A 72,089-nucleotide genomic window follows, 5' to 3' on the forward strand; every position below is an offset into this window, starting at 1 on the left:
ATATGCGACAGTACAAATATACAGACAGTAAATCTGTAAATGGACTTGGTGAAAATTTAAGAAATCTACAAATTAAATATTAAAAATGTGCCTAAAATTTTATCTCTATTTTTTTCCGTTTTGTAGTAATAACTTGCAATGTATATTATACTCGGCAGATAGGAAAACGTCTGTGAATAGGATTTGCTCAAGGTTTAGTAAAAATATACATATTTAGCTCAGACTGCATTCCAAATTCTATTTAAGTACACAGATAAAAAATTATCAAATAGACAATTAATTAATGTATCAAATAATTAAATTAATACATTAAATTAATGTATCAAATAATTAAATTAATGTATCAAATAAGCAAATGTAATATTAAAAAAATATTACTTTTATTAATTTAAAAGAACAGAGATGGATTATTATTTTCTAAGAGTTAATTTAATTACTATTTTAATACGATTTATAAGTATTTGTTCACATTTTAAAAAGTATGCATTAAAGGTATAAGCAACTAAAAATGGCAAAAATGGCATACATTTATATTTTTTATTCCTTTAAAAACAAATGGAAAGAACCTTGTTTACGATTTCTTTGGATTTTTCTTGTTTTTCAGTTATGGTAAATACAATATATTGTTATTCTAATTTGTTAAAAAAAAAAATATTCTCAAAAACACGTTAATGCTTTCTTAAAATGTTTATTTTCTTATTTTTACCTACGTGAATTCGTTTATAATTACTTTTTTTGCATAATTCATGTATCCAGATTACAGTAAACATCGCAGTTATGACGTCGAGAACCCTAATCCTCACATTTATTTATTTTTAAAAAATGCATTTTTAGTTTTTGTAAATTTTATGACTATCAATGGTTGGAACTTTTTATGGCTCTTTTTGTATCATCTCTAATTTACATCGCTAATATTTTTTTTTTTTTAAATTTTATTCTCAAAATCTTAGCAACATTTTTTAAACACAAATCAGTATTTATTTTTTTTTTGTATAATGCATTAATTGAAGGGGAAATAAACATCTCCCAATGATTTTTAAGTTAATTTTTAGAAGATTAACATGCAAGTCTAATTTTTGATTAATAGAATATGCATTACATTTACCCAACGTTATTTATGATATATACACATTCCGACAAACTTACTAAAAGAATTTACAAATAAGCATCAAAACAGAAACACTGAACATTTCTAGAATATTTTCAATCGATTATTTCCTAAGTAAACAATTTTTCAAAACAATTACATGGATTCCAACTTTTCTTTTTACGAGTACGTTATTAATGAATCCAAGTTTATCTCTAAAATAAAGGAGTATAGAAAAAGACATTTATTGCTTGAAGATATCTCCAATTAAATTCAATGAATCGAAGGAAACCACATTTCATCTGAAAAGAACCATAGCATTAGAGGATGGATTGTATCAAAAAGTAAAAGCCTCAAAAATTTCTGGTGCTTTGTCTTTCATACAGGGAAGGTTAAGATTTTGAAAGAACTGTAATTAAAACAAAAACAATTGTACTAGTTTCATTGTTGTTTCTTACGGCACTTGCCATGGGCAAGCCCGCTGTTCGAAGACAGCCTATTTCAGCCCGAGGGGGAGCGCCTCTTGTTTCTACAGTTGCGCCATCTAGGGCCAAGAGAATGAATTTAGCTACACACAGGTCACAACCCTTTTTTTACGGGTCGGACTTCATTCACGCATTTCATTCACATATCGTAATTTAGACCTGAATCAGAGTACGAACACCCCTGAGCCAATACCCCCAGTGGTATTACTCTCGACATGGAGGACTTTGTGACCACGACAGATTTATACGCACGTCAGCTACCAAGCACGTGGGGAGTCTTCGGCCGGCGGGGTTCGAACTCGCAACCTAAGGGACGCGAATCCAACGCTCTACCAACCAGGCTATACCGGCCTACTAGTTTCATATTTTTTTTATATCGTTTCAACGCAAATGAAATATTGAAGGAATGTTTATCAATGCCCGCTTTGTAATTATTGAACTATTTTCGTTTCGAAAATGGCAAAACATCATGAATGATAGAAGTGGTTTTTAGAAACTGAAGAACAAAGAACTTTAGTCCCCTCATGATAGAAACAGGTAAGATTTTCAAGCATTTTTTTTCAACTTTTTCTTTTAATTTACTATTTGTTTTCAATGACTAATTTTTCCGAAATTTATCTGTTTGTGCCTAAGTAGTAAATGCAGTCAAATTTTATTTAATTTCATTTTTGCTTGCAAATAATGAATGCTGTTTTACGGCCGTCGCGTAAATTTATTATTACAAAAATTATGAAACCCAAAATTTTATATTCGTTATAATAATTTTATCTGCTCTTATAGATATAAAAATATCATAAAATCAATATATCTTATGTAAAAAAGAAATTTAAGAAATAATTACAAAGATTCTTTCTTCCTAGAGTTCGCTCTATTGCAGCATATTTTTTCCTTTCATTCAATTTTGAGACTATTTTGCCGTTTTTATTGATTCGCAAACCTAATTCTGTTTAAATGTCTTGCCTGGGAATAAGATATTCAATGTGTTTAATTTTTATTAATAACTCCCATGACTTTGAATTTCGTGAAAAATATATCTAAGGTTTATTATGTACAAAGTATCATTTTTAAATATAAACATTGTAAAAGAACTTAAATTTCCAGTTAGTCATTTTCTGCATCTTAAAATAATCACAGGGTTTTCTTTACGAATTTGTTAGTTGTCTAATCAAGATAAAATACTATCTTATATCCCAGCTATGATTGCAATTTTAGTGATAAATAATTAATGGCAATGTATTATGAGTGATCATGTGTTAAAAATTATGAGTTACTTTAGGAAAATAATCTTCGCAATTCCATCTGAGATGTCTATGAAAGTGAATAAACATCCAATTTAGTTAACGGTATAAAAATAAATGGAATAGAATTATTCGATTTGTTAACTACATTTAGCGTCAGAAACTCATTTCAAAATTTCATTAACTCAGGTCAATTTCTCTAACTTTCATTTATTTTCAGGTAATGACATCAAAATAGAAGCCAAATGAAATTTACTTCCTCAATATTGTTATGAAATTTCAAATGCACCCGATCTTTCGTGCCAAGTAAATATATGAGAGTATTTGGGCATTTCAATTATTTACTTTATGAAAAGGTCACTGTAAATTGCAAATTATTTTCGAAATTCATGAAAATAGAATAAAAAGTTAGTTTTGACCATTTTGTATAGAAGTACATGTGTTTATAGTCTTCAAAATTTATATTTTTAAATTTAGGCTACGAAAGTGTCACCAAGTTTGAAAACCCAAAACACTTGTTTCTGTAATTCTATTCAGTAATCTAGAAATAATGCCTTGAAATGTTCAAATACCTATTATACAAAGTTGATTTCAACTTATATTTTTGAAAATATAACAGTTTTTTTGGTCATTTTTAAATCATTAATTAAATAATTGAATTAGAATTTTTTTTTTCTGAAATCCTCTTTTTTTAAAAATTTTAATCGATAATATAGTTATTTTAAAGAGAACAGACAAAATAGCATTTTTGCTTTGGGAAATAAAGAAAAATAATAAATAAAACAAAGGAAAACATTTTAAAGATAAAAGGCATTTCTGCAAGAAAGACTTTTTTGAAAGGAAAAAAATTACTCTAATAATTGCTAATTATCGAACAATAACTTTTTACCTTTCAACAAATAAAATACAATTAGCATGACATAGGTATAGACATATTTTGACCTTTGAATATAACTAACAATATAACATTGCATTTATACAAAATAATGTCAGAGCTTTTAAAATTTATTTGTCTGAACTCCCACACATTACTCTACAAAAGTGCTTTCAGCAACATTTTAAAGAAGCTTTTAAGTTATTTTTAGATAATTCATTTTAAATTTAAGAGTGTAGTTGCTAATTAAAAATGCTTTAATTCCTAAATCTGTGTATTTCAGTTGTTCGAGTGGGTGTATAAGAGCTTAAAAAGTTGTGGAAAAAAAGGGGAAAATACTCGCCAGTTTTCAATATTTTTTGCATACTTTAAATTAAAAGTTAAGTTAAAAAAGTTATAATATTAAAGAATAAAAAAAATTAAATTGTAGCTCTAACACAAAAGGAGAAAACATATTTCATTGTGGATCCATCACAAGAAGAAAAGGGAAAGGATTCTTTTGACGCAATATAATAGAAAGCAAAACTAATGAAATGAATGTAAATGGACCAGTACATTGAAAAATATACTTCAAATTTGCATGTAAATCGAAAGCTGTTTTTTTTATTAGAAGCAATTCGAAATGTGATTGAATTCATATTAATTTGCAGACATAAATCATATGTCATAAAATGAATATGAATCTTTATCAATACTAAAGAAATATATGTGTCTGTCACTCTGTCTGTATGTGGGATGGTTTATGTTTACAAGATATGTCACTAGACTTAATCATTCTAAATTTAGCTCTAATACGCTTTAAAGGATCAGAATAGGCACTGAAGGATAATTATTTATAAATTTTAGCTCTGTATTTGATTAAATGAAAATTAAATTAAATTTCGAGAATTTTCTACTGTAATTTCCAAATTTTTTTTTCCCCAAACCAGATTTTTATAGTATTTTTATGTTTTAAAAAATTTATAGATACTTACTAAATTACTGTCCTAATTTTTTAACAATTTTTATTATTTCTGAAGTAATATTATCCAGCGTTATCATCAATGTTAGGTTTCATTTTTCCAATAAAATTTAATTTGTTATCATTATTTCGTTCAATATTTAATTATTCCGTTTTGTCTACTTGCTGAAAGTTAAAGGTAAAAAACTTAGTACTTTACATTGAAGATACTTTGATATCATTATATTCTTCTGCATTTCAAATGTTCGTGCGAAATATCAACAACAAGTGCAAGGGTTTTAAGATGGCATGAATTTAAAACCAAACACAATTTCATGTCTCATTTTAATATCGAAAATAAATTTGGCTTGGAAATAAAACACAATTTTGCGCTTAAGAATATTTTTTGGAGATGAATCATGAATGTTAAGTTGTGAATAAAATATTTAATAGAAATTAAACACTATCTGCATTTCCGTTAAGTCATTTAGTTGTAAAAAGTGGCTAGTGAATAATAATAAAAAATCATCTCTTCCTTTTATATTTGAAATTAATCATAACAAAATTTTTCATATAGATAAATCTTTTGCAAGAAGATTCTGCAATTCTACAAAAAAATTTCGTTTTTAACTTTACATTTAAAGTATGCAATGGAACATTAATATTTACAGTGTATCCTGGACTGTTTTTTTTATCAAATTATTGGATACAAATTAACTATAAGCAATTATGAGCTTCCAGTAAAAAAATCTTAAATACAATCTAACTATCATTTCAATTTTGTGTTCATTTATCCACTTATAATTTCACTGATGTTCGCAATTTAAAAGACAGACATTATAAAAGAAGAAAATAGATGTAAAGCTTATGTAAATAAATGCATAATTATTCAATAAAAACAAACTTGAAGCCGATAAAAAAAATACGAATGATGACAAATCTATAAGAATACTTTTATGAAATTATGTACTCGATGCATAAGTACGACAGACAAGAAATCGTAGCTAAGTTATATGCAAAGAACTGCACATTTGGACTTTGATAGAACAAGAAAACAGCAAAACATTAAATAGAAATCTTTCTGTTTTCGATTTATTAATGAGAAATAATTCATTAATATGTCGACTAAAAATCAATTTTTTCATAAACTTTTCAAAATTTTTAAATAGTTATTTAATTAAAGCAAAATTGTTACTAATTTAAATAACGGAAATAAATGACTTGATATGGGCATGTTTTGTTCTGGACTTTTTTAACTTTTTCAGTCCCCTTTCCTCAATTTGATTTTTCCAAAATATGCCAAGATGAATACTAAAATTCAAGCATATTCGATTCGATTTGATTTTTTGCGAAATCACAGATATCAATCAAATTGAATTAGAAATATATTCAGAGAAATTCTTGATTTGAGAATTTTCAAAAGAAAAAAAAAACTAAAATTATATCATGAAATTTCAAAAAAAAAAAATCCAGCATTTTAGAAGCATGTTTTTTTTTCAAATTTATTTAGTTATACAAATTCGAATCTCTAATCTTATTAAGATTTTTCTTGTTCAAAAACGTGTGGTGAACAAATATTCGAAATTGAATGAGTAGTAATAATTTTAGAAAGCCTTTTTTTTTTTTTAACAAAAATTGCAATTTTTTATCAATGAATTTCTAACAATAAAAATATTTTTAATATCTCAATTTCTATACATGTTAACCACCACAAAATTACGTAATTTTTTTTTCTAAATTGTTGTTTGGTGCAGAATAGTTTGATTTGGCTTTCGTGCCATAAAATCAAGTCCAATCAAAATCAAATCCAACTCCAATTCAATCCACTCCAATTATACGTTCCTTGACCATTATAACACTGTCTCCATAATAAACAATTTTGAAGATTTAGGTGTCAAACCGGCATATCTGGATTGCTGTCAAATTGTGATAGTGCCTTGAATCGGACGATATATAAAATCTGCTTTCATCTCTAAACAGTTCATTTCCCAACTTCTAATCAATCTAGTAGCCATCTTCTTGGCAACAATCATTTTTCTCCCTTTTGTTGGAAGAGTCAATGGAACACACCTAACTGATTCATGGGTAAACAAACTAACACAATATATTCTTCAAGTTATTGTCTATATGATATTGAATCTTGACTTAAGTTCATTTCAAAGAATTATCTGATAATTTCTTGTAGCAAAATTCATTTATAGCAGATTTGACTAACGGATCATAATGTTTATACCCAGTAACTGTTATAGGTTTTCAAATATTTACTTTTAGTAATTCCAAATTTATTGCAAACATTTCTGATTAAATGAATGCATTCTAAATATTTTACATTTTCTTTCTAAATCATTTTCATTTGTTGTATCAAAAAAAAAAAAAAAAAGAGGCATACATTATTTGCAAAATGTATATATACTATGTCATATTTTCACAATGTCCTACTTCTCCTGTTAGTTCTCTTTTTATAAAAAATGTATTCAAAATCTGTTATTTATTTCGGAGCTAATTATAGCACATTAAAATTAGAAATATCGGTTACTTTAGAAATGTATGCTCTTTAAAACTCATATAATGGGCCATCTACATATGTGTACTTGCATAAAATTCAGCTTTTTTTAGTCCTTCAAATAGTGTTAAGCTAAAAGAAATTCTCATATGACAGGAAAAGTGACAGGAAATATAGAAGAAAATAAATTTAAGAATTATTACAATATATGCAAATGTAATATGTAGAACATTCTATTAATATTATCATTCAGTCAAGTTTTCATTTTATTTTTACTATAGTAACTTTGCTCTAAGATTGATTGTTGTTCTTGTAGATTAATTTTAACTTGAAGAGTGACGAAATTTGACTAAATAAAATTCTTTTATTCAAATATTTTCATTTCATTCCAAAAATTGATAGTAAAATATGACTTTGGAGGAATTTCTTTTAAATAAATAGAAGGTGTGGATAAATATTAAAGATGAAAGTGTGTGCGCTTATTAGAATGTATTGGTGCCCTATAGGCCATATCACTTTACTTAGAGCCGGCGTCCTCGCATAGGGGTAGCGCATCTTCCCAGTGATCTGGGTGTCTCAGGTTCGAATCCCGGTTCGGGCATGGTTCTTCTTCGTCTGTCTTCTATATATGAGGCGTGTGAATGTGCAACCCCCCCCCCCTGTAAAAAAGGATTGTTCAAGGAAATGTGTGAATGTCATCTTCATATGAGCTCGAAGTCAGACTTCTGCCCTCGGGTGCTCAGGGGTCTTCACCGTAAGAAACTACTGCACCCCATTTCCGTGATAACGCGGACACGACATCATCATCATCATCAAGAGATACCAATTTTGAGATGTAAGTATTTTGGAGGATCGATTTTGGAAAAAATCTGTGGAATATTTCTGAAAATTTAATTAGAACGTGCATTAAATAAAAATTAAGCAACATTTTGATAGTTTCCCACCATAACTTTCGAAATTATTACATCATAAAATGATTTTCAAGCCATCTGCTTGAAGCCCTTCCAAAGCCTTACTTTCATAATGAACCTAATTTAAGAATCGGGTAATTTTTTCAGAATTTTGGCAAATATTTTTTTTTATTAAACTATCAATTTTTAAAATTTCCAACAGTAGGTAATTCTGTTATTTAACAATTGTTACCTTGAAAATCAAACCGTTTTCATTGTTTTCTGAAATATTTAACCCAAAGTGGGCAACGCAACGAATCGGAAAACTGCTTTTTTTTCTCAACGCTAGATTTTGTGCAATATTCTGCTGCATTCTGTACTGCTTTCGTACAGAATTATGAATACTGTACGATATCTTGAAGACATTATACAGTAATGAATATCAGTTAACAGCAAGTAGTCCATTTCTGACTAATATTTTATTGGAAATCACACTTTAAAGGCATATACCTTGAAAGAATATTCTCCAAAATTTAGAGTCTTATTCATATACAATGAAGAAAGTAGTTGTACAATAGAGTTGTTACCGTTAAAGTATATAATGCAGTTATTTCATAGAATACCTAGTTATTCCATGAAATAACTGATCGTGTCCGTTAAAGAGTGTAATATGTTATTAATTTGACACTTTAACTAGTTATTCTATGAAATAACTAGGTATTCTATAAATTAACTGAGAGACAGTTAAAGAGTAAAATAAGCAATTTATCTAAAATGAAATTAAACTAATGATAGACAATTAAAATGAAAAAGAAGCAATTTGTCTAATTTATGCAGCGTATAAATGCTATTTATGGAAACGTACCATAAAATCATTTGTTATATCAAGTATTACTAAAATGACACTTGGAATTACAAAGAACATTATTTCTAAAACAAAAAACATTTTTTTACTTCCGAAACAAACACATAAAAACATAAATGCAGTAGGGGTGGAAGGTAAATGTATTTGTCTTGCGAGATATATGATATAGATTATTTTACACTTTAACGGGCCGCTGATCGTCATTCTATGAAATAACGAGTTAAACCATGAAATACAAGAGAGTTTTACACTTTAACGGACACGATCAGTTATTTCATGGAATGACTAGGTATTCTATGAAATAACTGCATTATATACTTTAACGGTAACATAGTAACAAACTTAAAAACAACCATTTTAAAAGTAGAAGGAGAATTAATGTGCATGTAAACATGAACCAGATGAAACTACTTTACTAATTGAGGAATATAAAATTCATGATTTTGGTCCTATGACAATAAGCGGTGATATAATTACGTTACCTATGTAAGAACTTACAGTTAGAAAACCCGTTAAAAATTGATACATTGCAAAAAAAAAAAAAATAAAAAAAATAAACATAATATAATTAAATAATTTATTTTGATAAATATTTCTGAAAACTATATAGGTTTATTTTAATCAATTCAAATATTTGTTTACAAAGAATAGTCTTTCTCAGCTTTTCAGAAACATTCAAATCAATCTAGACAGAATATTTATTTTTTTAACACTTTCTTTCTCTAAGCCTTAATATCCTCAGGGTATACTCTTTTAGAAAATATGCCAGTTTAAATAGAAAAAAAAGGAACCGTCATCCGAGATTAAAATAGTTAAATAGCACCTCTAAACTCAAAGTTGGTAGAATTTTATTTAAGCCCTGACAGGAGAGAAAGCGCCACGATTGAGAAAAACTAAAACTAAATCTATCCAAAAAATACTTTGGGTGAGGAATCCGAGGTAGATTGCAGCCATCGATCAAGTGATAAGGAAACAGAGTCGAATTTTCAGGGACAAAACAGAGGTTTAAATTCCTGGAGATTGTTGCTGGCTAAAGAGAAGAAATGGATCGTATAATTTCGGCTCTGTTTTCCGTAGACATGTTTATTGCAGTAACATTGACTGCTTTTATTTGTTGAATCAATTGTTCTTCGCTTTCAAATGGTGAACAATGAATTTAAAAGTACGGGCAATTAAATAAGGGAAGAGCTCTAAAAAAAGAATTGCTTCAGGTTATTCGAAATAAAGCTTTTGGAAATAAAAGATTTCATCGAGTGAGAGAATTTTTTGTAGATGCGATAAAAAGATTAAATAAAATATTTTTTCCGACTGGAAATTAGGTGTATTGTGGATCTTCTTTATTCATTTTTTTAAATGAAGATGTGTCAAAACTTTGTTTTAAATTAAAGTGTAACTTATATATACTTTAGCCCTTAACTGGGGAGGGGAAAATTTAGGACTCAAATGGGGAGTGTGGTCCACGTGATCGCATTTTCTTTACACTCAAATTAAATTTTGTAGTGAAAGTATTAGCATGAAAATCAGCCAATATAATCTGCAAATATTTTTCTTGATATATAAATATGTTTTAGAAATTTTCCAAAATATATCATCATTGAAAAAAATCAATTGCGTGTGAGCATACATTTTCTTCACAAATTATAAGTTACAACAAATAATATTCTTGGAAGAAACCTATCACTTTTTACTTTCTAAATTATGTTTATTTTTCAAGTATACTAAAGTATATAGAATATAGTATAATGAAAAAGTGAACAATTATACGAAAAACGCAGAAATTTGTGAACATTCATACCATGGTTTGTGAAGGCATTTTAAACATGCAGGTTAAGTACTAGTATAAAATTCAGACTGTAATATATTTAGATATTTCTCTTGATATATTAATAGGTTTTAGAAATTTTTCAAAATAATTATCACTAGAAAAAGTAATTATATTTGAACATATCAGAACCAGTCAAATGCGAACTTTCAATCGAAAAAATATTCTATATAATTGTCCTCATCTCTAAATCTGTTTCATTAAAAAAAATTTGGAGCTCTGCTTCATAACGAGGAACAGTATATTAGATGATATTTCGAGGACCACGTTTTAGAGCCATTTTGTATAATACTGGAACACTAAAAGGGAGGTGCGGTCTCACAGACGTCGCGCTAAAAATAGCTGAAATATTTTAAAAAGCATCTGCTGAATCCGGTTGAAAAAGTGCAAGTGTAGTGAAGGTCCTGAAACAAGAAGCTACACGATTAATCTATTCTATTGAGCTAAAAATTGAATAGGAGTGACAGAAAGTCCATCCTTAGCGATATGAGATACTGCACCTCCCTGTTAAGGTTAAAGCAAATGTGTGTCACACATGTATATGACCTTCACAAGAAATCTCTGAAATGTATTGTGAATTTATGAAATTTCACCTCAGACTTAATGACACAGTAATTTTCCATAGTAAATTAAATTATAGATGTCTTGGTAAATAAATATTTCAATTGTAATAAATCTGAGCACATCCAATTAACAAAAATAGATGCTTAGATTCGTAAATGAATCATTGATCACGATTTATTTGGAATGGAATACAATGACGAATATTTTTTAATTAAATTTATTCGCTGCTATTTTTATCGCTTGCTGAATTCCTTTCTAAATTAACTGCAACTTTACCTTTTTCTGTTTTTTATTAGCTTCTGTTTTTATTCCCTATTATTATTATCAATCGTTTGAATTGAAATCAGAAATGCATTGTTTTGCAATTTCAAGGTTTCCGTCAAAGTGAATCCTACAACCTAAAATTCCATTGTAAACTCCAATAATAGATCTAATGTATTTCAATTGTTCCTAAATAACAATGAATGCTGCCTTTTATTTAACATTCGACAGTTGATAGTTTGAATTAAATCTGTTTAGATTTTGGATGAATTTAGAGAATGATTGAAAGAGCGCCGTTTTCCTCCCATTGTCAAAGTTTATCTGGTTTAAGAGAAAACAATGTAAATGTGAAGCAGATAAACATTTGCAGACATTTTCGGTATATATTCAAGATTATTTAGAAAATTAATATTATTAATTTTTATCTTCACATTTCTTTTTTTTAATGCAAAAGGCTTAAAAATGACTTTACAATTCTGATTGAATATGTTGTCTGAATATATAAATATTAAAACTTTCAATCAGGTATTTTATAATCTAATTATTTCATCTCCTTTTTAATTATTTCATATGTACAATTTAAAAAAAAAATTGATTGATATTGGATTTATTATTTTATTGCAATAAAAAATGCCAATATCTTTCAAAATAATCTATTCAAACTTCAGTACATCTCTTCATTTTATATTTAATAGTAAATTTGTAAAATATAAGTTTTATCTCAATATATCAGAAATTGGTGATGTAAACTCGTCAATATAACACGATGCTAAAATTTCAATAAATTTGCCATCATATTTCTATTATATCAAGTTGCTTTTTGCTTCAAGAACAGAATCAGGATCCTAAAGCCACAAAATTGAAGTAGTATATACTGTGATTAAGGGAGATTTTTATTTGATTTCAGACCATTTCATCATGAAACTCCACAGCTATTCAGTAATTTCTTTTGAAAAACATTTGAGAATGTTGCTCATATATATTAATAATGATACTGTTACGAAAATTTTTCTACTACAAATACCGCCAATAAATCGTAATGACGCAGCACATTTAATTGCTATAGTTCAGCAGTTTGTTTGCTGTCTCATCCTCTAATTTCGCTTATTTGTTGGCGACTCCGACTCCTCTCACACACGTCTTCTGACGATGCACACAACTTCTGGAGATACACACGACTTCTTCGCAGCTCCAGAGTGCTCGTCTTTTATAGTTCGGAGAGGCGGGGCTAGAATCTTCAGACCAATCACGGCGTACCTGGGTGTATCTCGGTTATTACTGGATGGTCGGGAAAGTTCTCAAATTTTCCAATATGATCCATTTAGTCGCCAAACTCGCCAAATTCGTCGCCAAGTCGCCAAATGGTCGCCAAGCTCTCAGGTCATAGACGCGGCAGCTGCTCAGCATAGATCTTACAACGGTCTTTCTCACGATGACACTATTCATGCCAGGTAGCAAAATTACAGATTTGTAACAATACTTCATATTTCGTAAAGCGATCTGTTAAGTTGTTCATCTATGTATAGCAGCAATATTGAATTAACATAAACTACGCCTTCTCTCTTTATATGTGATGCGCTATTAAAACATATTCAACAGATAATGTTTATATAGACAGTCAGTCATTTTTTTACAAATATTATGCTTAATTACCGGCTGCATATAAGAGGTGTTAAAAGAAAATATTAACAGTTTCTTTTTTGTTAGGAATTTAATTATTGTTCTTTGAACTTAACGAACTAAAATAAGACTAGCAAAATTTATTTATTTATTTCTTCTACAACGCAAGAATGGCGTCTGTTCTGAAAAAAAAAATGGTTGAACCGGAGTTTAACCCCCTTCTTCGCCAAGATGTGATAACCCGCCAAAGATTTATCTAGATTGGCAAACCTATTATCTTTCGCCTTTATTATGCGCTATGATTGGACATCTGCTCCCTCGCTTTTGAACATTTCGCAAAACACGGCGCAAGACCGTTGTTGGTGAGTTGGCGATTTTTGAAAATTGCGCCAAGCTGGGGGTTAAACTCCGGTTATACCAAAAAATTAATAGAGATGGTCTCCTTAAAGGTTTTCGCTTATTTTATAATAAAATTTGAATATGCTTCCACTCTCGCATAAACCTGTGGACCTTGGTTAAGGCCTTGAATCACTTATATGGCTTTGAGGAACAATAGATACAAAATATAGATCTTTGATATGAATCCAGCACTTTTTACTAAGTCAGTCATAGAAATCTTGGCGATTAATCTCTGACATGAGGTTAATAATGTTCGAAATTTGAATTTGCCTTTTAACAAGTTTTTACAGTCTATGAAATCAAAAATTGACAAAATCCTACGGTATTTACGTATTAACGCCACCGCAACTACAGATTTGGCGGTTTTTAGGCTAATGCGCCAATAAAAAGCAATTGAAGCTTAAATGCTGCATATGTGTGCCGAAATTTATCCATCTTTTTATTTTCTTTTTGTAGTTATTATGCTAATTTAAACTCGATTAGTTGGACAGAGATACTTTCTGTGAAATAATTTGTTCGAAATGTGATAGAAATTTGAGAATGCTGCTCAAGAACCATGTAATATATTTCGTTTGCCTAGCTCAAAGAGTTTTTTTGCTTTTACAGCAAATCAACATAAACAAACACAATGCCAATAATGTGTTTTTCGAACACAAAGATATTTGAAACTTGGTGATTTATCAAAATTTCGACCTCTATTTATTTCATTATTACAATTTTTTCGTAACGCATCGTGTATGAGCAAATAATATTTATACTAACTAAGTAATATTTCTATCAACATTATGAAAGTGATGAATATTGCCTAACTGAAATAATTGCCACCATTTCGTAGAATTTAAAATGGTAATTGGCTGCGATATAATACCAACTCAAGTAAAAATAATCATATTTATATCTCCCTAATACAGGTAATTTTTTGAAAAGTATAAAACTTCAATTATTTCTTCAGTCTTTTCGTAGCTAAAGTTACACTTTGTTAAATATTCAAAGTAAAATTTCAAGTCAATATTTTTTTTTAAGTGTGACAAGTATCAATTTCATTTTACGTGGATTGAAACTGGAAAAAGACTTAATAAAATAGAATCTATTAGTATTAGATATAGCAACAATATCTGCAAGATTTTATTCGATATTCTGAAAGTATTTCAGTTTTAAAAAGGAAGTATTACATTACTGTAAGGCATTTAGTAATTTAAAGAATAACATGCCATAGTTTTGTTTCAATTCGTTTCGAAATTTATTCCCAAAGAAATATATAAAAATGCTAAACTAAAAAAAGATAAATAAATATAATGAAGTTAGAAATGGAAATGATACTTTTATGATACAAAATTCTTTTATCTGTTCATTTAAATGCAATTTATATAATTTTAGAAATTTCAATAATACAAAACAAAACGAGCAAAAATTATTTTCAGAAAAAAACTTTCAACTATAATTCAATTTCAATTTATTTATTCTTCCAAAAGTAATATTACCTCCAATTATTTTGCTCATATTTTCTTAAATTGATTAAAATATTTTCCATTAATGAATCTGAATACCCGACCGAAATTTTAATCCCTTTACAAACCAATTTTTAAAAACATAAATGCAGGAAACCGAAAACTTAAATTATGCTGATAGCCACCCTTTGTTTCCATGAGTATGATATAATATCTATCAAATTTAAAGTGAGTCAAAATTGGATTCCATTTTCGAAAGCGCGCATATTAGTAATGCGATTACACCCAGAACTCCAAGTAGGGAGGATTCCGTGATTTGGAATCCATGCCTCGGGGATAATGAGTCTGAATTTAACTTTTCATCCACCCCGATCAAATATATTTGTGCGATATTTGCCGACGGCGATGGAAAATGACTTCAAAGTTCTGGAAATTTAAATATTGAAGGTGGGAGAGGTCCCCTTTGAAATGAAAGTCTCGTCGAAGTGAATTCTGTTTTGTATTTTGAATGTCTCGCATCGTTATTCTCTTCCTTTCTCTTTGTCCTGAAGTGAAAAGAAATAAATAAAGTCTTTGTTCTCAGTTTAGGGAAAAGAATGATGGTCCCTTGAGATTTGGATTGCAAAACACCTTCGTTATATTGGCAAGTAAGAAATAGAAAACATGTTATGGTTCTGTTATGTTCAGTTGTGGTAGCTGGAGGATTTGAATTGGTGCATGACCAAAGAAGTCAAACTCATACTATTTGTTCAAAGTCATGAGCTTCCATAAAGTCACGATACAACAAAGTGACAATAGCACAGTGAAGGAGATTCAAGGTCGTCTAATGAATGCAAATAAAGCCTTTTAAGGGATAAAGCCATTTTTTAAATGCTCAGTACTATCAAGAAGTATAATTTTTTTACTAAATAAAACCTAAATTAGACCAATATTTACCTATGGCTCAGAGACCTGGACCCTGACCAAAGCTAGAGAAAATAAAATTGCCATTTTCGAAAGAAAAATTCTTTGAGCCATTCGTGGTGGGATAAAAATAAACAGTGTTTGGAGAAGAATATATAACTTTAAGCTATATAAAAATCTTTAGAGAGCCAAATATTATAAAGTTCATAAAAAATAAATCGGATAAACTGGGCGGCTCATATATTTAGAATGGATAATGATTCCATATTAAAAAAAATCTTTTATAAACCTCTGACAAATAGGAAAAGGGATAGACTGAAAATGAGAAGGGCGGAGTCAGAGGAGATAGACGTCCTGGCTATCTAGGAAAGAAACTGGCGCACAAGTGTCAAAAATGGAATGCGGTGGGACAGAATTCAGTGGAAGGTACTAACCCACCCTGGGCTGTGTAGCCAAATATAATGATGATGATGATAATATAGCAAAGTATATGTACTACAGGAAAAGAGAATATGAAGAAACAAATAAGTAATATTCTATCAGAGAGTTTGCACCGTTAGTAGAAAGAAATTAAAAATGTTTAATACAAATTCTTATTAATTAACCACTGTAGAGAGGTAATGATAATCATGAGAGTAATTATATTTTCTAGAAAGGAGCATCGATCCTTTGAGCTTTAGCATACGCATTTCATTTGCTTACCTATTTTGCAGTCATCATTGTTTTTAAGATGATAATGTAGTATTAAAAGACTGTTGAAGTTGATCATTCGAGTACTATTTGCAAAAATAATGAACACATTGTCGTCTTGAAACTTCCCAACATGTACGATTTTTCTAGTTCAAACACACAGAAATTCGATATCGTTGACTCTATGTTGTATAAGATGTGTAGCACGAATCCAATTTGGTCAGGTTTCTGAAGTCAGAATGCAGTCTTGCATTGTCATGTTGTACATATTTGATACTAGCCGCCTTTGGTGACCAGCTGGTTCGCCAATCTTAATGTTCGTTTAAATTTTAATAATTAAATATTTTATGCAATTCCTACTTTAGTAGATTCTTCATCAAAACATTTTAAAACTTCAAAATTTGATAGTCATATAATTCACTCATAATATTATAAAGGCGTTCAGTCATAACATAATATGTATCTCTCTAAGTTTCTGTTAGCTCCCGTAGAATTTATGCTTTAAATTAAAGTGGAAAGGATGAATCTGCAATAAATATAATAATTTTTTCACTGAAACAAAGCCTTTTTTTGTAATATGATTACTGAAAACAGAGTCACTGAGCGTTTAAACTTTATGGGCACTAAAAAATATCTTTTTTAATTTATGTAATATCTCAAGAATTTTTCAACCAAATTTTCTCAGATTCATCATGAACAGATCGCTTCATTAACAATGTTTAATTTTAAATGCATCAAACACTAAGAAAATAAAACGAATAGTTTAAAATAATCGGTCAAAAACAGGTTTAAAAAAAACTACTTAAAAAACGATGTACTTAAAACTATAAGCATATACAAAAAATCTATAAATAACATAAATACAATTTTATTACAAAATCATACAACTAACCTAAAAAAATAATTTAAATCAAGTCCGCAATCAGAACACAATGCGCATGCGTGAATTTTCAACTCCAGTTACGGTAACGCAAATGCATGAATTTTTCTACGCCAGTTGGGGTAACGCTATGCAGATTAGACATTTTTAATTTCCTTTATTCTGTGTTATTTTAATTCAAAAGTACTTCAGAATGAATCTGAAAGATCGATTAATTAACAATGTTTAATTTTAAATGCATAAAATGTTTAATTTAAATTTTTGATGAAAAATTTATGAAAATTGAAACTACATTTCGTTTATTTTTCCTCATAGCTCTCATCATATCATATAAATGTGCCATATTTTGAAAGTATATCAAAACGTCAAGAAAACAGCTCTCTTTCTGCTTATTTTGCAACATAATAAATGGTTCAAGTCTCATTGATAATTCTGACGGGCGCATTGTTTTCACATTCTGGTTAACTAATGATTAGGGTTTATACAAAATCCTACTTTTTGAAAAAAAAACAGTTTTTAAATTCAAAATTTAAAAAAAAAATAAATAAACAGTTTTAGCAGGTTTTCAAATTTTTTTTTCAAAAAAATATTTTATTTAATTTATATAAAATAACAAAAAACGAAATCAATGTCAAAGTCAAAATATAAAAAAAAAATTAGAATCGCATATATATATTACTTACACAAAATAACTAAAACTCAAACAAAAATTTCAAATAATATTTATATTACCTTCACTAATTTTAATTTCTCTTAAGAAAATAGAATTTTAAAAAACAAAATATCCACTGAACGGCGGCTAAGTCTTGTTCTTATTTTGGACACAATATTGCCTGAAATTGAAAATACTCATTCTCTAGCTCCTGAGCTTGGTTTTATAGTTTTCATGGCATCAAATAACAAATCTAAGTTTTTTCTTTTTTTTATTCATTTCCTCAAATAATGAAAATTCAGCTTTCAGTGTCTTTGAATTTTTAAGTTTTTCTTCGGGGTCTTCAAGAAACTTTTGAATTGATTTTTCCATGGCTTCTTTTAAAAAAGCATTACTCTGATGAGTAGTCTCATCGATTTTCTCTTCATCAGAATTAGTTTCCACATAAGAAAGCGGAAATATTCTAGACAATATCTTTCCAGATAACTCAATAATTTCAATTTTTGAAGCTAAAAAAAGTACACTAGATTTCTTCGTTGAACTAGAAATGTGCAAATACAGCAAATGAGTTGCTAATTATACTTATTTCTTGAATTCGTTCTTCCAAAGCATATAATAATTTCAAATTTATTTCAGTCTATAAATTTTTTAGTTCATTTAACAGAAATTCAAATATACCTTCACTTGCTAATAAATTGGTATCTCGATAAAATTCAAAATATTCGTTTTTTTTTTTTTGTTTTTTTTTAAGTGGAGGACTATGTAGGCGTTCCGGAAAACTGTTCACATTTAAAAACTAGTTTTTAAATGTGATACATTTACTTTAAAAAGAACCAGGGTATTTAAAACAGGGTTTGAAAAAAACAGTCAAATCCTAATAATGATTAGGATAAAAGCCGTATATTAGTAAACATTCTTAAGTTGATTTATAATAATCATAACAAATCAATGTCTATATTGTTGAGTATCTTAGATCTTAAAAGTAATTATTATACTCAGTAATATATATATAATGTCCATCTTATTACCTTTCAAAGGATTGAGGTACCTGTGGAGAGAATGCAGAATTTATTCAGGTTATTCAGATGATAGCAATTTCAACATCGCATAATCATGTAGTTTTTGGACTCTAAACTAGAGATTTGCCATACTTGACACAACATCGCATAATCATGTAGTTTTTGGACTCTAAACTAGAGATTTGCCATACTTGACACAACATCGCATAATCATGTAGTTTTTGGACTCTAAACTAGAGATTTGCCATACTTGACACAACATCGCATAATCTGTTTTGATTGTCTGTTCATTCAGAATCAAACATTTGGTGGATATAGATGTAAATTTTTTTGGAAATTGCAACAGGTGCTAAATGCTAATACAAAACCTCTAAGATTTATAAAATTACCACTTCAAAACTCATGTTTCACTTAATATTACTTTATACGTAACGACACGAGGGAGAGCATCTTGAAGTTAACAAATATAAATAAATCGCCTCCAAAAATACTTTGAGTGAAGAAATAGATTGCAACCATCGATCAACGAGTAAAGAAACATGATACACTTTTCAGGGATGAAACAGAGGTTTAAATTCTTTGAGATTGATGTTGCCAAAAAAGAAGAAAACAGACGTATATTTTACTTGTACTCACAGGAGACATATTTATTGGACATACATTCGTTATTATTATTTATTAAATGAATTATTTCTTGCCTTTAAGTATTTAAAGGCGCTTGAAATTAGATAAGGGAATAACTTTGCAAAAAATATTTATTCTGCGTGTAGGACTTAAACATGTTGGCTATAAACGTAAATTGGCAGAAAATGTACAAATATTTTTTCATTGAAAAGCAATTTGATTAAACCAAACTAAAATGTGAACATATTAAAATTCTCCTGAAGAAAAATTATTTAGATTCTAAAGAAAAATTTCAGTTAAATTAACTTCTCCAAAAGGATCTTTTTAGTTTTTATTAAAGAGTCTCTTATGATTAACGAGTTAGTTTCAAAAAAAATCATTTCTTTTTGCTTTAATTGAATAGACTTTTAATGGCTTTAATATGAAATTACGATTAATAAATTTATAAAATCATATGAAATTATGTAGATTCTATACATTCAAATATTTCATTAAAACATCACTTCTATACAGACTAAAATTTATTCATAAAAAGATAGATTAGGCTTTAAAAAAATTTGAGAATCAGCAACATGAATGATTGTCATTATCTTTCAGAGAGTATAATACTGTATCTTTAAAAATTTCTTAGTGTCATCTTAAAAGCGAAAATACTTCAAACTTTTGTTTAAGTTATAATTTCAAATTGCATATTGTTAGAATTTTATTAACTCAAAATGTCCTGCAATTGCTGCTCTCTTATTTTCTAAAGAAGCCACCTTTTTACTCAGTGCAGTAATCATCTTTTGTTATTAGACTTTTTATCAGGAATATTAGTGTTTTTGGTTGATAATTATTAATATTCAGGACATTTCTTTAAAGAAGAGGATAGCGAGAGAACCCTAAAGCGATAAGTGTTAACGGACATAAAAATTTTCGGAAACTGGAAAGAGTTTTCCTGCGCATGCTCAGATTCACCTGGGGAAAACAAGTAACATTCGTTCTGTTGTTTAATAAGAAATAGAAAATATGAATGACGATTCTAGGTAGAGTTATCATTATATTGAAAAAAGTACTGATCATGAGCTTTTTTCGCATTTTGGAATTGAGGACAGAAAATTTAAAGAAATTTACAATGGGATTTTATAATTTTTATTTTATTTACTAAAGGAATAAATCTGAACAATTAGGGCCCACTAAATTCTGTTTTGGTTGCTATAATTCATATGAAAAATTGTATTTATTTTCATTGATGCTGATATAACTTTGAGCTGAATTTAAAATTTTTTTAGAAATATTATAGCAATGTGTGATATTTGGATTATGTTCTTCTACATGTTCCTCCCTGTAATCTCCTTATAATGAATTCACGATATTTCGAATTTAAAAAAGTATTTTGAATGATTAGCAGGTTTTTGTAGAGAAATCTGATCAAAGTATAAGCGCAATATAAATAGTAATCTCGTTTCACGAAATGAATAATGACATTTCCATTAATACTTTCGCCTATATCAACTTAGAGTGATTACAAAGATGTCATCTATTAGACCTGGTATATATTTATCCCTAATTTTTTTCTAAATCAAATAACATTGTATAGCCGTTCTCTTACTATCCGCTCCTTTTATTTAATACATCGCCTTCTTATCTGATAAGACTGAAAAATATGAATTAATAAAATCATAAATATTAGAATCCTTCCTCTACGATGCAATGCGGGTTAAAATTAAAAAATGTTTATAGTATGAAAAAAAGTGCAAATAAATATCTTTTTTCAATGCTCAAATACAGCAATTTTTGTCGTCACAAATTTAACATGGTAAAAGCATGCGATTGAATAGTTTGATGGAAAAGTTAAATTAGTTTCAATATCCTCACAACAATATAATGATAGTTAAATATTATTTATCGCATAAAACCCTATAAACTGATTAAAATTAGATAAAATTGTGCGAAAGTGAAGTTGGTGTCGTTAACCATCTGACTACTAAAACGGGCCATTTCGTCTGTGAAAGTTTTATGCGATTTCTAAACCTATTTCTGCTCCAACCCAGAGGGTGTAGAATGTAAAATGGGTTTCCCACACGAGTGTCATAAAGAGAGAAATGTCAATTATTCACACGTGCCAGATGTGAGTTGCTTTTGCCAGAGGGATAGCTTCCAATGATAACGGGAAGAATTATGACCTGAAAATGTATTTGATGTATTCTGAAATTTTTAAATATTATATATTTTATTTATTCAATTTGAGATTCAACAAAGAGCTGTATAAGCTATTTGCCAAATTCTTTCTCCCATCGTGGGGATAAATGAGCTGAAAGTGGACGAGTCCACTTTACCAAATCATTTGTTTATAATTCTCCTGGTGCAATTATACTCATGTTTCGGTCATGTTCAGGAATTAGTAGATTAAAAGAGTAATATTTCAAAATTTATGATGGTTTAAAAAATTTCATCTTTAGATAAAATTCCCTAAAGTGATATATCGGAAAACACCGAAATTTGTTACAAAATAATATATATATTGTTACAAAATAATATATATATTGCTACAAAATAATAAATATATTGTTACAAAATTTGTATCTACAACAACCGCCAATCAATCGTAATAACTCAGCGCATTTAATCGCTAGTTCAGTAACTTGCTTGCTGTCTAATCCTCTAATCTTTTTACTCGTCGGCAACTCCGACCAATCTCACACACGACTTCTGGAGCTTCAGAGTGCCCGTCTTTTATAGTTCCGGGAGGCGGGGCTAGAATCTCCCCACCAATCAGGACGTCCCTGAGTGTATCTTGGTTCCTACTGGATGGTTCGTGAAACTTTTAGAACTTTCCAGTATGATCCATTTTGTTGCCAAATTCATCGCCATGCCGCCAAATGCTCGCCAAGTTTGTCGCCAAGCTCAGCACGCACAGAACAGATCTTAAACGGTTTTAACGGTTTTTCCCACGATGACACTATTCGTGCCGGGTTGCAAAATTACAGATTTGTAACAATATATATGTGGTGTGTGTGTGTGTGTGTGTGTGTGTGTGTGTGCGTGCGTGCGTGCGTGCGTGTGTATTTGAACTAAATTTATAGTGATTTAATTATTCGTAGTGGTCATAAAATAAACTCATTTTTTTTTAGTATCCTTTCAGCTTTAATACTATTAAATTATCCGATTTGAACTTTTAATCCATATAAAAACAAAATTTATTTCGAATTTTCATAATTTACTTTTGTTTATCGTGTTTCTGATGCAGAAAATATACCTGTCGTTAGAGTCATAAGACAAATATAAGAACAAATGGCATTTTACATGTGATTTCATGTATGTCACTTCGATAGCGTATGCTACTTTCTTCTTTATGACAAACACTCAAATTTATGGTGACTCTGTCGCCTGACTAAAAATTAGCAGAAATTATTTATTTGACTATTTCTTATGGAATATTTGTATTGTTAGGAACACTTTCAACTTGATTCAACTTTGAGCGTCTGTTACTGACAGAGTTGAGCATGTCAGCAACTGTGGTCACACATAATTCCTATCCGCATCTTATGCATTTGTTATGAACGAATTATGCTTAATATTAAAAGCTCGTGATTACTAGGATACACAAACTACAATATTAAAGTATTGATCTTGGATAGTAAAACCTTTAAAATTTAAATTTAGAAATTTTCAAGGATTTTAAAAATTGTATTTAGAAATTTCTTTTAAGGATTTTAAAAATTGTATTTAGAAATTTCTTTTAAGGATTTTAAAAATTGTATTTAGAAATTTCTTTTAAGGATTTTAAAAATTGTATTTAGAAATTTCTTTTAAGGATTTTAAAAATTGTATTCCAAAATTTATTTTAAAGAATTTAAAAATGTATTTAGAAATATTTGGGGGGGGGATTTGTTTCGTTAAGTTTAAGTTTCAAAGGCAGCAGTGAGTCTACAAACAATTAAAAAAATTGTACGCGTTATTCAATAGGAAATAAAAATGAAATGTAATAAACGAAGCACAATTAAAGGAATATAGCAATAACATAAGAAATATGTCCCTTTAAACGAAGTAAAAATATAATGTTATATAGAATTGAAATTAAATTCCTTTCCATTTTGTGTTATTTAAATCACAAATACAAATTGTTACATAGAATAGGGACATAACAAATAATCACTAAGGTTTACAGTGCACAACGAAATTGCATTTATAAAGAGTCTCACCTATTGCATATTTAGTATCAATCGCATTACAACTCAGATTTCCATAACCGAATTCGGGTATTCGCTTTAATGAATGAGTCGAAATTTTAAGCCTTTTATGAACAATTTTAAAAACACAAATATAGGAAAACTCGAATTATGCTGATAGAGGTCCTTTGTCCTCCGTATCCATTGCATAATTTCTATCGAATCTGAAACGAGCCAAAATTGGATTCCATTTTAGAAAGCGCACGCATTAGTAATGCGATTACAACCAGAACTCGAAGTAGGGAGGATTCCGTGATATGACATCCATGCCTTGGGGATAATGAGTCGGAATTTAACTTTTCATCCGTTCCGATCGAATATATTTGTGCGATATTTGCCGACAGCGTTGGTGAATGCTTTCAGAGCTCTGAAAATCTGAATATTGAAGGGGAGAGGTCAACTTTGAAAGGCATCTCTCAAAATGAATTCTCTTCTGTTTTTCCAATGTCTAGCACTTTTGTTCACAGCTTTCTTTTGTGCCCCTAAGCGAAAAGTCAAGAATGAAGCCCTTGTTTTCAATTTAATATGCGGAAGGTTGTTGTTTGGAAGACCACCATCATTTTGATGGAATATTAAAAATGGGTTTGTAAAGAGATTTGGTTTCTCTCAACTATTGAAGCCAATGAAATGGAATATTTGTTAGTTAATGAAATCAACAGCACATTTGAATCACTACAACATTTCTAAGGAATGGGAGAGTTATTATTTGATATATAGATGTCAAAATATGTGTTTTCGGGAAGAATTTATAAGAAAATATACTTTAAAACTTGATCATTTCGAACATTCTAGATTCGATTATGTTTGCAATTCGGATTTCTAACCTACATCAAATAGAAATTGTATTTATGATAGTTTTAAGATTAATAATTAAAAAGTAAAATATCTGAAAATCGTAAGATAACTTTTGTATTTCAATACCTCTTATAAGTAGATAACTTTTGATCCCTAATTCATTCGAGGACTCAAATGCCATAATTTGCGTTTAATCAGAAGAGAAATAACATGTTTATCTTGAAGAAAAAAACTAATTTTGAGCAAAGTATTTTTTAACTTTCATTGTATTACTTTTGCTTTACGCTATATTTTAATTAAATTACTAACTTGTTATCATGTGAGAACATGAAGTTTTTTTGGCTTGAGAACTTTCAAGCCAGAAAGTGCACGGCAAAAAATTGACGATTTATCACTTTTGAGGCAAAAGTTTTTCGTCTTTAGTGTTATTAGGAAAGGGTAAAGAAAGTTGCCATGTTTGGCAACTTATCTCCAACAAAAACTTGCAACGTGGCGCGAATGCCCGCTATGTACCCGAGTACTCGATTCTCCTGTCTGGCCAAGAAAGGGCAAGGTCGAAAGAAGATACCGCTCGATGAAGCACAGAAAAAAAACGGAAATCAACACACACACACACACACACACACACACACACACACACACACACACACACACACACACACACACACACACACACACACACACACACACACACACACACACACACAACCATCTTTCACTAAACATCGACACATGCGTAATCTGATAGTCATGATTTAAGTGATTTAAATTTATTAAAATAAACACTGACTTAAAAATAATAATGTTTCAACAAGATGACATGAAATTTGCAGTTCAGATTTCAATTTTTTTTAATTAAGAATTTTTTTATCAATTTGAAGAATGCAAAAGATATAAATCAAACTGACACATAATAAATATTGCGTTTAGTAAAAAAACGAGAAAGCTAGTATCATTTATAGCTTGTTCTAAATTTATACTCAATTTAAAATTTGCATTTTTATCCTGAAATTCTGCTCTCACTGAACTTGTTTCGTAATTCACAGCTTACAATTTAGGGAGAAAATTAACTCCTGATTCTTCATGAATGCGCAGTTAAAATATTCTAAAAGAATATTCTTGCTCTTAGTTAACCAACTGAAGCTTAAGAATTCAAAAGAACTATAACATTTTCCTTTAAAGGAAAACACGTATTTTTAACTTAATTTTTAGAATTGTCACTGCACTACTTTTGCTGTACACTGTATTTTAATTAAAGTGTTTACTTGTTTATAAAAATAGCTTTTATAAATTATATTAGTACAAAATTAAATCAAGATCAAGGAAACTGATACAAAATAAATATTGCGTTTATGCAAAAAACGATAATGCGGGTAAATCTTTTATAAAATAAATAACATTCTTAAAATAAACTCAATTTAATATTTGTATTGTTATTTTGAAAATCTTACTTCATTGAGTAATTCATAATGCGAGTAGATAGATCTTTTATAAAATAAATAAAATTCTAAAAATAAACTCAATTTAATATTTGTATTGTTATTATGAAAATCTTACTTGTTCCCGAGTGCTTAGGTTCCGTATTTCACGGCTTATTATTTATGGAGAAAATTAACTCCTGAATCTTCATGAATGTTTTGTTAAAATCTTCTAGAAAAATATTCTTGCGTTTAATTAACCAACTGAAGAGTAGAAATTTAAAGTAACTCTTAAGCTTTTGAAGATTTATCCTCAGCTATTTATTTATTCTTTCACGGCATTTCTTTAAAAACACAAAAGAACTAAAAGAAGTAAAAATGTTTATTTTAAGAATTTTTTTAATAATGATTATGCGTTTACTTAATTTGAATATTTAAATGTCATCTCTCTTCGATGACGACTAGCTATAAATTAAAGAAAAAAATATAAAAATCGTATTAATTAAAAATTAAATGAATTTTTTCCTCCTTATAATATTTGCATTAATTTATATCAAAAGCAATAAGTCTTTGAAATTACAAAAGAAGGAGATCTAAAAAAAATCATTAGGTCTGTACATAACCTTTCTCAAATTTGAAGAGATCTAAAAAAGGGAGAAAAATTTCTCAAAAAAATAAATTTTCTAAGAATCGTACACTAAGGCATTCTATTATTTCTTTCAAATAAAAAGTAAAATTTAATATAGCAATTGTGGGATAATTTACATGTATTTGCGATAAAAAAAATTGTCTTAAAAATAAGTAGTATTTCTTTTATTTTATAATAATGAAATAATTTTAATTATATTATAATGCTATTTCAAATCTCTCTTTCAATATCTAAATAATAATTAAAATACTTCTATTATCACAAATTGAAGGTATTATATATATATATATATATATATATATATATATATATATATATATATATATATATATATATATATATATATATATATATATATACATATATACGGTTGTGTACGGGTGTTTTATAAATTTAAAAGCTGTATACGCAATTTTAAGTACACAAAGTGGGAATATTTATGCTTCGACGAAGGTGATGTATTTTTTGTTTTTACCGAACAGTTCCATGAGATTACTCTTTAATTTATTTGAAAGGGGAAAGGAAAATGGTTTGGGCATGAAAGGGTGAAATAATTCTCTGAAGCATTAGGAAAATTAAAAATTAAGTGTCAGTAAAATAGCCGACAATTGCTGGATATTAAAAAAACAAAAAAAAAAAACAGAGTTTTTATTCATTTTGTTAAGGGGAAAAAAAAAAACCAGAAAATTAAATAAATAAAGAGGAACCTATGGAATAAAGATATGCAGATCTGCAACGTTTATCATGATCAAATTTACCTTTAATTATAATAGAGATCGCATATACATGTAATTCTTATGTTTATAATGCATTAAATAGAAATAGAAATATATATATTTTTTTAATTTATATTTCTCAAAATATGAAATCATCTTGTAAAACAAAAACACTAATATATAGCAAGAAAATGAATTTATGTGCTGAAAATATTATAAATGTAAGTTATTGAGATAAAAAATTAATTTTCTAAATCTAATTTTTATAGATTTATTAGATTATGCTATTTCATAGATCTATTTTATTAGGTTTTCAAAAATATATTTATTTAATATTTCTAAAAATAGTAGCCTTCAAAAAGAAGTAAAAACTAAATGATACATATATAAATGATCCAAGAATATATATATTTTTTTATTTTTACTTTCTCGTAAACTAATTATACAAATATATAAAGATTCCACTAAATGAAATAAATAGATCCCCACGTCTCAGGTATTTCTGAATTAGAAAATTTATTTTCGGAATTATGTCTCGCTGTCAATTTTTATAAATAAATATAATTAGTTAGATAAATTATTATTTTTAATTTGGCTCCTTACAGTAATATAAATATGTATTTCTTAATACTTCATTAAATTTTTATTTGAAAAATCTGTTTCTCTATCAGTCAACTTAGCCTGGTTAGTAGGGCGTTGGATTTGCATCCCTTGCGTTGTGAGTTTCAACCCCGCTGGACAAAGACTCCCAGTGTATGTGGTGGCTCGTGCACGTATAAATCCGTCATGGCTACAAAGTCCTCCATATCGAGACAATATCACTAGGGGTACCGATTAGGTGATCGTTCTCTTATTCAGGCCTAAATTATGATCTGTGGGGGAGTGAAATGCATGAATGAAGTCACCCCTCCTCCGTAAAACCTGTTGTGAAGCATGAGTACGAATACGTATTCTTGTCCCTAGATGGCTCTACTGAAACAAGAGACGTTCTCTCGGCTTAAAATCGCTGACTTCGCCATTATTAAATGTCTGTCTCCTTTGGCTGAATCAGCCTTTCCTTTTTTTTTTTATAAAAATACACTTGATAGCTTTATTATACACATTTAGAATTGATAGGTATGGACATTAAATTAAACTGTTACGCGTTTCAAACAAATAGATTTTAAATACCTTTTTCAAAGTAATTTGAAAATATAACTGTATTTTTTTTTTCCCAAAATTCAGTTATTTCCTATAATTTATCGAAGGATTTTTCCCTTTGAAATGGATTAGCTATCCCAAACTATAAACTTTGTTACTCAAGAAAATATTATATTAGGAAACTAGAACATGTAAGCTAGGAAGCTGTATGTTTTGATTCATTATCTCTAATTGGTTCTCCACATGTACCTAAGATTATGCATATCACAGGTTGGGTTTAATTTTATTTTGGGATTATTTTGAATTGAATTTTGATCCTTAATATTTTATGATCTCCTTCAATATCAAGATCACTTTCGTTTATCCCTGAATGATCCCCCACGTATACATAGATGGATGAGGACAATATTCTGAGTTTAGTACTGCATCGGAATTATTTTGAGTTTAATGATGATCCTTTATGTTTTGTATTCTCCGCCATTATTATTGCAACTCCCTATATCATTAAATGATCAATTGCTTAGTCATATAAGCACACGTAGTTGTATAATATACAATTACATTGGGATTAACATTGCATTGAGGAAATTTCGAATTTAAATTTGATCCCTTATATTTTGTTTTCTCCGCTAATATCAAGATTACTATCCCTAAATAGTTCATTGCTTAGGCATACAAATAATAAATATGGAGGTACGTTGGAATTAACATTATAATGGGTTTATTTAGAATTCAGTTTTGATCCCTTATGTCTCATTCTTACTCCTGATTGGTTGATCTCATGCGCGCAGGGAAACGCATATCACTTATTGGGGATCTCTGCTGTAGCAAATCAGATATAAAATTTCATTTTGGCGTGCATGAAACAATTCAAGTAAAGTATAAGTGTTTATAATTACTTTATTTCAATTAAAATACACAATTGAAGTTAAAATAAATCTATTAAATATATATTAAGTAGTAAAAAAAAAGGATTTTAAAAAGACACAAAGTAAAATAAAAAAAGATAATAGAAATATATGACATTAGTTAATACATGATTTTTTTACAGTCTTGTTAATACATCCAAATCCCTATAATTTGTATTTGAACATTTTATTGACAAGGGAATTTTCATCTTTACAGGTATAAAACAATAGATGATTAAAAATACATTAGATAAAATGTTTAATAGCTATTTTTTCAATAAAATAAGATGGAATTGAAAGAAACTATAATTATTAGAAATTTCAATCAACAAACCAAATTAATTTTTAAAAAGAAAAACATAAGAATTAAATTGTAATGATCAGTAATATCAAAAAATAATTAAACTTATTTCTTATATATCTTATATATATATATATATACATATATATATATATATATATATATATATATATATATATATATATATATATATATATATATATATATATATATATATATATATATATATATATATATATATATATATAACATAAGATAAAAGAGGCAGTTAAAAAGAGATAACAAAAGAAAAACTGTAACTATTGAGAATAATAAAAATAATAATTAAACTTATTTTTAAAAAGAGATAATATAAGATGAACGTGACAGTTTAAAAGGGAAAACATAAATTGAAAGTGATAGTTAAGAAGAGAAAATGTGGAAGAAAACTGTAACTCTTCTAAATATCAAATTGTAACTAACTTTGAGAGAAATTTAAAAAGAGAAACTATAAACTAAAAGAGATAGTTAAAAAGAGAAAATATAGAAGGAAATTGTAATTATTCTAAATATCAAAGAATAATTAAACTTATTTTAAAATAGTTATAACATAAGATGAAAGAGACAGTTAAAAAGAGAAAACGTAAACTAAAATTGATAGTTAGAAAGAGAAAACATAGAAGAAAACGGTAGTATTTTAAACATCAAAGAATAATTAAACATTACTTTAAAAAAGATGTTACATAAGATGAAAGAGACAGTTAAAAAGAGAGAACATAAACGAAAACGATGGTTAAAAAGATATAATATAAAAGAAAACTCCAACTATTACAAATGCTAAAAAGTAATTAAACTTATTTCTTTAAAAACAGATGACATCACCTGAAAGAGCCAATTGCAGAGATATGACATACGAACCAAATTTTTAGTAGAGAAAACATGAGATGAATGAGATAGTTCAAGATAACAGTGCACGTTACATTAGATAATAAATGTTTTTTTAAATCTTTCTAACTCACAAATTCTCATTAATTTTTCTATCATTTTCCTAAAAAAAAATCATCGATAACAGAGGTTATCTCAAACCGACCTGAAAACTTTCCACGTTCAATAACTATTCCTTCCCAATGGAGTTCCAGCAGAACAAAGAACTTCCTTTCCTCGAAGCCCGGACTCCACTCTTGTCTCTTTGGAACTCAATTAACCGGTCATGTTTATTCAATCAGAACTGGAGTAGTATCTAGCCTTTCCAGATCTTTCTTTCATGCTGATTCTATTATAATGGAGATCTGAAAGATGTTTACACGAAAACCTCGCATCTCATTACGGTACTGTTCTTTCGAGAAAGGACCGGTATATTTTAAGATTTAAAAGTACTAATTAATTCTGAAGAAAATTTTACTATTGATTGGGCTTTCCAGGCGCTTGTAAATTAATTGTATTGCATCTTGATTAGAAGATGAAGATGATAAGACAATCGGCAGTCGCATATCTTTTCATAGTTAGAAATATTTTGAAAGTGGAAATAATAATGAAGTTTAATTAAGTGACGTCTTCTGGTTTCTTTTTGAGATTTCTCTTAAATATATTTTTGCTTAGATAAATAATGAATAGAGTTCAAATTTGAATTGCATAAAATCCAAAAAAATGTTGAATTTCATGAATTACAATAAACAGGGTGTCTAAGAACAGTAATATTGCATAAGATTAATATTATTAGATAATTAGTAAAACCAAACAATAGCATTGCATAATTGTTGCTGTTCTTGTTTCTTATGGCACTTGCCATGAGCGAGCCCGGTGTTCGAAGACAGCCGGTGCATAATTAATACAACAAAACACTAACATTACATAATTAATAAAACAAAACAATAACACTGTATAATTAATCAACCTTAGAGTTACAATTTTTAGATGATATACGCAGAATGATTCTCATTTATTGTTTAACGCAGATAAACTATAATTATTGAAAGCATAAACATTCTAACTGAGAAATAACTAAAATAATTTTGGGAGGGAAAAAATTAAAAAAAAAAGCGTTATAAAAGTGGAAAATAATTTTTAGAATGCTGTCAGTGTCTTTAAGACTTCGTTTCCTCATTTTATTAAACAAAATAAAATGCATACATTCTGTATCGTTCAAATTTTATATGTATTTATATATGCATATATAAAATGCGTTTAAAAAGTACAATGAATCTGAACATAAAACAAATAAAACAAGCCATGAGAACAAAATACTTCTATTCTCATTCAAAGTGGCATTAATTGGCCACAATACACTTTTGACATCGTTGATAAAGCTGTTGGAATGAGTCAGCGAAGGCCTTTGTGAGAATGGATTGATGCACAGATGTCGGATGTCTGGTATGTCTGCAAAACGTGTACCCATCAGGATCCGCCTGAGACGAGGAAACAAAAAGAAGCCCACAGGCGCTAGATCAGGTGAGTAATGTGCATGTGCGAGGACAGTTACACGGCGTTTGACCAAGAAGTTGCGTAAACGGATTGCAATATGGGTGCGGGCGTTGTCATGCAACAGACTCCACTTACCTGTCCTGTACAACTGTGGGAGAACACATTGGATGCATAGCAGCAACCTTTTTTCCCAGTTTGTAATGAAACTTCATGTTAATCCGTTGCTACATTTCGATTTGGCGTGAATTTTCGCACACACGATGTCCGACTGCCAGTAGCACAATAATCTCCTTCAATTTCTTGCGCTACTTGCTACATGGCGTCTCTCCATAGGTCCCTCCCAATGCAGGAGCCAGCCATATTTCTCACTCACGTTGCTTTTGAGATATTCATCCATTCACCGAACTTTTTAGATGCACCTTATATATATATATATATATATATATATATATATATATATATATATATATATATATATATATATATATATATATCTGTGTGTGTGTGTGCGTTGTGTGTGTGTGTGTGTGTGTGTGTGTGTCATCTTAAAATAAAAATCAGCTTCTAAAATGTAAAAATGGGGTTTCATTTTAATTTTTTAATGAAATACCCTATAAAGCAGTTTGTATTTGTCCGGCCACTCATTTCGACATCTTTCTAACTATGCTAATTCTGTGAGTAATTTTGCACATGATTTACATATTATCTCCACACGTGGGCCGCGGTGGCCTAGGGGTGAGATCTCGTATTCGGAACTGGAGGGTTTCAGCGTCGAAACCCGGTTCTACCGAAGAACCATCATGTAAGCGGGTTTAAAGTACGTTAATTCCGCCGGGGCTAAACGTCCCCTCGCTGGTGTGGCGTGGAAGTTTGGCGAGGGTGTGTTAACTCAGCTGCCGTCTTCGTCATCTGACCACGGTTCGAAATTATGAGGTACTTCCTAGCCTCGTGTTGTTTTAAAAGGTCCCGTTAATTTAATAAAACTAAACTAAATTTTCTCCATACGTAACACCCATCATCTTAAAATTGCACTCGTTTAAAAAATATGGTCTGGAAGAACATACAATACAGAAATTCATATGATATTTTACATAATTGTATTAATTCAACAATCGAGTGAAATATGTAGTGCCAGTACTACTAGGTATACAGAAGCTTTAGAATTCTTGCATACAAAAATTGAAAATCCATCGTATATAGCTTAAGGATCCTATTGCAACACATGCAATTCTCCGGAAATTTATGTTGTGCTAGATAAAAGTATTTTGTTACTAAACAAACTCTTCTCCTCCCATCTTACTGGAAGTATCAATATAGATAGATAAAAAGGTGTAGAAATCCTTCAATCTACATTCTAGGTATGACCAAACCATTTGCGTCATCTCCAATGTTTGGGAAATGAAAAGAACTGTTGGACAGTAAAGGCTCGAGGGAGTACTTATTTGTTGAGTGATTGTCAAAAGAAAAGCAATTTTGCGGATTACATCTAGGTCTACATGATGGATAGTTATTGAAGCAGGTGCCAGGAATAATATTCGAAAGATGTCTGAGAGTTTGCAATTACACAATAGTAAGGAGAAAGTTTATATAAATAAATGAAATCTATATAAAAAGTTATATTTGAAAACATAGAATGTACTTGTATAATTGCATATTGCTTTTGAAAATGTGTCTGTATTGTTAATTATTTTATTGTTTCTTTGTTTTTAAGAAATTTTGTTGCATTCATTCTTTTATTAATTAACACATGGTAGCAATGATTTTGATATTTTTAGCACATTAAAAGGTATTGTGGACTCTATTAAGCATTTTTGCGAATTATTCACTCGGAAAATTTGAAAATTCACTTATGAAATTTTGTCTGAATATGTATTAAAATATAAATAAGTCAAATGTCTTAAAAAAACTTCCTAAAACGAAATACATTATTGTTTAAAAATTAAAATATACATATTTAAAAAAAAATCAAAATATTCCAGGTGACTTAATTTTTAATTTTTCTATTATTTTTTGCCTTATAAATTTATATATCATTATCCCATTGTAAATTTATTTGAAAAAAAAACTGTGTATGAATTTGTAATTCCAAATAAATACTAAGTTTTAAAAAATATTTTTATACATACTTACTGAATTTTCGTCAGAATTTTATTTTCTTCTGTACTAAATTAACTTTTAACTATATGAAAAACCTCGAAATTTAAATTGCATATCCTATTTTTTTTAATGTGTAACCGAAATCTGTATTATCAATTCTATTTAAATCTTTATTATCAATTCTATCTTCCCCGTGATCTGGGCGTCCCGGGTTCGAATCCCGGTTCGGGCATGGTTGTTCTTCATCTGTGTTCTATCTGTGAGGTGTGTGAATATGCCCCCCTGTAAAAAGGGGTAGTGCAAGCGAATGTGTGAGTTTCATCTTCATATGAGCTAGAAGTCAGACTTCTGCCCTCGGGTGCTCAGGGGTCTTTACCCACAGAAGCTACTGCACTCCCTTTCCGTGGTAACGCGGACACGACATCATCATCATCATTATCAATTCTATTTCCTCAAAATTTAAGATACCTAAAACATTTCAAAGGTATTTAAATCTAATTACGATATCATTTTGAGGAAAATCATGAAAATGTAATAGTTTTTTTTTTCTCTATGCTCTTCAGATTTTGATGATGAAACGAAAAAATAAAATTTAATTTCTTCTGTCCATTTTTGCTTATTTCAAAGTATACTGGCCTCTTAAGTATGACCGTTTTTTCTGTCCATTAACTTTTTATTCTTCAGCTCACAATGTCTTTTTTAAACTGAAAATAATAATAAAAAAACATATTATATTATTTTATTATCGTGGAAACAAACTATTTCACGTTATCTAAAAAAGTAATATTTTAAAAAATAAACTAGGTCCTTTTTTCACAGGATAGCGAACGACCTTTCACCTTCAAATTTCTCATATATAGAAAAAATCAGTAACTTTGTCATAGTAATAAAGGAATAATATTAATTATACATTTGGAACATTCTTTCTTCAATGGATTCGAACGGATTTTCGGAACCAATTTGCCCTTTGAATCACAAGATCACATATCTAAATTAATTTATCAATCTTGCTGTGATTTTAAATAATATCTTTATACATATGAATGGACAGTCCAAGAAGTATTAATCTATTAAAATATTTCATAAAAATTTTCACATATATCACGGATTCTAATGGAAAAATTATTTTCCTAAATTTGGTTCTTTAACTTGCTGCATTTTCTGTTTGACGTGGTCTCAATCTTTTTAATGTATAAACTGTTTTCTTGTCACATTTCTAGTACAATTAGACATAGATCTACGTTTTTTTGTGTATAGGCATTATTGTAAAATCCATTTACTTATTTTTTTTTTAAGTTGTCATATTTAGAGATAAAAGGATGGGTTTTATAAAATGATTTTCAAACTTAAAGATGTCTAGAACTGGAAAATTCACAAATAATCAGGAAGTAAATTTTTGACTTAGGCAGAACTTTTCTTTATATATTTCATATAGGAACTTATAAAAAATAGGACATTTATCAACTGCAATTCTGCTGGAAATCTAAAGGCTTATTATTTCATCAAAAATTAAGACACAGAGGCATTTCAAGCATAGTTTAATCTGAAAAAATATCGTTTTGAGAAGAAGATGATATAACTAAATTATTTTCTTTGGTCTACATTTTATTAAACAATACATATTGTTACGGATTTCCGGTTTCGTTTAGATAGTGGTAGTGATATGGTGGATGGATCGTGAAAATTCTCGAACTTTCCAGTATTATCCATTTTGTCGCCAAAATCGTCGTCAAGTTTGTCGCCAAACCCTAAGGTCATTGACGTTGCAATCGCTCAGCACGCACAGGACAAATCCTACCCCGTTCTTTCTTACGATGACACTATTCGTAATGGGAAGCCAAAACTACAGGTTTGCAACAATATTCTATTTATCCTACATACATTTAATCGTATGTATATGTATTTTAATGTTGTTTATTAACATATAACCATTTATTGTTGATATAGAATGCTAAAACAGCAATTCCATTTTCAATCATTTATTGCTTATCTCTTAAGTTGATTTTAAATCCAAACCTAGAAAATCGTAACTAGGGTTTATAAATAACTCTTCAAACCGTAGTATACAATTATATGGGATGATTTAGTAAGATGATTATCAAAATGATATAGCAAATGAGTATGGTGCATGATGTATCCTGTGTAAAATGATGCAGAGTGGAATTTTGTCTCTGTTGAACATTTCTTTTTGCTTGCTGAGTTGTTGTGATGTCAAGTGATATTAACTCTAAAGTAAATGTCTTTAAAATAAAATTTTAATTTTTCTCTTAATAGCTGCATGTTTCAAATCAAACTGAAGATATCTTATCAAACTAACAGTTTAACTTCATTAAAATCACGAAATAAAATTAGTGAAACATCAGATTTAAACAATAACCATTTTTAAAATATCTGAACTTAAATATTAATTGATCTGTTAATTTAAATTATTGATTCCGCTAGAGTGGCGTCATCTAGTATGATAAATAATATTTATTATTAAGAAATATAAAATATATGAAAATCTAAAGAGTATAAAGTTATAAAAAACATACATCTTTATAAACGCATTTTAAAATTTCCTACTAAAATTTGGAAAATAATTCACTTTATCAAAGATTTGATCGTTTGAGCAGAATCTAGAAAATTCAATTTAATATATTTAATGCAAATAGGAATCCTAATAAAATAGTCTATTTTTTATTCTAAAATTAACTAGTTGATTGCTACCACTAAAATAGAATCAAAAATTAAATGATTCAATCTTTCAAATGATATTTATTAAAATAAGAGTTATGTTGTAAAAATATTAATACAATATTTCGTCAATGAAACCACATTATAAATATTTTGAGAAACAAAAACCTCTAGTTCATTAAGAAGAAAGTCGAATATTAATTTCTGTGTTTCCAAATCTTACATGTTAAGTGAAATAAATCTCATATTGAATTTTAATCATTTTTTTTTCTACAGTATTGATTTACGATTTAAAATAGCTGCAATACATTTTGAGTATTTACTCATTTTTTTTTACTTTTATATAATTGATGCTGTCACATTTTTGAAAATTTATTTAATAAAAAAATAATCACAATAAATAGCTTTATTAAGTGAAGAAATTAAAAAAATGTCATTTTTGTTTATCATGTAACATCAAGTACTATTTGTTAATAAAATACTTTATACGAAAATAAAATGTTTCACTCTTCCAAATTCATCAAAAAAATTATTTCTTTTTTACGAAAAGCAATTTAATAGAATTCTATTTTCAACTTTTAAACCTAAATAGCCGTAGATGACACTAACCTTCAAACCACGGAACCTTTCTAAAAACAAAAGACCTTAGAACAATATTATTCCCGCTAAACATGATTAATTTTTTCACTCACCAAAAAAAAAAAAAAAATGGATCATAAAAAATTTGTAAAAAAAATGAGGGAGGGAATAATTTTGTTAAATATTTTTCTTATGTCATCCTACTTCAAAAGAAATTTACGGTTTAGTGGTACAGCCTAAACCCGATTAGAGGTTTTTCCTTTAGCAGACGATTCAAAAATTAATTCGATTCTGTGCAACAGAGCATGCATTGTATTTGCTTAATGACTACTTCTTCGGAATTTGATTTTCAACATTAGCACTACCTGATTTTTTTATTCTTTTCATAAGTAAAGAAAGAATAAAAAAATGTCCCTTTGAATCGAACGCTATGCACATTTATTTCTGGTAGAGTTTTTTTTTTTTTTTTATGTCATTTACTTTAAGAGGAACTTTTTCATTCATTTTACATGAAAGCACAGAAATTGCTCAGTCGTTAAAAAAAGAGCTATATATCATCGGTTAGGTTTTCCTGGTACTACTTCCTTCTTTTAGTACAGCTTTAAATATTGGCAACGCTTTGCTTTTGATGTTTGACTGTGCGTGAAAACCTGTGGTTTTGATTCGAGATGTAATTAAAAGTTAGAAACATGGTAGATGGATTTTTTTTCAACATCTCTTGAGGTTTTTATGTCTTTATTTGTTTTTTTTTATCTATCCGGAATTTCAATAGAAGGAAATGAATTAAAAATTATTTGCTCAGACATCAAAGATTATTTTAAATTTTAAAGTTTACTTAAATAGATGGAGGTTTTAATAATTTTTTGAAAATATATGATATAAGTTTCAGCGTGGATTTTAATTATTAATTCTTTGTTTTTGTTGCTGTAGTTGTTTTGTAATTTTTTATGTTTTTACAACGTTTAAATTATTTTACAATATTAATTTTTATTAGACAATGAGTGATTTTGTGATTTTGAAGTGTTACACAAACATGATTATATTCAAAAAATAAATATAGCAAATGTAATAATATTTCTTATATTTATAAATGAACTGCTTAAATTAACCATGGGTATAATTAGGAATGATTATTACTTGTTTGCACAGTATTATTCCGGAAAAGCGTTGATTTAAAAATTTTTAAGGAATAATCAAACAACAAGTGACTTTTTCTGCACCTCAATTATGCTGCTATGTAAATGTTTTCATTGAACCATAGACACTCAAATTCTTAATTAAAACTCTGATTATGTATTTTACCGTTAAAGTATGAAATCCGTTATTTTATGGAATACCTAGTTATTCCATGAAATAACTGATAGTGTCCGTTAAAGTGTAAAACTCTCTTGTATTTCATGGTTTAACTAGTTATTTTATAGAATAACGATCTGCAGCCCGTTAAAGTGTAAAATAATCTTAAAATCGAAGAAGTACCGGATGTAAAAATATCGCTCCGGTCGGTTGCTACAGCTCAAAGTTTAGGTACTGGTCAGGGATTTAAAAAATGTTCGTGTAAAACCTAGTGTGCCAACAAAAAATGTTTTTGTTTTAGAAATAATGTTCTTTGTAATTCCAAGTGTCATTTTAGTAATCCTTGTTGTAACAAATGATTTTATGGTACGTTTCCATAAATACCATTTATACGCTGCATAAATTAGATAAATGGCTTCTTTTTCATTTTAATTGTCTATCATTAGTTTAATTTCATTTTAGATAAATTGTTTATTTTACACTTTAACTGTCTCTCATTAGTTAATTTATAGAATACCTAGCTATTTCATAGAATACCTAGTTAAAGTGTCAAATAAATAACATATTACACACATTAACAGACACGATCAGTAATTTCATGGAATAACTAGGTATTCTATGAAATAACTGCATTATATACTTTAACGGTAACATATATATGGCTTATAAATAATATATATTTGAAAATATTACAATTCATTTTTAAATGAACTTAAAAATGAAAAAAAAAATCATTTCAATGATTTTGCTAGTTTCTTAGCATATAATATTAATTTAACGTTTTTAATAAACTGTTCAGAAAAATATAAATTTTTCAGAAATTTATTTCACAGAAAATAAGAAAAAGTTTAATCTGCATGAACATGTTATGCTTACAAGGGAATAAAAATAGCTTTTATCTACGTGTTGCCATCAAGTTGAGGAAAAACTAAACTGAAGGATTCAATTAATTATCTATACTTATAATAAAGCTCAATGTGTGTGTGTGTGTGTGTGTGTGTGTGTTGGCGCTCTACAGGCCAGGTCATTTGACATACAGCTACCAAATTTGGTACATGTATACCTTAGAGGTCGGGAATGTGCACCTGGGGTCCTTTTTTTGAAATTTTAATTAGAATTTTAATTATTAATTAAAAACTAATTTTCCCGCCAAAAAATCTTCCATTTCCTCCACCGCCAACTTTTCTGCCAAAAAAATCTTCCATTTTCCCCACCGCCAAATGAGTAAGGCTTCAGTTTTTTTTTTCTCCCAACAGTAATGAGGCTAGAGTTAACATTTTTCGGCGGATTATTTCAAACGATTATGTTTATTTTCTTAATGTTTTATGCATTTAAAATTAAACATTGCTAATTAATCCATGTTTCAGATTCATTCTGAAGTACTTTTGAATTAAAATGACACAGAATAAAGGAAATTATAAATATTTAATCTGCATAGCGTTACCCCAACTGGCGTAGAAAAATTCACGCATTTGCGTTAGCGTAACTGGCGTTGAAAATTCACGCATGCTCATTGTGTTCTGATTGTTGCCATGACAACCATTATCAACGGATGATTTAAATTATTTTTAGGTTAGTTGCATGCTTTTGTAAGTAAATTGTATTTATGTTTTTTTTATATATATATATATATATATATATATATATATATATATATATATATATATATATATATATATATATATATATATATACATATACATATATATTTGTATATGCTTTTAGTTTTAAGTACATCGTTTTTTAAGTAGTTTTTTTAAACCGACCGATTATTTTAAACGATTCATTTTATTTTCTTAGTGTTTGATGCATTTAAAATTAAACATTGTTAATTAATCGATCTGTTCATGCTGAATCTGGGAAAATTTTGTTGACAAATTCTTGAGATATTACATAAATTAAGAAAGATATTCTTTAGTGTCCATAAAGTTTACACGCTCAGTGACTCCATTATCAATAATCATATTATTAAAAAAATGCTTTGTTTCAGTAAAAAATATTATTATATTAATTGCAGATTAATCATTTACACTTTAATTTAAAGCATAAATTCTACGAGGGGCAACAGAAAGTTAGAGAGATACATATCACATTATGACTGAAGGCCTTTATAATATTATGAGTGAATTATATGACTATCAAAATTTGAAGTTTTAAAATATTTTGCTGAAGAATCTATTAAAGTTGGAATTGCGTAAAATATTTAATTTTACGACCGGAGTTTAACCCCCTGATTGGCGAAATTTTTAAAAATCGCCAACAACGGTCCTGCGCAATGTTCAAAAGCAAAGGAACAGATGTTCAATTATAGTGCATAATAAAGATTGCCAGCTTTGGTGCGTTATCTTCAACTTGGCGAAGAAGGGGGTTAAACTCCGGTTTCACTTATTTTATTATTAAAATTTAAACGAACATTAAGATTGGCGAACCGGCTGGTCGCCAAAGGCGGCTAGTATATATATATATATATAGCTGTGATTGTGTTAAGTACACTGTTTAATATGAGTAATAATGTTCCGATAAAATTCAAAATTTATTTTTTTACATACCATCAATCCTATTGATCATTTTTAATAAATATTCAACAGACATTAGATTTAAATTATAAAGAATTTCCAGACAAAAACTGAGTGAGTTATGAAATTTAGAATCTTACTACTTTTGAAAAATAAACGATTTTAAACCACGATATTGATTGTCAGAAAGACGATATACCGATTATTGCCCGAAATGTCTCGGATATTAATTAGTCTAAAATTATAAAATGGTGATTACCTTATTATAAAGAGATTCAAAACTTCATAAGTAATTAAATATGTTCACAGTTGATACAAATGTCAAATACATTTATAAGTTGGAATATCAAGAATATTTCACTAAATATGGTTCCTTAAGATCAAAAGAGAGTATAAATTTCAGACTTCATAAGATTTTTTAGAAGTACATTTATTGATTAAAACGAAATAAAATATTATTCAGGCCATTGATATTCAGTGGAAACTAAAAATTAAGTCTTATGATGAATCGGAATTTTTTTAAAATTTTAATTATAAAAATATCCAACAAAACATATAAGATGTTAATACTGATTTTTTTTTCTTTTTTGGACTCATTTTTAAAAACAGTTAGTCTAACAGTTAACTACAGTCCTTTTAAGGGAAAAAAAAAATATTTTTCTTAATTGAAGTTTAAACTATTTTTCTACAAAAGTTCAAATTTTATGAAAAAAGGGAAAAATTTATAAAATTAAAAAGATATCACAATGAATAAAAATGATTAAAAAAATGATAAAGTGATAATAAGAATTATAAAAAGATAGCACAATGAATAAAACAGCTTAGAAATCGTAATAGTACGATTTCTATGACAATAAAAATTGGAAACTTCAAAATATCTGTCTTGAAGCTATTAACATTTCAAATTAATAAAATATTAAGTGAGCTATCCCTGCCGCACTTTGCTAACCAGCTATTGGTCAAAAGTTGTCCATTGATAAAATAAACGTTATCACTGTTTTCAGTAGAGGAAATTCAAATGATTTTGAATTAATAAACATCATTTGATCTAACATATAATTGCACATTCTCTTATTCTTAGATTACAACGTTTTGATGTAATAGTTATATTTATATATATATATATAGTAACCAATCTATAGTAAGAAATAATTTGAAAACGAAACGAAAATGAAAACAAAACAAAACAGTTTCGAAATCGCAACTAAAAATTATTACCTATTCAAACTAAAACCAAAAAAGAACTTCATAGTGTTTAGAGAGCGCAACTGCAGCTACTTCTAAAACACAGATGAATTGATACAAAAGTATTAAAATCAAGTTATTAGGAAAATAAAAAAAAACCAAATAAAAATTAAACCAAAAAAATATTAAAAAATATAAAAAAGAATCCGGCCTGAAGACTTTTTCAAGGGTCACCCTCAGGCAGGGATTCAAAGAAAAGGATTTTTTCTGTGAAGGAAATGCAAATATTATTCTAATAATGATTCCTCGTATATATATATATATATATATATATATATATATATATATATATATATATATATATATATATATATATATATATATATACAAGAAATTTTTAGATTGGGCAAGATCTATTACAAAATTAAATTTGTTTCACTTAATTTGTAAGCTATTAACATCAAAAGAGTGTAATTTGTCTCCATCCACTGGCAGTGCTGACGCTTATTTGATCATAGAAAAATGTTTCATTTAAAAGGATGTCCATATAAAAATATCTGACAAACATTAATAAAATAATCCTAATATAATGTTCATGTATAACAAATAATAATCGTATTATATAAACAAAATCTGTAATGATTGTATTGTGTATACTAATACAATCATTAGTATACAATATTGTACAGTATATTATATTGTATAGTATTATATTAGTATACAATATTGTGTATACTAATACAATACTATACTGGCACATAACTTTGAACTATTATGATTTTAGTTATGTTGAATGAATACTCTTTCGTTTAAATAATACTATTTGGAAATATTAATTAGGTCGCCAACATAATTTGTAAAATAAGGAAAAAAACCAAATATTTTTTAAGTATATTTAATCAATTTAACGAGATTATTTTACTGATCTCAGGAATTTCAATTATAATTTTGTTATTACTCATCAAATAGCATTTCTCTTTTCTTTTTACTGTCTCAAGTTAAATATTTAATTTAGGAAAACCCTAAACTTAATGATTCATTTATGTAAATTTAATCAGCGCAGATATTTGTTTATCTTAATTAAATGATTAGAATGGAGCTTATGTATTTAAACGCATTCTTGCCTTGATATGCTTTGCTTCTTTCATGATTTTTTTTAATCAATTAAAGTCCCGAAATATGATTATTTATGATTTTTTTTATTTTATACTTTTAAATAATTTGCCTTAATTTATATATGTAAAGATAAAATTTCGAAATTCATTTTACACTGAATTTGCGATGTACTGGAACTTAGACATTTTTATACACATCTTCATTCAGGATCACAATGCACTATATTAATGATTTTGAACTAAATTATTAGTTAATAAACTAATTTAATTTGATTTTGAATGCATACGAGTGGTGTCACCTGGTAGCACAATTCAGAATAAACTGATGCTAGGAAAATAATTGAAAGCAGAAAATAATCTAATTAAATAATTATTCTTTTTAATGAGCTAATAGAATCGTGTTTTCAAATTGTTTCTATTTAATTTATTAATGCTCATATTTTGCCTTTTCTCTTAAAACAGTTATTTTGTGTCTTATACCTGAAATTCATATAATGTGCCTAGAAAAACCAATAAAGTATATTGTTACATGCCATATTTCAGTATCAGAATATTCCTGTGTGTGTGTGTGTTTTCTAATTTGATAGAAGATAGTGAAAACAAATATTGTGAATATTCTTTAATGGGCAAAAACGTGAAGTGATCCGGAATGACTAGATTTTCAAAAAATAAAATTGACGAATCTACTAAAATCAAAATCGGCCTTTACATAAATTGATCATTTTCAATCTTTGCTGAATTTGAGTACTTTCTGGAGTATTGAACTTCTATAAGCAGTAAAATCATAATCTCTTTTAAATTATTCCACTTAGCATAGCAAAGCTGATTTTTTGTGAGCTCTATTAATATTAAATATAATGAATTATTTAAATTTAATATTTCATTTGGCCCATTTGATGGAAATTTAATATTGAATTCGACACAGTTGATCAAAATTATATTTCACACATTTATAACTTTTATCATGAATATTTCTTAAAAAAATTAAACAGATTTATTTTCAATATAGTTCTAAGAAATTCATTAAAAAAATCGAAATTATAAATTAAAGTGACGGAATGAAGGTAAATATAAAATTATAATTACCTTTTGTGTGTTATATATTTGAATGTAGCTCTAGATATCCCTGCAAAGCAAGTATTCTTGTTTTCCAATATGTGCTGTTTTTCATCTTCAGTCACAACTGATTCTATAAGTTATGGTTGAACAGTTCTATTATCGATTGAAAATGTTAAAACTAAATCTTAGTGAAGAGTGGGAAAATTCTGTTCCCATAAAGGAGTTCTGTAATAGTAGATTTCGCATTGATTTTTCATGATTCAATTTCTAATACCAATGAAATGTAAACATTTAGTGGAAAATTAAAGGAGTTTTCTAGTTTTGGACAACTAGTTTAATTTTTGTTAAATAATTAGTTTTTAAAAAAGTGTTCTTATGTGCGTTATTAACTCCCTTCCCCCTCCCAAAACGAGAAATTGACTGAGAAAATACCGCGCATCTAGTAGTGGGAAGACATTTTGTGAATTAGAAATGCCGGAACATTTATTTAAGAATTTAATAAAAATAAATGTAATTATTAATCCAGTTTGAATTAAAATTCGCATATCTTACTAATATATAGAATAAATTATTAAAACAATGAAGATTGTTATACTAATTTAAAGGAATATAAATTTTATACAGCTTTTCCATTTCATTTGCAAAACATAGCAAATGCAATACTGCAAACAATACTCAAAATACTACATTTTATTTTCTTTTTTTAAAACAATTTTACACCAATCTTTCAACAATCTCTTCAAAAACAAATTTCACCAGACAAATCGAGTAATTACACTGATTACCATGTGTGTAAATTTCAAAGCACAGATTCCCAAAATACTGACAGTGGATTATGTGAAAATTGATGATTATTTACAGCATTTACAGATTCTTAGGCATAGAAATGTTTCCTCCTATTTTGCCTCAGTACTGTTTCAGAAATTTTTTTTCAGTAAAGTTCTCGACAATTTATATTGTGATTAGACAATTCTATCTTTCCTTCATTTGATGATGATGTTGTGTCCGCTCTATCGCGGAAAGGGACACGATAGCTTCTGAGGATAAAGATCACTGTGACCCGAGGGCAGAAATCTGGCTTCTAGCTCATATGAAGATGGCACTCTCACATTCACTTGCACAACCCCGTTTTACAGAGGGGGGGGGGTCATTCACACACCTCACAGATAGAACATAGGGTGAAGAACAACCATGCCGGAACCAGGACGACCCGATCACGGGGAAGACGCGCTACTCCTAAGTCAGGACGCCGACTTTTCATCAGTTCAATGATTTTACAGATAATTTTTCAGTACAGTTCTCAACAATTTTATATTGTGAGTAGATAATTCTATCTTTTTATCAGTTCAATACATTTACAGATATTTTTTCAGTACAGTTCTAGACAATTTTATCTTTTGATCAGACAATTCTATCTTTTCATCAGTTCAATACATTTACAGACATTTTTTCAGTACAGTTCTCGACAATTTTATCTTTTGATCAGCAATTCTATCTTTTCATCAATTTCTATAAAAACATTACAAATGCAATACTGCAAACAATGCACGAAATACGCATTTTATTTTCTTTATTAAAATCAGTTTTAAATATCCATTACTTAAACTTCAGTAGTTTACCCTATTATATAAGCAGGTACTTATCTTGAACCATAACTAATTAATTGTTTTATCGCTAATTATTTGACTGAATGCTCGAACTTAAGCTTATAACTGCTACGCATTTAATATCATACAACCAAAGCAGACGGTTTTTAATCATTCTCTGTTCAATAATGTCCCAAACATAATGCATCACACGGTGAAGCGAGTGGAGTATTCAAATACTTTAAAGCAATTATAACGAAAGCGAATGCTTTGTCCAAAAAGCAGAAAATAAAACTAATTCTTGTGCTTTAACACTTAATTAATTTTGTATTGCATAAGAATATATAATTCAGCTGTTTGCTCAGTCGGTGAAAAATTTGATTCCAAATACAGAAGCAAATGCTGCATCGTGGTACGAAAATTTAATTAGAAGCGAGGAGAATTGGAGAAGATTGCAAAGGCAAATCCCATGAATAAATCCGAGCAGTCAAATTATTTTACGATTCTATAGTTTAATTTGCTTTCCTGCGATCTCGATTTCATAGTTTCGTTCGAAATCTTAGTAATAAGCCGCTCCTATTTTCTCTGGAGCTCATTTTCCGTTTATTCCTCGCTGCATCTGTTATGTGTCTACATATTTAATTTTGAAGGAAAGTGGAGGAATGCGGTTGATTTGTAACTTAAGGCTTTGTTTGATTCTCATATGTTCTTGCATTTGAATTTCCTCTTAACGAATGATTAATTGTGTAATTAAAATCCAAAAATTATAAGGATAAATACAAATCATTGTTTATGGTAGCAGTTTTAAGAGACCAAATAATATGTACTATATTTAACCTTCTAATATACGATATGTAGAGAAAATATTATATTCCTTAAACATTCAGAAATGGATATTTTGAAGAATATATTCATTTTAGAACACCATCAATCCGAAAAGTATTTGTAACTACTACGTTTTTCTGGAAACATGATAACTCAAAGCTGCTTTGAACTAAGTAAATTGAATTTGGTATATATAATTTATATCACGTCTGTATATGAAATTTATAGAGAAGAAGGCTATGTCAAATGCAAATGCAAAATTTTTACCCAATTTGCAAATGAAACTTATATAGGAGAAGTCTGTGTAGATGTTCAAATACAAATGCAAAATTTATATCAAATTTGCAAAGGAAACTTATATAGAAGAAGTCTGTGTAGACGTTTATATTCAAATGCAACATTTATACCAAATTTGCAAATGAAAATTGTATAGAAAAAGTCTGTGTGGGTCTTCAAATACAAATGCAAAATGTATATCAAATTTGCAAATGAAACTTATATAGAAATTTTTGTGGATGTTCAAATACAAATGCAACATTTATACCAAATTTGCAAATAAACTTCTATCTAAGAATTCTGTGCGGATGTTCAAATACCAATGTAAAATTTATACTGAGTTAGCAAATGAAACTTATATAGAAGAAGTCTATGTGGATATTCAAATACAAATGTAAAATTTATACCAAATTGGTATATGAAACAATTCATAAGAAGTATGTGGCTGTTCAAATATAAATGTAACATTTATACCAAATTCCCAAATAAAATTTATACAAAAGTTTGTGCTGATATTCAAATACAAATACAAAATTTATACCACATTTGTAGATGTAACCGTTCAGAAGAAGCGTGTGAGGCTGTTCAATTACAAATGCAAAATTTATATTAAATTTATAGATGAAACCATTCAAAAAAAGTCTATGGGGTTATTCAAATACAAATGAATTCAATAATCAGAAAACGCAAAGAGCTGGATTGATAAAATATGGTACATATTAGCATCTAAAATGTAAACTCTCATAAAATTTAGAATCGAATCTGTCAAAAGATCAATTGTATATGTCTGTACAATCGCATGCATTTAAACGCAGTGATTCATAAACAGAATGACTTTAAATCAATGAAATTCAGTATGTGATCCTGTGGCTATATTTGTAATTCCCTGGCAAATATTGGTTACAATCAATCGAAAGAAATATCAAAATTTCACATATGTGCGATACGTTTATAAAAATGGTAAGTTCATGAATTTTATATTTCGTAATTCTTACTTATGAATTGGCATTATACGACGCAACTGTGGCCTTAAACAAGGTCCATAAGTTTATGATGGGAAAGAAAGGTTAAAACCTTAGAGATTACGCAGAAAGTTTCGGTGAGACCTCAACGGCTGGTTGAATCTTGCTTTTATCAGTAGCTTCTTAATTTATTAAATTATCTACTTAGCTGCTTATTATTCAAAAGAAGAAAAAATTATCGCAAATATCGTCAATCGAATTCTTCATTATAATTTTTAAAAAAAGCCTCCTGATAAATTTATTGGAAATAATTATTTAAAAAATTTCTCTATTGAAACCACCCATTAGAGAGACCCATATATTGTGATAGAGTCTTCGCAATAGCGTTATATAGCAACTTGTTTGAAGCACGACTGAAATTAAAATCCTCTGAGTAAGATAGTTTGACGGATATTAAATAATTTCACTGCTTTGAAGCTAAACTTTAGAAATGAGTTGCTGCTCAGATATCATACCTTTCATTAAATTGAAACTCAAAATATTGAGATATGTCTAAATATAACTCTCACGTGATTTCATAAATTGAAATTAAAATATACTTTGTTATCAAATTTTACATTGTGTGAATTTAAAAAAAAAATATAACAAAAGCAAAGATCCGTGGAGTGATACAAAGCGGAGATCCGCGGAATAATATTTTAATGAACTTTAGTGCAATTTAAGGTTAAAGTATGTATATAAGGTAAAAGGTTAGAATTTTTGGGAAAGTTATACTCATTTTTATATTTTTCTTTACACATGTTTAAATATTTTTTTACACCTTTAAATCTTTTATCTTTCTTTCTCAAATATAGAATATAAACAGAATTTTCTTACCATAACCTTAATTAATAAAAATCTAATGCATATTTTTTGTTCAAATTTGGTGTAGTAATTTTTCAATATATTCTTCAATTCCGTTTTTTTTTTTTTTTTTTTTTTTTTTTTTGTCGTGTGACTATTTTAAGTCAAATTTTTGCACAAAAGCTTCTGAGGGTAAAGACCCCTGAGCACCCGAGGGCAGAGGTCTGACTTCCAGCTCAAATGAAGATAGCACGCAAACACACACTCGCTTGCACAACCCCTTTTTACAGGGGGGCACATTCACACACCTCACATAGAGAACACAAGGAATAGAGAAACCATGCCCTAATCAGGACTCGAACCCGCGACGTCTAGATCACGAGGAAGATGCGCCTACCCCTAGGCCAGGACGCCGGCTCATCAAATCCTGAAATAGAGAATAAGCAATATAATTGTTTAAAAATATTTTATGGTTGTTTTAAGGCTTCACAATTTGAAAAAAATCGAAAATTCCGTTTTATCTTTAGTTAAACGCCAGTATTAAAGGAATAAATAGAGATACAGATAAGTTTTCGGTTCAGAAACTAGATAAAATATTCCTTAAGCCCTCTGCAAAATGTTAAGCAAATCATTTGGTAAACCTCTAAACTAGATGATTTTTCTTTTATACTTCTTTTTAAGCAAAAAATGCCCTTTTTTCCTATTTTTAAAGAACTAATGGCACTTAAATGATATATTTTGGCTCCACAGAAGTGTTTTAAATCTTTTTCGTGCAAATTTTCAAAAATATAACGGTATTGACAATTTTTTCAAAAAAAATTAATCCCGAACGTATTCACATACTCTAATGGTGTTATATTTAAATGCACAATCTTTTGAAAAAAAGCAGTATAAAGGAGAACAATAAAAATAATAAAGAACTCACGCACACTTTCTATAGGTATGTATGCCACAAATTTCCTACTAAATAAAATTCTTTTCTTTTTATCTGGTGACTTAGCTTATAAGAAATATCTTATATGAAGCTACGGTGAAGTTAAGGGCTCTAAAAGAGAAATTTTCATCCCTTTAGAAGTCTTCAAGTGACCACTACCCTGTTTGTATGCCATAAGATCCATACGCATTCCTCTTAAATTGAAATCTGTGAGCCAGACTTTCAAAGATATAGGTGAAAAATATTCCTTTCAAAATATGCCGCATACTCTCTATTTACCGCACAATAGAAAAGGGGGGTGGATGAGTAAAGTGGGGGTGGAGTTCGAAAATTTAATAACACCAAATAATCTGCACCCAGAAAAGAAGTGAAAAGAAAAAAAATTACAAAGGCCCCCTCTTCAGAAAGCTGTCAAAATGATAGCGTCTTTGAAAAGCGAGGGATTCAATTTTATGGACCATTTCGCTGGACAAACCATCTTCTTTTTTTCCAACACCCCGTCACCCCTTTCGCCCAGGAAATAAGAGAAAAAAATATAAAAGGGAGAGATATGGAAAAGTGCTCCGATACTGCTCCAATGAGGTGTGAGGAGGTGACATTTTACTTTTTTTTTTCCTCCCATTCCTTCTGCTCTATATTTTACTTCAGCAGATTTTCTATAAATCATTGCACCTCTTTCGAAACGATATACTGCTGTCTTCTTTCAGCTTTTCCGTAATATACTTTTGAATGTATTTGTCCGTCCTTCTCCGCTGAAGTGAAAACTGTTCAAATTTATGTTGCTTATAAAACGGAAGGAAGGGAGGAAGGGGTATTCAAATCTGTCTGTCCAATAGAGTCCTCATGTATTCAGTTCAGAAAGATGACGAACAGGAAAGAGGAGGGGTGAGAGGGTTGATGTTTCATGAGGAGGGGGGGAAATACATATGTTTATTCGTATGCAGGTGTTTTATCTATTGGAAACAATTCATCTGCTTTTTGAAAAATAGCTTTTGTAGCGTTTAGGTAAACAAAATTATGTAATATAGTTTGTAGGGTTTTTTTTTTTCACTCTTGCCATTTCTATAGATTATTTTTTCTTTCCAAAAATTTTTGAAATTTTGACAGATTACTTTATTTAAGCATGTAGAGAAGAAAATAAAATTGTATCTTTTTACAATTTAATGCCTTTATTTATTTAAAAATCCACACACATTTCTGAATCATGTTTTAGCAAAATTCGATACGATTTGCTATTATATGATTAAATGAAAAATCATCTTTTAAACACACTGTCTAATTAACTGCATTTATATTTTCCCTATAATCTTTCGGAGTTAACACAATTTTCAAAGAAATTATACGCAAGTAAAAAATATTATCTTATTTCAAAATTATTTCCTGATCTTAAAATCAGTTTTTTTTTGTCGAAATGGAAATATTTTGCATTTTGCAGCATGTGCCAATATTTTATGAAAGCAATGCTAAACAACTTTATTCTAAGAAGAATATCGTAATAACAATAAAATTTGCCTTTTTCTATTTTCAAGCTACTCTAAAAGGTTTTTATTTCACACTATATTTTTCGGCCACTGCTTTTTGCGATTTTTCAAAATTCTCATTATAACTGATTCTTGTGTCTTGTCTTGTGTGTGATGTTGTAACCCGAATGTCGAGAAATGTATGAATCTCAGGAAAAGTGCTAAAATAGCACCAATTAAGACTTTAAGAAACCAAAGTAAATACTTCAATATTTGTCTTGTGTCTCCTAAAAAATTAAGTGGAAAGCGATGATTCATCCATTGCTTGATGCGATTTTTCTAAATTGCCATACTGGCTAGTTTTTATGTCTTGTCTCCTGGTGTTGTAACCTGAATTTCGTAAAATGTAAGAATTTCATGAAAAGTTTAAAATACAGCGCCAAATTAGTGAGCAGTTCTTCCTCCTATCAAATTATTAATATTAAAAGTTTTTAATTATCCAGTTTTAATAGATTATTAATTGTTAATAGATGTTTAGGCCTAATGATAAAAATTGATTTAATATATTTGAAAATATTGCATTATTACATTTATCTTTCTTCTGCAGGCTAAAATTACATTTTTTCTGTAAGTAGCTTTGTATGAACCCCTTCATATAATGCTAGATGATGGAAAACAAGCTAGTCGAATGCGAAATAATTTAATTAAGCTTTATCATTGCTAAATCAGGATTAAATATCATTATTCTACGATGTTTTGGAGTAAAGGAACTAAAGTCCTTATTCTTAATTTCAAACGTAATCTATAAATTAAGATCTCAGATGCTCGAATCTTTTTTTTGTAATATAATTATCATAATAAAGTTATTTCATTGGCTATCAATATGTTATATCATTCAAGAAAGCACCCCCCCCCCCAACTAAATCGAATATTACTTTAAAGTTTATTAATGAATATGAATTTGGATCCAACAACTCTAAGAGCTTCATTACATGACTGATAATCTGTTTAGATACTAATTTAAAAAATTCTATGGGTTTAATTCTTTAATTATTATGAGCATGACTTGGAATACTGAAATAAAATAATTTAAGTCATGCATATTGTAAAAGATATTTTTAAAAGAGGATCGAATATTCAACATCGTCACAGAACTTTTATCTCAGCAATGACTTTATGCATAATTCGAAGTATAAAAACAATTTAAAAATATCCGAATGAAATTTTTATTGAAGAGTAAAGTTAAATCTGTTCGAGATTGTTCATTCCGGTACAATAATAAAAAATTATGTTTTTTTTTTCCCTGTAAAACTTAAACGCAGTAATAAATATAAATAGTGAAACACAGTAGAAATGTGCATAAAGATAATATTTGCAAAAATCTACAAATTAAATGTCAATATTAAATCGTTAACTAAACAATTAAACAAAGCAACCGCACAATAGCGTTCAGTGTATCCTCTCACGACAGGGTAATATTCCAAAGAGAAATTTAATCCACGTAAGAGCGCTTCACGTATTATATGCTACCTGCAGGGTATGGAATTTTCTAAAAATAAAATAGCATCTTGGTTATTAATGAAGATAAATTCTTCAGAATAACTATATTACCTAGGTTGGCAAGCTTATCTCCATTGTTGGGAAACATTGGCCATGTATACATGCATCATTCATAAAGAATATACATAAATATATTTTCCCAATGAAAAAATTAAAATTGTAGGAAAGATAACTACATATTCATAAAAATATATTATCTGAATGTTTAAAGACAATAACATAAACAAATCGGAATTAAACATCGTTGATTGTATTGTGATGTTTAAAAAAAGTTATTAAGACCTTCTAACTTTATGTGAGAAGAAAAAAATTGGAAGAGTCTAGCTACATTTTTTTTTATTTCTAAGCCGTAAGAGATACTCAATCCCAAATATGTTCTTATTGCGGATTGGACTAAGCTACTTTATCGCTTTTCTAAGCCCATTTTCCTGGGGAAAAAATATCTTGATCACAAATTGATCCTTATTTGAGTATAAATTTAAAGTCAGTTCTTTTTATTTGTCTTTTTCAAAAAAAATGCTAGAATACTATTTTCACTGAAAAGCTTAAATATAGATCCGTTATTTGGCTTAATGTAAATAAATTTAATACTTTTTTTGCTTAAATTGATTATTTCATATGAGCAAATGTAATAAAATAAATAAAAATATTTTTATCTGAATGGTTAAAAAATTTTACAATTCTGTGTATTTTGTTTTAATATTTTAAATAAAAAAAATATAAGTTAGTTTGAATAACACAGATTCTAAACTGCAGTTGAATTTCAACAACTGACTGGAATTAGCTTTACTGCACTAATTTTTACACACTTCTTTAATTTCATATTTTTTTGGGGATTTCTAGACCCCAAATTCAAATTTATCGCAATGTAAGAGAAATTCACTCTTGCCTGTCATTCCGGGAACTTCTGAATCAGAAGAATCGAGGTATTCTAACATGAATTAGATAATATAAACATTGAAATCATTAATCCATGCATTCTCTTATTTTATCATCTTTTTTATTTGCAGGGCGAGGGCACATGCAGAGATAATTATTTACAGATATTTACATATTCCATTTTACGCGCACGAATTCTTTATACAGCATACAATCATCTTTGATTCCATTCTTACACACTTCATCCACCAAAACTGAACCGAAACTGAGACTGAAACTTACATCTGTTGCTGTTGGATTATGGGATTTTTTCCTGATGTCACCATTGCGCTTGCGCGAAAGAGTTACATGATATTAGGGTTAAGAAAGGAATTTCAACAACATTTCAAATTTTGAATATGGAATCTTGTCGTTGATTTTTCACTCAATTCTTAATATACTTGAACTCTGAAGACATTTATATTTTGCTGACGAAAAAAAAAAATTTTTTTTTTCTATTTCCAGAGCTCAGTTATTAATTAATCAGTTAATTTAATTAAGTCTTGAATTTATATGAGTGACGCCATTTGAAATGAGTTACAGAAAAAAAATGAATTTAAAAATGTACATTATTTAAAATAATTTATTTTTAAATACATTAATGACCTAAAAGGAAGGACCGTAAGAATGCAGACATCTCTATATCAATTACCTTTTATTATTGTCTGCAAATCCAGGAAATTATATTTAAACAAAAAATGATCCTCAAAACGAAATCGAAAAATTTTGAGAAACAAAACTATTGTGAAATTATGCCACATGAAAAGGAAGGAAAATGAAGGAAAAATTAACCTCTTAAATTACTATATATATATAAAAAAAGCTTCACTTATAAAAAAACAACAACTTATAAATATGATTGCATCTGAAATTTTCTGTGAGTTTATTTACTGGGATTTGATGGTTTTTCTTCATTTTTAATTTTGTTTCGATATAGATATATCTAATAATTTTTCGTCCTTTTAGTTTTCAAAGAAAGAATATTAATATTTTTTTTTTCTTATTTTTCAAAATAAATCACATATGGCAACAAATCATGCACATTCATACGTACAGTATGATAGACATATTTCACCACTCCGAAATTAGATTTAACAGTTGCAGCTGCAAGCATTAATCGATATTTCGATTGATTTAATCCTGCCGGAATCATCGCAGCGAATCGAATCGATGGATCAAGTAGACGCCTTCCGGAGATCAAGTAAATGATCAGCAGCTGGCCGGAATGGAACTCAAAGGACCCTTCACTTCTCGTCACGTGTCAACAACACGCGCACCTAGGATCCAGAACAAACGCTCTTTCTTCGAACGCAGATGGGCCCGAGTACTTAAGAACACTTATAAGAAGAATCTCTCCGATGATGAACTCATCTCTCCCAATGATGATCACAGTTCATCTATTCTCCTTATTCTGCTATAAGAAATAAGTGGAGCTTTAGAATTGAAGCATTTTTTCAATCATAGTATAAGCATATGTTTTAATAAAATAAAGTATGGGTATCTGGAAATTAGAATTTCTGCAACTTTTCCAATTAAATATTTAATGACATTGAAGTTGTTGCAGCCGTGGTGGTCTGGTGGTAAGGTCTCGTCTTCGGAACTGGAGGCTCGAGGCCAGATTCCACAACGTGTAAGCGTGTCTCGTGCACTTTAAATCAGTCGGCCAACTGTCCTCCCGTTGGTGTAGTGCGGAAGTTCGGAGATATCAGTGTTGCCCTCAATCCAGCTCAAATTCCATCCTCGTCATCTGACCACGGTTTAAAATTACGCGGTCCGTCTCAAAATAGTCCTAATGTTTCTTTAAAATAATATAACTATATAATTAATATAACAAAATATAAAAAAATATAATAATAATTTAATAACATAACTAAATAAATGAACAAATTGAATAAAATTATAATATAACTAAACTAATCAATTCATTGAACATGAGCGTTTTCTCTTCGACTTTCTCAAATATGTGAATCCTCCTAACGGTCGATATTCAGATTTCAATATTTAATTCAAATGCCAAGCTTTCAAAGCAGGTTTACACTTTAAAACTGTAATATTTTGGACAAAGAAATTGATTTCTCTACTGCAGAAGGGGACGGATGTGATCATAAAACATGCTACCTGAAGGCATCTCATAATCTCTTGCTTATCAGATTGATTTTTCTTTTCTTTATTTTTGAGAGGACTCTGCTTTTAGTGTTCGCAAAAGTCTTTAGAAATGCCTTGTAGTCTAAAAATGAAGCCACCTTTAATTGGAATCGGTGAATGTTTTTCCATTGTCTCATATCACCCTACATGAAATTTACAGAAAAAGAGTAAACATTAAATTTGACGTGAGGCTAAATGTTACATATTAGCTATCACTTTTTCTTTGTATATTATTGTTTCCTCTCTATATACTTGCATTTTCACACAGCATTTACTTACCTAAAACCTTTTTGTTACATTGAATTGCAATTTTTTTTCTCTCGAAATTAAGTATAAGAGATGTAATTCTTAAAACAAAAAAAGCTAATATATTTTTTAATAAATTTTACAAGGGGTTATTATTATTTACTTGCTGCTCTGCCATTAAAATAATTGCACCATTTGTCTTCAGCATTTTTAAGAATAAGTAAATTTGATTTGATCTCACAATGCTGAAAATAAAGCCTTGCTAGAATCTTTTATAATCATTTACTACACTAAAATTCTATATTCTTTATTGCTTATTCATTTTTATTATATGACTTTGTTCCGCAGTCCTAGAAATGGCATACATTTTGTAACTTTTAGAAAAAATAATTTTTTTATTCCATTTAAAAATTTCAATATTTTGCATTACTCGTCTTATTTAAAATACTTTTCTGTAGATTTACTGTAGAAACTTTAAGATTATGAAATTTTCTTAATTTTCCTATGGAATAAATTTAATTGTTGAGGTGTCTTTATGTTAAAGTATCTATTCTTTTATGAATTTGCATACAAATAAGGAAGAATCTAATTTATCGTGTAGTTAGAAAAGTAACCCTGAGTTAAAATCTTTTATAAAACTCAAATTAAATTAAAATTTGCAATTTAAAAAAAATGCAGGTATTCTAGTGGTTTTCTCTATTCTATATGCAGATATGAAAAAGCAAATGAAAAATAACTTTACTTCTTGTAAATTTTATGCTTAATCCTATAAAAAGCTTTTAGATTCTCATTCAAAATTTATTACTAATTTACTGATTATTAACCTCGATATATTTTTTGTTAACTTTGGCTCCAATATATAGAAATTGCATGATCGTTATAATATATGATTGATAGATAGTGACACATCAAGTTTCTATATCCATACCATCATTTTTAAGAGATTATTTTTTTTAAAAAAATCATTAAATAATTAGATAGATTAGTCAGGTAATTATTCCTTCGGGCATTATTATTTGAGATGATAATCTCCTGTCTTAATTAGTAAAAAAAAATAACACATATAGGAATTTCAATATAAACTTCTACTAAAAATAAAATTCCACAATTATGAATTCAGATTAAGCAGAAGTAAATAATTTCTTCGAATAAAAGGAAATTTGCGCATTAATCACCCACGTAAATAAACAATTTTTTAAAAATATTTTAGATGTTGCTTATGTGTTCATTAAAAAAAAAAATTGTATTGCTGCAAGTTTAAGGATCCACGCTCATAGGCATTCTATTTTGGGAGCATTTTGTTTCAATTTTTTAAAAGTGTTTTATCAAAATTTCCACTCATTGCTTATATTTTGAGTCTAATGTTATGTCAACCATATTTAACAACGACAAAAATATCTATAGTCTAGATATTGGGGAATTAAAGTCTACAATGTGTAGTTATGCTGTGTTTACACTCGGCCAGTTATAAGACGGCCAATAGGCGGCGCATGCGTAAAAATGCAAAAATGCTGTTTGGTCGATGGCAAGTTATTGTCCCAATGGGACAACTACAAACCGCTGCATTGTATTTTTTCTTACTGCACATGCGTATGTAGAATTCAGCGGTTTTTTTTTTTTTTTTTTTTTTTTTTTTTGAGAGAGAGAGAGAGAGAAAAAAAAATTGATTATTTGTCATTCCGATTAATTCCGACATTTTTTTTTCTTTCTATTACGAGATTGTAGCTTTTTTTCATTTTATTTTGGGTTATTTCTTTTCTATACTTTTCCAAATTCAAGCATATTGTTCTTTTTTTTATTTTACCATGTTTCTTTTTGTCAATATCCATTTTTTTGATACGATAAGCAGTGAAAAAGAAATATTCGGGGACGCCAAAACGACAATTTATAGTCAAGAATGGAATGCCGGAATCTATCTTATGAAATTGTAGCAAACTTAAATCAGTCTTCAAAGTTATTATTCATAATTTATTTCCTATAATTTCTCCGAAGTTCGATCTTAAAAATTTCTTTTATGCACAATATTATATACCTCTCCTTAAAAAGGATTTTTTTTATGTAGAATTTATTTAGGTTCTAAAAAATGATATCATGAATTGCACATAGATCTTCTTAAAGCAGTAGTTCAAAATAATTTAGTTTATTAAAACTTTTATACATCCAAAATTGATTGCCAATATTTGTTTAATATATTTACTTCATCATGAATAACTTTTGATGTAAAACAATTGAAATTAAATTAATTAACTAAATTATTATTCAAAATTAATTTCTATCTTAAATTGTTACCTATTATTTATCATTTCAACAATTCTAATACTTCGGCCCATTTGTATTTTTTAAGGACACTAAGAATTTGTAAAAATTGGGGTTTGAAATTTCTTTGCTTCAATTTTATTTAAGGATTTATCCTGAATTTTTATCAAAAATTAGATCAGTTAAATGACTTTTTTTGAAATATCTTTATCTTGTTTCTGAACTGTTATTGCTAAAAGTAATTTTAATATCAAATATCAAATCCCAGAATTAACATCAGATGTACATAACAAATATTCAGCCTTTTATGTTTTATATTCTTAAGCTTTACAATGCATTTTTTGTGTATGTTTAGTTTCATAAAATCGTGAAGAAAGCAGGTTTGACACCGTAAACCTATTTTGTCTGAAATCTGACAAATAGATACAGTTACTTTTCAAAAACACATAAAAAATGTCTTTTGTCTAAATAGTTGAAATATAGATTTGCCTTTACTGTAGGTGCACGAACAGGAGATCTGAGATATAGTCTATCAGTCGAAGTGATTGGCAAAAATCAGATATCTGTTAATAATACTGGATGTTAATAATGTTAATAATACTGGAAAAGTAACTGTATCTATTTGTCCAGTATTATTAACAGATATCTGATTTTTGTTATCCATAAAATCTTACGCAATATTCATTTAACTTATTGTGATTTTAATTTTCAGTGTTTAAATTTATAAGAACAAATTACCAAAAAAATAAATTTCATTTCAAAAAAATGTCCAAAATATTGCAAATATTTATTATTTTTATGCCAATTGAGATACATCTTATTTAAATGCAGACAGTTCGATTTTTACAATTAAAAATATGTTTTAAAGTTTGTATTATAGGCCTACATTTGGCAACTATTTTCTAGAAAAGAATAAAATAAAAATGAATTTAACCATTTGTTAAAATAATTTGTTGCCTTATAGTGAGCTTCATAACTATAACATTTAAGCACTAAATTATTTATTCCTTATTTTTTCGAATGAAATATATATGAAGTGGAATTACTGTAAAAATTAAAAAATCGAATTCGAGATTTTGATGAATAGTCACATTTTAGAACTTGTTGAATAAAAATATAAAACTTTTTTTTTATTATAGCTGCTTTATATGAATATGATGATTTAAACACTTGAAGATGTCAATATTTAATTTCAATGTACTGTTTTTAAACTAAATTTGTAGGTTGAAATAATTGCAATCAGAATTGCTCACACTTTGTAAAAATATTTGAGGTAATTAAAAGAATATCGTTTCGTCAGAAGATGGGGGAAGAGTGAGCTTGAGTCATAAAGGTCACGACTGATATTGCAGTTTTTACTACGAAGGTTTAATACCTGTTGTAGAACATATATCTTGTCATTGGATTTGAAGTATTTCGACTTTGCAACATTTCTACCCACGAAGTCAGCGAAACTGCCAACCAAGTACACAGGGTGCTATCTAGTGGATGCTATAGTAGTTAAGATAATATTTTTACAAAAAAACACTATTTTTTCTTCACTTGATCTAGTAAAATTCATGGCAATCAATTAAAATCACAATGAGCTAGATAAATGAAATATATATGTTTGAAATATGTCGGTCTGCCTATTTATACACACACACACACATATATATATACACTTGTGAAAAGAAGGGAAACTTAAAAAAATGTAATTAACCAGAAAGTTTAAATTTTCAGCATAAATTAGATTTGTGAAGTATGTCTTAACAAATCGATTAATGGAAGAAGTACAAATCACTTTGTCTTTTATTAGATGAAATTTTTCTAAATATATAATATTTGACAATCTTTTTTTAAAAAAAAAAGAATTCGTATTTCTAAAGCAGATAAACACAACATATCTTTATTTTTCAAATCTTATAGTTTATTTCTAAAAATTCAATTATTAAGGCTCTTAAAATGTTTCGTTTGTTTCGCCCATTATCCCAAAATACTTTTAAATTTCAAGAGTTAAACATAATTTAGATCTGATTTCTTACTAAGCTTTATTTACAATTGAAATGAAAGAGCAAAGAATTTAACAGCAGTTACTTTTAATTAGGAATTTTATAAAGATTTACCTAAGACTTTCTGCAAACGGTCGTGGAAGCAAACGAAAACGCACGAATTTACTCTCTCGACGTTTTTCAATTATTACGACTGACAAAATTTTGCAGTGGAAACAAGAAAACTAAAAGTAAAATAACTTTTTTTAAAACTTATTTTCATCCTTCTTAGAAGTTTGGCTTTGTAATTATTTCTTGGGGCTATTTGCTTCAACATTTTTGCCATTTGCATTTCCTTTTTGATTGCAAACGATTCTCTTTTTGTTCTTTTAGTCAATATAAACACACACACACACACACACACACACACAAAAAAAAAAAAACTCTTTAAAAATCTTTATGAATACTTCATATTAATTAGGCAATGTATTTTTGAAAAATTCATACTAAACGAGCAAACAGAATTTTATGTAACATCTGAATCGTCTGTTTATTCTTCAGATGCTCTATTTCCACTCCATTTAATTTTTAAATTCGATGCGCTCTTTATTTGTATACAGTGATAATTTTTAAGAATATTTTGTTCTACGTTTTTCTTTAAATAAAACACCAATTAAATACATTTTTATTTAAAATAAAGATTGGACTTAATATTTGTTAATTTTCTCAAATATCTAAGAAAAATCGAATTTCCAAACAGTTCCAATAATTTCATAAAGGCCTGAAATTTAAGAAGGAGACTTTTTTTCATGAAATTAAAATATCAGTATTCAAATTCATTTTATATTTAGAATTTATGTTTGCAAACACAGATTTTTATTCCTTGTTTGATCAATTCATCCATTTGTAATTTCGCAGAATCAAAATAAATGTTGAAATAAAACTGAAATATATAATGGGTAGAATATAATTTTGCTATCCTAAGATATTTGAAGCTCAGCTATCTTTGCTATATTTTATTATTTTAACCTCAGCGCAGAAATGAGGATTCAAATAATAAATACAAATCTAAAGTATAAAGCTTTTATTGAAAAAAATGTTAATTCCAATTTTAAAAAATGTTTTTATTTCATTTATCCATTTTTGGTAATGATGAAATATTTTTTTTTTATCGATTTCTATAATTTCTTAATTATATATTTTTTAATTCTTATAATATTTCTTATAATTTCTTGAATTAAAAGACGTGGTTTCTTTAACAGCTTTTCCTTCCCGATTGCAATACAGTATTCTAATATTACTAGAGATTATTTATCAGTTAAAAAATGACTTTCAGTTAATTACCATTCCCTGCGAAAAGCGTTAGTTGGCAGTGAAGTTAAAAAAATATATTCTAAAATTTTCTTATGTTTAGAAATAAATTATAAAATACATTTAAAATCGGAAAGCTAAAAATATGAAAGCTTTTTGTAGAGTAATTAATATAATATAGAAAATGAATTATGATAAAAAATTTGGATATCACAACGAAATCATAAAACTCTAATGCTGGAAGCGAGTTCATAAAGGGAAAAAAACTACTATAAATATAAAACATTCGTTGTTAATTAAAATATAAAGAAATGAGTTTATGGCTCTACTTGTTGGGAGCATTCTCACGTTCTGCGAGTTTCTTTCTTTATGTGATATGAACATTTTTGATTTTAAAAAAATATTTTATTCTTTCTAGTATGCTAATAAAAGTCTATTTTATTTAAAATATATTTTTTATTTAAAAGGATTTAATTAGTTTGTTTTTTAAGCAATTAATTTCTTAAATATTTATTAATAATTAATGCTTGAAAAAGGCATTATTTCACGTAATAAAAAGTACTGCTTAAGAATTCTGTTTCATTTAAAAAAAAATCATTAGTATATACAAAATTATTTCGTGGCATTGAGATATGATATTCCAAAAGTCTATGTTACAATATTTCTATATATTTATATAATAAGTTACATAGAGTAGAAACCGTTATCATTTAAATAAACTATTTTTACAGGAAGGTAAAAAAGAATGTTAATACAATTTTATATCTATAAAGAATTTATCAAATATCATAAAGCGTGTTTTCATTATAATAAAAAGTATTATTATTATTATTATTTTAATTTTTCTTATTTCCATTTCGAACTATATTTAATTTCAAATAGGCACTCAATGAACAATTTCAAATATGCAAGATATTCTTAAACATTTAGTATGGTTTCTGAAATATGTTAATAAGAAACCGAAATGTAAGCATTTGCTACCTCGACACTTTCACAAATATTTCTTGTAGACAGATCTGAAAACATTTCTATGTAAATAAGAAAACATAATATAAAATTAATTTGTAACTTTCTTTTCCTGATTTCTTTACAGCAATTTGAGAAATATAATGACCTCGTGGCATTTGTTTCTCACTTAAATATTATACCATTCTTTTCTAATTTTTTTTCGCAATTGACCTTGCGCATTGTCTTTGTTTTACATGGTTTTTGTAAAAGAAAAGTAGAAAAGATAATATACTACATAATTTAGAATCTTTAATGAGCATTTCATATTAAATACCCAATGCAATTTGAAAATAAAAATCATATTAAAACTGCACATTAAAGACTAAGTATCTTCTGAATTGCTTTCTTCTTTAATATTCTCCATGCCTAAGCCATTTCTTTCCTTTAAAATAATCATTTAAAAATATTGCTTACTAATGAGCAGCTAGGAGATTTAATTATATTTGTGGCATGGTTTTTTATACGTTCTATAAACAAAATTAATTTCCTTGAATAAAAAATAATGAGAATGCGAAAAATAATTTTGGCCGTATTTCAAATTATTTTTTAATATTCTTTTTTCATGTATCTGAAATGGCAGTGTCATGGGAACATTAAAAATATAATAAGATTTTTTTTCTTTTTATTAAAACAAAATATAGAACAAAAGCAACCAAACAAAATTTGTCTTTATTAAATAATATAACATCAGCACTTTCAAGTAGAATCGGAATTTGATTTAATTAAACAATATAAGATATTAAATCCATTCTTAGAATGTATCAAGCTAATGTAGTATATATAAGTAAAGCATGTCAAATTTCAATTTTATTACACGAAGAAAATTAAGAAGGACGTTTATTAAAAATTTTATTTTCTTATCCGATTTAATGTTTCTTTCAATAATAGAATGCATTTTTTTTTGAAAAATCACAATTTTATTAATTTATTGCCTGCCGACATTTCATTTTTTATCTTCTGGTCTATATCTCAACTAATAGTAAGGATGAATGTGCATGTGTGAGTTAACGTTTGACCTTGGGCCAGACCGTTTGACCTAGAAATACGAAATTTCAATTGTGGAAATGTACACTTCGTAAGGAATTTCAAAATATTAATTAATTAAAAACTAAGCTAGATTTTAATGCTTTTTCAAGAAAATGCTGATTATATCCCCGTTTGAAATTATTTTAACACCCTTTTGATTTATAAAAAATTAACTTTTAATGATGCCAATTTAGTTGCTGTATTTTTTTAGGTTAGGCTTAGTTAGTTATTAAACATACTTTTAAGTACATTTCACAATAATATTTTCATTGTTGTGAGCAAAACCTATATTGTTATCATTTTTCATCAATTATTTGATGGCGTATTTTTCTCCTATTTTTGAAAGCTAAAGAAGGATTCGGTTTTATATGTGCGGTTTAAAAGACGAATATAAAAGTTCAATTGCAATATCTTGTAATTTAAAGATAGAATAACTGCATTGTTAAGTTTTATAGCGCTGTGACGTCATGAGGCTGGTCGCCATTAAATCTATTGTTACAAAATTTACGGGGTTCGTTTGGGTAGTGGAAGTTATATGGTGTGAAGAACGCTCAATCACCAGGCGGCAGTAGAAAATAAAACAACGACGTTTATTTACACGAAGACACACAGGACAGCAGAAAGTCGACAACTATATACAGCACAAAAGACGATTATCTTCAGCCGAGACGTGCAGCATACAACAGACTCAACTGCAGACAGTAGCACACAGCTTAGTTCAGCACTAGCTTCACTCCGTATCTGCTCCGCTTATCTCTGGAAGGCTATTTCTTTATTGTCGATTCCGACTACTCTTCGACTCCACTGGTTCCCAACTACTCTCTCTGGAATACTCGTTCTTCCTCGTCGATCCCGACGACACTCGACTACTACTCAATTCACCACTGGTTCACCACTCAATTCACCGTCCAATCCCCGGCAGCTGCAACTCCTTTTATAGGTATCAGGAGGCGGGGCTAGAGGCCTCTCAACCAATCAGGAACGTTCGAGGCGTATCTCCGTTCCTACTGGATGGATTAGGAAAATTCTCGATGTTTCGGGTATAATCTATTTTGTCTCGCCAAAGTCGCCAAATTCGTCGCCAAGTCGCCAAATGGCCGCCATGTTTGTCGCCAAGCGCTGGGACATCCCATGGAACCCACTATGCTGGAAAGCCGCATCACAGATTCATAACACTATGTACTCGTTAGGCATATCATAAATAAGGCAATTAAAGAATACGGCTTTACTTCCTGTCAAATTTGTGGGAATCATGGAAGTGAAACTACGGCAAAGCAATCTAATTAAACATAAACTGACAAACCAGCTGGTCTTCTGAGGTTTGTAATTTTTGATAATACACTATCAAAAAAATAAAAAAAAATGATATTCTGCCTCGTGTATGGGATAAAAAGTTAAGAAAATTAATTGGTTAACTGATACTAAAGTTTTGAAATCAATAAAATGGCGAATTACCGTAATGGGTGCTGAAATATAGATGATTTCATATCTTTAAAGCATTTGAAGATACATTTCTAAACGACAAACGTCAAATTTGATAAAACCGTACAAAACGATTGAAAATGCTTCCAGCTATATAACCATTAGAACAATTTAAAGCGTTGTTGCTTTGAATTAAGTTGTTGCTGTTAATCAAATTTTAAAAAAACAAACATCTATTCTGTATTTTATATCTAAGTGATTAGAAGATAAATTTTATTTGTGAAATGGATATTGCTTTCGGAATTCAGCGAAGAACATATCTGTGTTCCATGTATCAGTATAATCCATGTATCAGTATAAATTCCCAATGAAATTATATGTTACAAAAAACCGATATGTTGTAACAAATATCACATTTTGTTACACAATTCTTACAGCAAATATGATATCATATCGTCTTTATTACATCAAACATATCTACTTTACGAATGTTCTGCAATCTCCTTTTCGCATTTAGTAAATGAGTTGTTCAACTTGAGATTTCCACTTAATAGAACGTTTAACCAATTATTAACCTTAATAGAACCATTAGACAAATTTAAAGCGTTGTTGCTATTAATTAAGTTATTGCTGTTAATCAATTTTTTTTTAAAAAAACCATCTTCTGTATTTTATATCTAAGTGATTAGGAGATAAATTTTATTTGTGAAATGGATATTGCTTACGGAATTCAGCGAAGAACATAGATAATCCATGTATCAGTATGAATTCCCAATGAAATTACATTTTACAAAACCCGATATGTTATAACAAATATCACATTTTGTTACACAATTCTTATAGCAAATATGATATCATATCGTCTTTATTACACCAAACATATCTGCTTTACGAATGTTCTGCAATCTCCTTTTTGCATTTAGTAAATGAGTTGTTCAACTTGAGATTTCCACTTAATAGAACGTTTAACCAATTATTAACCTTAATAGAACCATTAGAACAATTTAAAGCGTTGTTGCTATTAATTAAGTTATTGCTGTTAATCAATTTTTTAAAAAAAAACCGTCTTCTGTATTTTATATCTAAGTGATTAGGAGATAAATTTTATTTGTGAAATGGATATTGGTTACTGAATTCAGCGAAGAACATAGATAATCCATGTATCAGTATGAATTCCCAATGAAATTACATTTTACAAAACCCGATATGTTGTAACAAATATCACATTTTGTTACACAATTCTTACATCAAATATGAAATCATATCGTTTTTATTATACCAAACATATCTGCTTTACGAATGTTCTGCAATCTCCTTTTCGTATTTAGTAAATGAGTTGTTCAACTTTTGCGATTCCCACTTAACAGAGCTGGACATCATATTTTAAGGGAGAGGAGGCTTTATTTTCTAATACAGTAAGGTTTGAAAGAATTTTCTACCCTATAATAAATAATAATGATTATTAAAAGTTTCATCCTATGCTTTAAAACATTGTACTAGCATAATGTTGGGGAGCAGACAAATTGATTGTTTAACATTCTCATTCTAATTACAATAATAATTTGTAAAAAATTATAAAGCACGCACTTGCTTTAATTTATATTTTATCCTTACGAGTTATGCAATTGAACATTATTTTTCCTTTGAAAAGAATTTGAACATTTTACACTTAACTTACAAAAAAAAAAAAAAAAAAAAAATTAAATACATTTCTTAACTTTTCTGATGTCCCAGTCGTTAATACTAATTATTTTATGAAACAGCGTCATGCAATATTTTTTTACTTTTGCGACGAAAAAAGTTATTAATGAAGTACCATAGAAAGAGCTATAAAAGAAGTTCCAAAAAAATGACCTTAAAAATTGTTAAGCACTTACTATTTCCTTTTATTATATTACATTTAGTTACATTTTCAATTGAATGTAATATTTCCAATTCATATACAATATATTTATATACAATATTACATTTTCAATTGAAATTTTAAATATTAAAAAATATATAAAACCTTTTCTTTGTTCTAGAATTATTATTTGTGTGGTATCTAAATCATTAAATGTGAAAACCCTATGAGACAGCAACATGGCAGTAATTCTGAAATCGTAGGCTACATCCTTGGCGAAAGAAGTTGAAGAAAGGGAACCCATATTAAAAGATATTAAATGATATTGTATGAGAAAATTTATTATATGCCAATAGATAATTGAATATTACTTTTTGCGAATTAAAATTTAAGAACTTTGATACTAAATGGGCAAATTCTCAGTATTTTTTATTATTTCTACAATGCCCAAGTTAAAAGCATGCGAAATAATATGGAACAACAGTATGGAAGATATTTGAACCTGCTGGCTGCAGCCTAGAAGATGAGAGGTGAAAACACGAAAGAATGATATTAAGAATAAATAAGAAATCTAAATAATAAATTCTTATTTTTTGTGTATCTAAATCACCATTACAAAAAAAAAAAAAAAAAAACATCATATCGTTTAGCAGTACGGAAAAGATTTGAATCTATCGGTTGTACCCTTGAAATTGAAAAGTGAAAGTACGCATCTCTTAAGAATAACATTAAAAGATAAAATGCATCATCTTATAGTTTTTTTAAAAAAGGAAATAGGAAAATATTGGTACTAAATGTGCGAAGAATTTCTTCGCTACGCCATTATTATTTATTTGGTATCTATGTCTCAGTAAAACAACAGCATGGAGATCATTTTCAATCTTTTAGAGGCTAAAAATTGTTGTTAGGAAAATAATTAAACTGAGGAAAATATTAAAAGATATAATTACTGTTAACTATTGTTAGAGTTAAATATTAAAAGATAATAAAAAAAGTTACATAAAGAAATTATCTCAAGTTCTAGATTATTTCATTTAGAAATTAGAAAATTCTGACATTAAATATACATATGATATTTTTTCGTTTTAATTATTATCGCTTTTACATGCTAATTAAAATACTTAGGGTCTCAAAAAAAACAATATTTCAGTGATTTTTGAGCTTATAAACTGGTCGTCTGCAGAAGGAAATTATAAAAACCAAACTCTTAATCAAGACATTAATGGTCATAAAAAAGTTCCATGAAAAAAGAAAAGAAAATTTAAAATAAACAATTAAATCGAGATATTAATAATAAAAATTCGATTAAGAAAAGCTATATATATATATTTTTAATTTAAGGATTAAAATATCGCCTGAAAAACTAAAGAAATATATTTAAGTAATACAATTTTTTATTTTAATTGCTTATAATTCCACTATTTATTTGAAAAAAAAATGCCTTTCAATTCAAAACTTGGGTTAGAAATGTAGTGTCGAATAAAAATATATTTTTTTTCCCATCAAACGTTTGTGACAGTCATATTCTGCTTAAAAAGACTGAATAGTTTTGAAATAATTTTTTTTCTCTCTCTTACAATCTATCTATCTCAGTAAACTGTATCTTTTTCTTTTATAAACATTTTTCACTAACATCAAATCAAGTTACCAAGAAAATGAAATATACATCATCTATTTCTTTCTACCTAGTGGCATCAATAATATATATATTACTGATAAAAAAAAGTTCGGTAAAGAAATTCCGTCAACAAAGATTTAAAAAGAAAGAATAAAAAGATAAATAAATAAAAACTTAGAATATAAAAGTTGAATATTATAAATAGATATAGCCTTGATATCTTTAAATTGAAATGCATTTTCCACAAAAAGGGTGGAATTTCTTTATCCCAGATTACGTTAAAAATAAAAAAAATGGCTGCTTATTCAAAAGAAACTGCTTCATGATGATTTTATGACTATTCTAAATTTGCAGACTTGAGTATCAGTCAGAAATAAATGAAAAAGTTGATATTCTTTCCTTTTGACAGATTCAAAAGAAAAATTTCTCAAGATTTCTAATGAACCTGAAATTCCTCCTTTAAAGTTCGGAATGTTGGGTAAAAAATATGAGATCTTCGCTTCACTTCCATTCTTTCTTACTCAAGCAAACGAAAAAGTTACCTTATCGAGAAATGCGGAAATATCTTCCATTTCCGGTCTTGCTACAAGAATTTTATTTTTTACTTGTGTATGTCTGTCTTCATTTTTTTCCCTCTTTTTTTTTTTTTTTTTTTTTTTTGGTTTAAATGTTTCGTCGTTTTTGCTTTAACTTTTATATGAAAAAAATAATCGAATAAAAAAACGTCATCTTTTACTTCCTTTCTCATGCGATTTTGAAGATGAAAGTTTGAAGTAAACGAATGGATCGGTCCGATTCATCTCGGTCGAATACTTTTATCAGAAATTTCAATTTTTATTCGACATAACAGTATTTGAACTTTTTATTTTGTTTTTTTATAATTTTTTGAGACAAAAAGAATGGTATTTTTTATGATAATATGTGTCAAATGCACTCTTGAAAATATAATGTTATTTGAATTATCAAAACATTGTATTGTCAATTAAGTTTAATTGTTATAGATTATTTATATTAATATATGGATTTATTAACAATGTACTCTAGCAAGAATAATTTCCTTGAAATTTTTTTAAAAAGAAACTTGCTTATTATTTGTTCTGCATCACCTAATAAAACATTATACATGTTTTAAAATATATTTTCAATTTCAAAAAGAAAATTTTCAAAACATTTTTCCATCACCGTTTTTATTGAAAATTATTTACTCTTTTAACCTTTAAAAGTGCAATATAAAAGATCTAAATTTACTTTATTATTAATTAATAATCTTTCTAACTATATTATGAAATTCATAAAATATTTACATTTTTAGTTTATTATTACAAGGAGTAATATTTCATTATGAAAAATTATGCAGAATTGTATGCTTGAATTCAATATATTACAATTACAATAAAAAGCTGAATATTCATGATATTCATTATGATGAATGATTCATGTTGATGAATATTACCCCTTCTGGTAAAACAATATATATATATATATATATATATATATATATATATATATATTCCATACCTTCAATGCATGTTTACTGCTCCTTCCACTTTTATTCTTTGCAATTTCTATTATTACTTACTTTTTCTCCCTAATGTATGTATGTGTGTGTGTGTGTGTGCGTGCGTGTGTGTGTGTGTGTGTGCGTGTGTGTGAGTGAGTGTGTGAATGTATATATATGTATATATATTCATCCACATCAGAATAATTAACCTCATCATTGCATATGTAACATGAGAATAATTAGAAGTAAAATTCAGCAAATTTTAGCAACTAATTTTTTAGTTAAAATTAAATTAATTATGTACATAGTGTTTTCAATTTCAACTGAATTAAAAAAAAATTGAATTTTATATAATCATAAATATGGAAAATTGTTTTAATTTACAATCACAGTAGGCATATCTCTCTGATAATCCTTTAGCTAAAATGATGAAATTACTGATACAAAATTATTTTTCATAAACTTACACAGTTTTTATGAAAAGCAATACTACTAATAATAAAGAAATAAAATCTCATAATATAAAGGAATTTTCTATTATATTACTTATTAATTTAAAAATAAATCAGAATTGCTATCAATCCTTTTTTAAAAAAATAGCACACATTATTTTAAGAAATTAAGTAAATAAATAAGGAAATCAAAAAATCCCTCACAAAATTATATTAAAGCAAATAATATTTTAAGAAATTAAGTAAACAAATAAGGAAATCAAAAAATCTCTCATAAAATTATATTAAAGCAAATAATGCAAAGCGAAGAGAGATAAAAGAAACTGAATTAATTTGAAAATATCTAATCTTATTTTCCAAAGAGCTTTATGAAGTCCAAAGAAAATGCATTTAAGTGGTTGTTAATATTATTAGAGAAATCCGAGGAAATTATTTATACATGAAAGTAAAGATATTTCCATAATTTTACTTAAATGAAATTTGCGGAAATTCTTTATTAAATTTTTCATTCATAGTCACAAAAGTTATTATAAACTAAGATGGGAACTGCTTTCTTCAATTATATTTTCTTTCAGTACCATAAATTGGAAAAGGCATTTTCATTGAAAATAACCGTCTCAGGTTGTTTTTAGCTTAAATATGCGTTTTTAGCCATTTATGTATTACTACAAAGAGTAATTAAACCAAATGCTAAATAATGTTTATCGGTTTTCCAAAATAATTTATTTAAACAATTGTTCTATATAATTTAATAGATTAGTCTTTCGGTTTTCATAAGACTGTTCGGTGGATGGCCTTTAACCGGATCTTTTAGATTGCTTTTTAAAATGGCAGTAATCTTGTTGTAGTTTATTGTCATTATTATTTTTTAATATTTGACAGGGGCAACAAATGGTAGAATATATATTGATTTTTTTATCAATATACATAACAAAATTTCTCCGTTCCCCAAAGAAAAATAAATTTAATGGCCTCTTGAAAGTCTACTGAATTAATGTACTGAAAATCTATTAAAATCTATTGCAACCAGATCTTGTACTTTAGAACTCTTAAATAAACTAGCGAGAGTTTCCTCCTTAAAACTTTCAATGTCATGCAAAGAATG

This window comes from Argiope bruennichi, chromosome 5 (genome assembly GCF_947563725.1).
Source record: "Argiope bruennichi chromosome 5, qqArgBrue1.1, whole genome shotgun sequence".
In the NCBI taxonomy this organism is placed as follows: Eukaryota; Metazoa; Arthropoda; class Arachnida; order Araneae; family Araneidae; genus Argiope; species Argiope bruennichi.